Source organism: Ictidomys tridecemlineatus, chromosome 8 (assembly GCF_052094955.1).
Source record: "Ictidomys tridecemlineatus isolate mIctTri1 chromosome 8, mIctTri1.hap1, whole genome shotgun sequence".
Taxonomy (NCBI): Eukaryota; Metazoa; Chordata; class Mammalia; order Rodentia; family Sciuridae; genus Ictidomys; species Ictidomys tridecemlineatus.
The window spans coordinates 127,129,972-127,187,659 of NC_135484.1; the positions used below are offsets into that span (position 1 = coordinate 127,129,972).

Consider the following 57,688-nt stretch of genomic DNA (forward strand, 5'->3'; position numbering starts at 1 on the left):
AAAACTCTCTCATTGATGCCATAATGCACTAAGAGCCAAGATAATATCCATAAAATTGCACTTCTCTTCCAAGATCAGAAACAATAACGAATCCTCAAGAAAAGGCATAGTTTTTATTTCAGTCTTTAAAATACAAAGGTTGAAAATTTAGAGGAATTATAGTAGATAAAAGTGCATTGAACATTTAACAAAAGATTTCCCCAATTGTAGCTGCTGTATCAGTTGTAGAACCTTTACCAGAAAAAAAAAATAATACAGTCTTTGGTGAGTTGTTGATATGTTGAAAAGATCATTTTCAATACCAATCATTAAAAAGAATCAAAAGCAATTTACATTTCTGTGGTAAGTACTATAATTGATATTTATTGTCTCACCTTGGAGCCATGTTAACTTTCTTTTCAGATAAAGTATACTCTGAAAGGATTTTAAATGTCCTTATCTGTCCTTATCCACGTTCCCCTATATTGATGGCAGTATCCTAATCAAACCAAATGAGTACGAAGTGCCAAGAAGTTTGAGTGCCAGAGTGAGACATAAAACCTACACAGATTTAGGACCACTACATTAGTGGAATTTTAGAGGTTAAATAACCTGTTTTACTATTTCTTTAATATTAATATTTTATTTAATTAAAATATTTTTATTAAAGAAAATATATTTTTATTCCTTATTGCAAGAAAAGAGGCATGGTTCTTGATGGAATTAAATAGAGTTGAAGGCAGCATATACCACATAGTAGTATCCTACTATGGACTATTTGTTAGGTGACTTAAAAGGTTATTAACTTTAAGTGGAGAGCAAGGGATGAATTTATAGCAAATAGAGCTTATTTTAAGTTATCTCAACTAGTGGCCCTGCCATCTATCACCTACTGCTGTTCCATCAGTGCTATACTCTCAATTCACATCTGTAGTCTAACTGGATTCCCAATTGACCAAGTCCTGGAAGAATAAGAACCTCACTTAGGACTTTTAAAATGGTCAGCTGTCATGAGCCATTCATGGGTTGCATGTGGGTCTTCACACATGGAAGCCTAGTGGAGAGAAACTTTTGGTATCTGAAATAGCCAGTGCACATTTTCTCTGGTCAATTGCCTAGGGACATGTGAATTTCTATCCTGATCTGCAGTGGCCCACACAGCACCTGTTATGGGTGTGACCTGTCAAGATGTCTATCAATCTGCTGACTGCAAGACATCATGAAGCAAGACTCCGCTCTAGAAACCTCTTCCCTGCCTTTGATGTGACCCCTTAAATAAACCACCAGAACCATCTTTTCTTTGTCTAACTAGAGTATACATGTAGACTAGATCTACCAGGGGGTTCACTTTTATAAATATATATCTGACTATTTGTGTTTTGCTATTCACTAATTATTTGAGATTTAAGTTTTAGGGTGGCTTACATCCTCCTAGGCAGGAAGAACCCCTAACGAGACACTGGCCATCACCCCATTAGTCAGTCTTCAATTTGTCAGTGAACAAATGCTGCAGTATAGTCCAATTTAGTGTTGCCCTAAAGACACTAGTGAGGGAAAACTCTTTCAGTGGGCATAATTGTGTACAGCACATTTGATAGTCTCCTTTGTTTAGAAAGAGGAATGGGTTAAGATATGGATGTATATGAATTTTATGGAAATAAGGGCCTTGATCCAAACATGTGGATGGTACTCAATTCATATTTTATGTAATGGGTCCTCAATAGAGTAGATATGGTGGAACATATGAAGGCTAAGTACATGCCTAGCAGCATGGATGATCTTGGACCAACACTGTTGCAGGAACTGCCATTGCTGACTGTGTGAACTTTCTGACTGTTAGAAAGGCAGAATTCAATGCTGTGCACATGATACTTTGGTACCAGGTATGAAAGAGACCAGCCAGACTATTGGCAATTTGATCACATAAAACCTTTAATCTCAGAGCATGGAGTAATCTGTCTTTAAAGCATTGACACTTTCTAAAATTTTGTATTTGCTTTGGTTGCCTGCAGTGTTCTGCTTAGACAAATATTCCTGATTTATTAACATTTAATCATGCTTATATAATTGCCTCATAGTAGGGATATGTGTAATATTGGTGAAGGATGACTATGTGTGTGTGTACATGCATGTGACTACCAATTCTAAAATATATTTTGAAGATGGACTTGCCCAGGAAGCAGACTCAGAAATGGAGATTATTATTCAGAGGAGGTTTATTAGGAAAGAATTTTTGTGTCAACATCTTTGAAAGGAAAGGGGAGGAATCATGATTGATGAGAATGAAATGTCAAGATACAATTTTAACTCTTCCTAGGTATCATTGTACCCTACAAGGACTATTCAATATGAGATGATAATTGAGACATTCTGAGTTGAGGAAAGAGGCCAAACTAAATCTCTCAGTTAATCAGTGCTGAATGTAAGCTCACTGGAAAGGGACCTTACATTTAAATGAAGCAAAGTGGGAATTCTAGATGATCTCTGTCTGTCAATATCATATCTAGCCCCTGAGATTATGCCTTTATTTTGCAAGTGGGCTCTGAGCAGGACATTTTAATTTCCAATACTGTATACGCCTTTAAATATTCAGATTCACTCCTTTGCATGAATTCGGCAGAGTTCTTACAGGTTTATAGTGGTCTAGGTGGAACTTATGAGATGACTACCACTGCAACTGACCTCAGGTCCACTAATTATATCCACTGTCTTCTTACTCTTATCATTTGTATTCCTCTCTATCTTAGCTAGTACCTCTGTTGATCACAGTAGTTTACCTGAGGAATGATACAGAGGTAACTAAGGCCCTGGTCATTATGGCTTTAAGATAAATTATTTCAAGTATACTCTGTGAGTCAGAAGATGGAAGAATAGAGGAAAAATGCACTCCCCAGCAGTTACTCAACAGAAGATTTAAACAGTGGAAAGATTGCACTTCAGCAAGGTACCCACTAAAGGAATTCACTAAACTTCAACATTGGACAGTAAAATCATCATAGAGAAACAGAAAGCTGGAGATTTTGAATATGAAATAAGAAAGAATACATTAGAGATGCACCAACTTTTCCACAGCCAACCAGTGGAAAATCAGATCTCATGTGGCCCAGGGACAATGGGAGAAAGTGTTGAGTGAAACATAACCAAACCATTCAATCCGTGTTCAGTGCAGCAGAGACCTATTTTAAGTTGTCTAGAGGCAGCTATCAGCAATAGAAGACTGGAAACTCATAAAGACAGTCACTTTCCTGACCCCAAGTTGCCTATCATGGGGTCCAGATTGTGCCTGGACCTACGTGATTAAAATATGTGCATAGAGAATTATGATCAGAGCAATCCAGTTTTAGAATACTGAGGAGAGAGGTCTCCATTTGTTGCTGGCATCCCATATGAACAACTCAAACGATGCCAGTAACCAGGTAGACACACATATCTATACTCCAGGATTCCAGGTCTAATACTGGGCAATTATTTACTCATTTCCAGTGAATAAATGAGGCTGGTAGAGGTTTAGGTTCCTTATCCTAAAGATGGAATTTTGGGGAAATCGCTGAGACCCAGATATCTAGCAGAAATTGATATTATCCCAGTAATAGGGGGTGTGGATCAGGTCTCAAATACCCACTGACAGAATTTCAAAGGTCAGCCAAGGTTAAACCTCACCTTCTGGAACTTTCAAATTAGAACTCTGCACCAGTTCCACTATGGAAGTGCATCATATATCAGCATTCCCCAGTTTTTTCCAGTCTATATGGTCAGATGAGACAGACATGCTTTGGCAGCTTTGGATCCTGGCCACAGTGGCTGACAGCTTGATGAGATACATAGAAGTGGAACTTAACCCCCAGCCCTTGACCCAAGGGTCACAGAACCCATTAATAAATGAATAAACAGATGAATAAACAGAAAGATTCAACAACATAAGCAATGAACATCCTCCTTGTCAACAGTTTTGACTATCTCAATGGAAGCAAGTGCTTAGTTTCTCATTGAGAAGATTTTTTCTGATTTTTTCTGAATCTGATTTTTTCTCCTTTTCCTTTTTAAGTTTTATTTTATCTTATTATTAAATTTTTTAATTTTTTTCAATCCGTGTGATGCTGTGTGTATATATGTAATATATATTATATGAGTAAAATTATATGAATATGTATATATATATATGTATATATGTATATGAATAAAATTATATGAATATGTATATACATATATACATATTCATATAATTTTGCTCTTTTTAATTGCTTAAATTTAATTGGTTAAATTTATCTCTTTTTAATATACACAAAATATGTGTATAAAAAAGAAAGAGAAATCCATCTTTACTTCACCCATTTATTATTTAGCCTTGATTTGACTTTACTGGGGTAAAATTTTATATGAATTTTGTTTGTTTTGGTCTTATATTTGTTTCTCTATTTCTTTCCTTTATTACTTTTAGTTATTTTTATCTCTCCATTTTTACAGCTGTCATCTGTTACATATCCCCTGCTTCTCCTTTATTCACTTTAAAAATATTTCAAACTTTTTCTTGCTTTCCTACCATGTTTTCTCCTCATTTAAGGAACTCTAATTTTATTATCTTATATAAATATATATTTTAAGTAACTTCTACCACATTCATGGTGTGATTATCAATATATCGGATGACATAGTAGACACCTGCTGTCTATGTCTGTTGTAGTTCATGGTTATTTATTGTTAGTATTGATGCTAAATGCTGCCCTCATCATTCATCTTTAATTATTGTTACAAATGTCAAATTAGAAACTGGACATTTATTTTAAAACTGTACATTGGTTGCTAACACTATTGCTATTATTTGTTCCCCCTTTCTCTAAGAGGGGCTGGGAAGTGATTGGGACAATTGGAATTCACAGAGTAGAAGATCTGCTGCTAAGTAACACCATAACTAAGACAAGTAACAGCCAAGCTTACTTCATACATAAACATGAGCCTCAACAATACTTCAAAACATAGAATAGAGGAGACAAAAACCACCAAACCAATAATAAGGTCTCAAATAGGAACAACAAGAAAGGCTTCTCATTTTTGGCCAGTTACTCATACAACAAAAACAGAGAAATTTAACAAAAGATAACCATACACCAAAATATGTGTATAAAAAGGAATTCATCTTTACAAAGATGCATAAGTCCAAGACCTTTGAAAACATGAGGAAATAGGCAAACAAATTTCTCCCCAAATTCACAATTCCTCAATAAAGAAACTCATGATATGTAAGTGTATGAAATTCCAGAAAAGACTATAAAAACTCATTATTACAATGTTTCATGAACAAAAAGAAGATCAAGGAACAAATTAAGAGAGCAAATACAGGTGGTGAAAGACCATCTGAATAAAGAAATAGGTATATTGACAAGAAAGCAACCAAAAATTCAGAAAATGAAACATACAATGAATTTAATTAAAAATTCACTTGAAAGTATCACCAACAGAATAGTGTTCATAGAGAATATAATTTCAGACCTTGAAGATAGAATTTCAGGACATTAAGATAATGAACTTGAATACTTAGTATGAACTTGAATACTCAGTATGTAAGGAAGGAAAAAAATAAAGACCATGACAAAAATATGCAAGAATTCTTGGACAAAATCAAGAGATCAACTCTGAAGTCACCTGAATTAACTATGGAGATACAGTCTAAAATCATTAAGGATTTCTTCAGAAAGATAATAGCAGAAAAATTCCCTCCGCTTAGAAATGAGGTTTATATATATATATATATATAATTTAAAATCCCAAATAGGCAAGATAAAAAAGAAACTCTTAAAACACATAAACATCTATATATAGTATTATGGAATGATCTCACTTCCTGAATTAGAAGAGATGGGTTGGTAGGATGAATTAATAAACAACATCCAACTATATGCTGTTTGTAGGAGATTCATCTCATAGGCAAAGATACACATAAGCTGAAAGTAAAAAGATAAAAAACAATTCTATGCAAGTGGAGTCCAAAAAGAAGCAGGAAGAGGTATTCTCATATCTGAAAAGGCAGCTGTCTAGTAAAAATTAATCAGAAGAAACAACATATTGGTAAATGGTAAGTGGAACAATACAACAACAAGATATAACAATAGTAAATATTTATGCCCCAAATGTCAATGAACCTAATTACATAAAAACAAATAAAGAGATTTCTTGATGTTAAATCCCAGATAGATCCCAATACAAGTATACTAAATGACTTCACCACATCCCTATCACCAGTATATAGGCCATCCAAACATAAAATCAATAAAGATATTTCCAATCTAAATAATATTGTAAATCAAATGGACAAATAGACTTTATAGAATATTTCGTCCCAAATCAGCTGAATTTATTTTCTTCTATTTTTCCAAAATAACCATATTGTAGGTAACAATATAAGTATTAGAAGACACAAAAATTGATATGATTACATGCATTCCATCAAATCAGCAGAAGGCAGAAAATAACTAAGATCAGAGTCAAAAATTCATGAAATTGAGAATGAAAAAAACAATACATACATCAATGACAACAAAGAGTTTGGTTCTTTGAAAAAATAAGATTGGTAAACTCTTAGCCTAACTAACCAAAATAAAGAGAGGGCCCAAATTTATAAAATTAGAGATGAAAAAAGAAATATCACCACAGATACTTCTGAAATTCGGAGGATTATTATGAGCAATTTTGAAAATTTATACATTAACAAACTGGAAAATCTAGAAAACATCCACAAATTTCTAGACACATAAGACCTACACAAATTGAATGAGGAAGACAGAAAACCGAAACAGACTAATATCAAGCAATGAAATTGAAATAGCAATTGAAAGCATTCCAAAAACAAAAAGCCCAGGACCAGATAGATTCTCTAGTTCTACTAGACCTTTAAAGAACTAACACTAGTCATTATCAAATTAGTTCATGAAACTGAAATGGAGGGAACACTTCCAAATACATTCTATGAATCCAGCATAACTCTGACACCATAAAACCAGATAAAGACACATTAGGAAAAGAAAACTTCAGACCAATATCCCTGATGAACAAACATGCACAAATTTTTAAGCAAATATTAGCAAACCATATTTAAAAACACATAAGGAGGGAATAGACCATGATCAAATGGTTTTTATCCCAGGAATGTAAGCTTGATTCAACATGAGCAAATTGATAAATACAATTCATTGAACTAAAGTCAGTCATATATAGTATGAAACAGACGTACTGAAACACAATTTCACTATTTATTATCTATTTATACTTATATAATACATATTATATATATATATTTATATATTGTAAATATTCTATAGATATAGATCATGTACATGTATGAACTAAAGTCAGCATACTAGCATACTATAGTGACATAGTATGAAACAGACATACTGAAATACAATTTCACTATCAGTTATCTATCTGTATATATATGTATATGTACACATATGAAGTACATATATGCATATATATGTATATATATATGTATTTATATATATGTCTATACACCTAGTGTATATATATATATATATATATATGGTATATATACATACATATATAAATAGATAGATAGATATAAATAACTGAATAGAAGAAAGAACAATAAAGTTCATAAAATGGAATAGGGAAAAGAAGGAAAGAATGGAGAAAGGAGGCACTGGAGACAAATATAGGGCAAATTAATTTGAATGTTAATAGACACAGAATTATGCCAAAATGAATTTATCTGTTATGTATAACTATAAAGTACAAATAAAACTTAAAAAAAGTATATCCTGGGTCTTGGAGGATGGGATTGCATCCAACTGGCATTCCAAGTATATCTTCAAGTGGTCACTTCATGATGGTCTAGTAGGAGACAAAGTAATGAACTCCATTTTCTATTCCACATTTTATTCATCTACTCATCTGTTTATGTGCATCTAAGGAGGTTCTATAAGTTGACTATTTTGAATTGTGCTTCTATAAACACTGATGTTACTGTATCAGTGCAATAAATTGACTTTAGTTCTTTTGGATAAATATCAAGGAATGGGATACCTGGGTCATATGATAGATCCATTCTAGTTTATGGAGAAATATCCACATGACTTTCCAAAGTAGTTGTATAATTTGCAGTCCCACCAACAATGCATAAGTGTACCTTTTCCCCCACATCCTTGTTAGCATTTATTATTATATATATTCTTGAAAATTGCCATTCTCACTGGACTAAGATGAAATCTCAATGTAGTTTTGATTTGCATTTTTTGATTGCTGGAGAAATTGAACATTTTTCACATTTGTTGGTCATTTGTATATTCTCTTTTGAGAGGTGTCTATTTAGTTCTTTTGCCTGTTAATTGATTGGGCTATTTCGGTTTTGTTTTTGAGATCAGTGTTTATATTTTTTTTCTATTTTTACTGATTCTTCTTAGTTATACATGACAGTAAAATATATTTTTATAAAATTATACAAGCATGGTATACATTTTATCCTAATTAGGTCCCATTCTTGCAGATGGGCACAATGGTGTGATTCACTTAGGTATTTTCATATATGTATATAGGAAAATTATAATTGCTAAATGCAATCATAATTTTTTTTTACTTTATTGAAAATCTTAAGTGGGCAAATGTTAAGTTATAAATAACTATAAATAACCTTATTAAAAATATTCTTGCTGCAATCTCATATTATTTCTACTTTTTCTACCCTAGTAAATTACTGTTAACTTTAAATATTTATGTGGATTAATTTACATGTGACTTTGTATGATATAATTTCATCTTTTATTAGTGCATATTCTAAACCTGAATATCTCAGGAATTTTTTGTTCATACTTATGCATTACAAAAATCAATGAAGTATATAAATGTTACTATGTTTCATGCACTATCCAGTATGCAGAGGTGGTGTGTGTGTGTGTGTGTGTGTGTGTGTGTGTGTGTGTGTGTGAGATATCTGTGTAGCTGTATGTGACACATTCAATGATGTTTCATAGCATGTTCCATATATACTGACATAAGACTCCCTATTTGACCCTGAGACCATTTAAAAGGAATATAGGGATATAATCCATTTAACTTTGTGCTGCCCTAATTAAACAACTCTGAAGTTATTTTTTTAATGTTTTATTCTTTATGACCGTAGTTTTCACCTATATTTTAGGATTTTTGAACCACGTTTGTGCCAGTACCATGCTTCCAGGGAAGTTGGGACTAGAGTTCACTGAGTTCCTCTTTGGACACAGTAACCAATTAAACTTCTGGGACTCATTATCCCTTGGGTTAAAATAGAGGACATAATACTGTGTGAATAGTTGGTCCTTAGTAAATATTAGTTGGTTTTGTTTAAAGGCACATCCTTTTCAAAGGTACAAACAACGATATTGCTCATGTCTATAAAATCAACTTCTCATAGAAATCCACTAGAAACATGATGAGCAGAGCCCATGCTAGTCAAAAATGCCCTAGTGATTGAAGACAGTAACTATAATAATACACTTTCACTTCATTGTAAGGACTTTTCTCATATGTTCTTGATGCAGTCCAGGTTTGTGTTAGTTCCATTCTCAATTTGTGGGAAAAAATAGTTGAAAAAGAATATCACAGAGGCTGAAAGCACAAAAAAAAATGGTTGTATTTATCAACTTCTGTTTGGACCAGATTTCCTTCTGCACATGGCACAAAGGCATGGATACCATTTGACACTTAGGGAAAAGGTGAGTGGTGTTTATTACAGAGAACCATGCTACCAAGCATAGGAAGAATATCTCAAGATCATTTCACCCACATCTTGAAATACATTTAATATCCAAAGCATACAATTTGTTTCCTGGGAATCAGTTCTTTTTAATCTTTTCATCCATTTGAATGAATATATACTCATTATCTCTCCACATATATTTCTCAAAAGAGTGGGATTTTTTTAAGCTTTTTAAAAAAAGAATCAGTGGTATTTGAGGCTTTTTTAAAAAAAATGATGTAGGATAAACAAATAGGACAAATGTTAAGATGACAGTGGAGTCAACATATTCTTGTCAAAGGGTAAGTTCATTTTCTGACAGCATAAAAGAGAAATTAGTAGGTGAGCTGGCACTAGTGTCATGTAAAATAAAATGTGAAGTAAAGGATGTGAAAAAAAAAAGAAATAGAAGAAACAACAACTGCTAAGTAGAATCCTCTTCAAAACCATGGCCTTCAGATAACCTGATATCTCCAACTATTGACTTGATTTCCATTTATTGAAAAACTGTATTTTAGGTCTTATGTCAGAAACAAAGACACAGTGACTTCTACAGTTAGAATTTCATATTACAATACAATAGGAATATAAGAAGCACTAGGACCAACAATAAGTTATTTATATATAAAACAAGTTGAGAATGATACAATATTACTATTAATGATCATTGCTAGTATCACTATTACCCACACTGTAAATGATAACTAATCCACATTCTTTAAATTCTTACTATGTTTCATGCACTATCCAAAGTTCAGACCTGTGTGCGTTGTCTCATTTGAACTTCATAATAGCTTGCTTTTGATCAACACAGTGATTAAAATATGTGTACATGGCACAAGGTTGTTCATTTACTTGTCCAGGATCACACAGCTCAGAAATAAAGTAGATTCTAGCTCCTAAAGAGGCAGAAACTCCAACAGCTCACTCTTTTTTGGTCTTTATTGGAGGAATATTTTGAAAGCTTGTTGTTGAAGTGACAGGGTAAGAAAGAATAGGCAAAGGCATGTGCCTAATCTTCAACTCAAATTTGGAGACTAACTCTTCCAGTAACTTCAGCTATGCATCCCTACTCCTCCAAACCAGGGTGGGCAGGAAAGTTTCTTCTGCTTCACAACTCTGAGACTCTCTCTGTCCTGCGGAGAGATGATTTTTAATATCTGATGTGGTCACTGTTGCCATTCTCTGTCTTCAATCTGAACACTTACAGGTATTTGTTTTCTAAATTTTGCCTTTCCTTCCTCTTTAGTACGTAGAGGCAGTACGTAGAGGTGGTGTGTGTGTGTGTGTGTGTGTGTGTGTGTGTGTGTGTGTGTGTGATATCTGTGTAGCTGTATGTGACACATTCAATGACGTTTCATAGATCAACCCTTTTCCTACTGTTTTAAAATATGTTGCAATGTTGCTTGTGCTTCTGGTAATAGTTTGGGCCAAGGAATTGTGAGACAGTATATTTATTATAGAGCATCCAGCATAGACCTCATTATATTATGTTTCACATTTTGTGGTAGGTTTGTATTTCTTATTTGAAAAGGATTTTGCAGTAGTGTCTCATTATTGTTTTATGCAATTGCCTATGTTTTTTCCAATATTGGATATGATCAGTGTCATTTGCCTTAAAGCATTAATTTTTTTCCTGATGTTGTTTTGTACATTATCAAAGTAATATATTAAATTTTAGAAATTAGAAATCCCAGAAATTAATAATCATCCGTATATTCATACGTATATGTGTTCATGTGCATGTGTACACACACATACACATTCACACATACTCACAAAATCCTTCTAGTATCAACCTCTTGGGATGACCAATGAAAGCATTATGTTTCTGCCACATCTCTCTCATATGATCAATAAAATAAGCATGTCTAACTATTTTTTAAGAAAATTTTTAAAACATGAGAAAAACATGAGAGAATATTATTCACATGATTCTCCATTCTAGTTTTTATTTAACCATATTTTGGACTTATTTTGAGGTCTCTAGATGCAGAGAGATATAATTTATTATTTTAATGTTGCCTAATATTTCATAAAGAGAAGCACATTTGGTTTGTTGATTCTTTCTGGTATTGATGAAAACTAACTTCTGGTGATGCATTTTTACATTATGAAATGAATTGACAATATATAGTTTCCTCATCATTTTATATGATAATTTTTAATGGTGTGAAAGTTGTATATCTTTCCTTACCATCATATTATAGTTTTATCCTGCCACAAATTGTTCATTTATACCCATTGCTCTTTCTTTTTAAATTTTTGTATTTTATTATTATCATGTAATAATTATTTATATTTTAATATATTAAACTTTTTTGTCATAGACACTACATATTTCTAATCTTATAATTTCTTTTATTTTGCATATAGTCATCATTAAAAAGTTGAAAGTTTTGTGAACACTCAAAAAAGTCCAGGTATAACTAATTAGAATAAATTTTAAGAAGTCTAAACTCATATCCTTTTATATCTTTCAAATTTAGGTGTATTATTATTATTTGCCAAAGAATGATGTCTATTTGTAGCTTAAAAAGTCAAAATTGAAACAACGTATAATGGAAGAATTATAAATGCTGGGTCCATATCTGTTAGTTGTCATGTAAACTTTCCATTGTCATGCTATACTTCATTTATCAGTGTTTGTCACTCTGGAAAAGATGCCTCATTCCTTGGTAAAGTCTACCAAATCTTGTTTCATCTTCTTTGTTAAGTTTGCCAGCAGTACTGGAGATTGAAAACAATGCTCTTCTACCACTGAGTTACATCTCTGGTACTTCAATTTTTTTTTACTTTGAGACAGTCTTGCTAAGTTGCCAACCATGCTGACCTTGAACTTGCAATTCTCCTGCTTTACCTACCTTCTCCTCCCTGAGCCTCTGGGATTACAGGTGTGTGTCATTGCACATAGCAGTATTCTCTGTTTTTATGCTTGTAAATTCAAATGGTATAAGTTATCTCAATGTTACATTATATGTAGCCAATTTTGACTTGCTATATGTAAAATTAAAATCATCTCTTATGATATAAGAGAAAGCATGGTCTTTAATCCTGGGTTTGAATCTTGGTCTCATCATTACTAAGTGTGCAAATTTTTCATTTTCATAAATCACAAAAAAGGTAAAATGTAATTCATATCTATCAGCATTTTAGTGAGAATCAAATTTCAAGCAGTGAGCAGTGCCTGTCATGTTGAGTCAAGCAAGGATTAGGTTATACGTTTTTAAGTGGGGAGATGTCAACTTTGATCATTACTGCCTCACAAATAAGCCTTAATTTTATTATCTGGAATCAAAGCATCTAATACTCAGGATTGTATTTGGTGGAAATAAAGTTGCATAACAAAACATAACTCAAAATATTATGCAAAGATGTTACCAAATTTAGATGAATTGCTTTAGGTCAATTATAGGTTTATATGCTCAGCATTTTAAGTCTGGTTTTAAAATAATTTAATTTACAGTGGTATTTATTATTGAAGATGTTTATTGAGGTAGAGTAAGAAGTGATGAGAGAAGACTTGAAATGTATAGAGCATTTATAATTTTCCATGAGTTTTGCATGTAATTTTATATACTTTATGTCATTTAATAAGAATGTCCTTTATCAATACATTTGACTACTGGAAACAAAGGATCTATGTTTTAACCAAATGATAAGTATTTCAGAAGGGTTCCAAATTTTTTGACTGTGAATTATATTTGGTGCAGAGCTAACCATCATAATTAATCTAAATTCAATTCAATTCCAAATATCTATCGACTTACTGACTCTTTTCTTATTCTCTATTTTTTAGGAATAAAAGTAAATATTATCATGAGCTGGGCAAATGACAGTTCCCCAAAAGGATTTATCCTACTTGGTTTCTCAGACAAACCCTGGCTGCAAATGCCCCTCTTGGTGGTTTTGTTAATATCATACACATTCACTATCTTTGGTAATATGTCTATCATGATTGTGTGCATTCTAGATCTCAAACTTAACACTCCCATGTATTTCTTTCTCACTAATCTCTCTATCTTAGATCTCTGTTATACCACAAGCACAGTCCCTCATATGTTAGCAAATATTTGTGGCAACAAAAAGACCATTAGCTATGGTGGCTGTGTGGCCCAGCTCATCATCTTTCTGGTCCTGGGAGCCACAGAATGTCTCCTCCTGGCTGTTATGTCCTTTGACAGATTTGTGGCAATCTGCAGACCACTCCACTACATAGTCATCATGAACTGTTGGTTCTGCTTAAGGATGGCTGCCTTCTCGTGGCTCACTGGATTCAGCAACTCAGTGTTGCAGTCTTCCCTGACACTGAACATGCCACGCTGTGGTCATCTGGAAGTGGACCACTTCTTCTGTGAAGTTCCTGCCCTTCTCAAGTTGTCATGTGCTGACACAAAGTCTATAGAGGCTGAGCGCTTTTTCTTCAGTGTATTAATTCTGCTAATTCCAGTTACATTGATTCTCATCTCCTATGGCTTCATAGCTCAAGTAGTGTTGAAAATAAAGTCTGCAGAAGGCAAGCGGAAAGCTTTGGGGACATGTGGGTCCCACATGGTTGTGTTGTCACTCTTTTTTGGAACAGGCATTTATATGTACCTAACCACCTTCATCGACCTCTAAGGACTGGGGAAAGATGGTTTCTCTCTTCTATGGGATCATCACCCCCTTGATGAACCCTCTCATCTACAGCCTTAGAAATAAAGATATGAAGGAGGCCTTCAAGAGGGTGATGTCAAGAATCTTTCTCTATAAGAAATAAGTACTTCATTGAGCATACTCTGAGTCTTCCCTTATTCTTGAATATGATTATAACATTTGAAGTGATTTTCCAATTTTCCAGGCTCTCATGATTTCATTGAATTATACCAACATATGAAAATTTTTTCTCTGTGCAGAAAATAATGCTGAAGAAACAAAACATATGCTTACTAAGTTAAAAAATCCTTGGTTTTCCAGAAATCCCCCAATGCATTGTGTTCCTTGAGTCCAAGTCATTCTAATTTCATCTTAACCATGTCAGATGAGTTAGGAAGGCTTGATTTTTTTTAACCTTCCCACATGTAAACTATTTCTTTCACAGTCATCTGTGAAATGTCTATTTCTTAGACAAGGATTTTCACATCTTCATGATTAAATAACCAATGATCTCAACCCCAAAGTTCTTTCATCATAAAGCAAATCATCAATCCCTTTACTCCCTCATCCCTTCCTAAAAATTCATTGTACATACTCTTCCAAAATATTCTGAACAAGTAGTGTGGCTTCAGTCTAGCTTAAACTAGCTAAGTGTGTGAATCTCATTTTAGAGAAGACATGATTGAGTTATAGCCTTAACCCAATCATCAAATTAATCCCTGATGGGATTAACTGAGTGGTGACAGAATTGGTATGGAATAGCTGGAAGGGGTGGGAATTGGGGGCATGGCTTTGGGATACATATTATATCTGGCAAGTGAAGACTGCTCTCTCTGCTTTCTGATCACCATGTAAGCTGCTTTCCTGTTACGCACTCTTCTGCCATGATGTTCTGCCTCACCTTGAGCCGGAAGAAATGGAGCTGACCTTTTATTGACTAAGACTTCTGAAATCATGAGCCCTTAAGTAAACTTTTACTCCTTAACAGTTGTTCTGGTTGGGTCCTTTTAGTTACAGCAGTGAATTGCAATGTCTTACTGAATGTCTGAAAGACATTTCAGACTCAACACATTCAAAAGCTGAACATTTACTCCCCCTGCAAAGCTCTGTTCTAAAACTAGTTTAATGAAAGAATTCGCCTTTTTTCATATATGCAAATCAGAAAATATGAGCCATATCTTATACCATCCTGTTCAGAATTTTACTTTCTCACACTAGATCATAAGGAACCTTTCCTTACTTAACAAATAAAGACATATTCACCTCCCAGGTATTCAGTCCTTGTTGTCTTATGCTGACTGTGTTCTCTTCCAACCTGGAACATTTGAGCACACTGGTCTTCTACCTAGAATACTCCTTCCACCCATCTTTACCTGATACTGAGTATAAAGGTCTAATTGTTTATTTAGGACATTTTTATCTCCCTTATTTAGTCAAATGTCCACAATTTTACTTATTTACCAAGTATCTCTAATTTGTAGCATTTTAACATTTAAATCATCATTTGATAAATGTCTTTTCTTATCATTAGACTGTGAGCTCTAGGAGCACTGAAACAAAGCTTGCCTTTACTGACCAAAGCATTCACAGATCTTTAAAATGCTAAGTTATCAGAAATATAGGTAGTTAACTCAGATGCAAATTTTCACTTCTGTGAAAAGAATATTCAGAGATTATGCTCTGGTTCTGGGGACAGTGGTCACAGAAAATTCCATGGTAGTATATAAACTTGAATTCTCAAAAGCTAAAGAAATTATTTTTCTATGGAAAAAGAAAAATCTAATCATTGTCACATATGGTTATTTATAATATTTTCTCTTTTAATAAATAATATAGATTCATTCCTTATATATTAGTGAAAGTAAACAGTTTTATGGGAAATAACTCATCCTTTAAAAATTATATTTAGAGTTCACCATTACTAGAATATTATTTTTCATTATTTTCTGTTCATAGAGTTCACGATTCTTTTATGAGTGTTATTATATCCTGAAAATATTCTATAATATTTGAAAATACAGTTTAAATAGCTACAATCAAATTGCACTATGGAAGAATATTAAAATGCATTTAAATATTTTTCTATTGTTGAATATTTGCCTTTCTTCTTTTGATTATTATGATTTTGCAAAGACTTTTCCACATATGAACATATACCCAAATGTCAACTTATAGTTTTGACATTGGTATTCTTAGGTCTGGAAAAGAAATTTCTTAGCAGACTTAAGAATCAATAAATATGGCTAAACTTTCCTACATAAATTTCTTCATTTCACCTTCCAATTAACATTGTACATGGCAAATGTGAATATTTGTTTCATGAGCTTTTGCCAATTCTAAGATTTTTCATCTTTTGAGACATTTGCCAATTTTAGGAGTGGAAATATTGATAATGTTTCAATTTTTTAAAAATTTACTTTATCATTTTGGTAGTTGTTGAGATAAACATTTGTTGGAAAGCTTGTTGTTCCCAGCAGTGAAATAAGGATTCTAAAGAGTGGAAGGAAATGGAGAAGGGAAACTGACAACTTCACTTTTCTCTAAATTTTAGATACAAATCAAAGCAGAGCAACTTGGTTGTAAAGTAAAAGAATGTACTCATAAAACATCTAAGAAAACTCATCTATGCACACGCAACCTATCCTAGATATCTGCCCCAGTTGTGGGTGTTGTGCAGCCCTCCATTGTATCTTGGCCTGCTGCCACCAAAGAGTTCCTGCATAATAAATTGTTCAAAACCTCTCTGTTAAATCTTCCAAGTTCTTTCTGAGGAATGAGATAACAGTACCCTGGGTTGAACAGAAGTAACACATGGAATAAATTAGGGATGTTCACAAATATTTGATTTCCTATATTTGATTTCTTCTTTTAGGCAGATTGTAGAAATAGTTCTCCCTGCCCTCCTAAATGCAGACCTGACTTTTATTTATTTTTTTATTTGTTTTTTCATTTATTTTGACATATCATACATACATGGAATATAATTTCCCATTTCTTGGCTGTACATGATGTGGAGTTACCCTGGTAGTGAATTCATATTTGAACATAGGAAAGTTATTTCTAATTCATTCTACTTTCTTTCCTGTTGCTAGCCCTCCTCCCTTCCCACCACCTTACCCTGTCCAATCCTAGTGAGCCTCACTACGCACCACCCTGCATATTATGAGTCTGGCTTTTAAAATTTGCTTTTCCAATAAAATATGAAAATATGTGGTTCACTTTGGATGATGACTTTAAGATCTAGTGCACACTCTGCCTTGTTGTCTTTTTCTCTGTCCATTAAACAATGTCCCAGGTAAAGTTCTTAATCAGCATAAAGTTAGATTTGGTAAAATGTGAAGTAGAACTCACACCCTTGTTAGAAAAATAGCATAAAAGAAATAAATATCTTGCTATGGTTTAGATATGAAATATTACCCAAAGCTCATGTGTGATACAATCTAAGAAATTTCAGAGGTAAAATGATTAGATTCTGAAAGTTGTAACTTAATCCATGAATTAAGCCATTGATGTGGATTAACTGGGTGGTAACTGTAGGGTAGGGTGCAGCTGGAGTAGATAGATTACTGGGGCAGGCTTTGATGGTATACATTTTGTACCTGGTAGTGGAGCTCTCTCTGCTCTCTGACTGCAACATCCTGAAGTGCTTTCCTCATCCACATTTCCCACATGATGTTCTGCCTCACCTCAGTTCCAGACCAATGAGTTGGACATCTATGGACTGAGTCTTCTGAAACCATGAGCTAAAATAAACTTTTCCTCCACCAAAATTTTTCTCAGGTCTTTGTGTCACAGAAGCAAAACAGCTGACTAAAACAATTTTCTTAGTTAAAGTTACTGATATTTTTGAGATTTTTAGTACTAAATTATAATATAGTTTGTCTTGATTACTGAAATCAGAAAACAATATAAGAATTCTGATGTTAAGAAAATAACTGAAATAGGAGGCACTTGCATAGGGTCAGATATTAGCGTATAAGGAAATCAGTTTTAAAGATTGGAGCCATAGAGATCCTTGCTATGCTATACAATAAGAAAATTTTGAGAAGAGCATCACTTTCAATAACTTGAAAGGCAGAATGAACACAATGATTGTGATTCTAAGAGGTTGGGAAAACTGTATGCATTTATTATTATGGTATACAGTTGACAGAGTATAACAAAAAATCTCAGAAAAATTCCTTGTTTTCCAGTGGAACTTGAAATATAAAAAAAAAACATGAGGAAGTTCTTTGAGCAACAAAAATAATTAAAATGAAATTTGTAGGGATAAGAATGAGTACAAGAATGTAAACAATTTACTTCCTACTAAACTTTGAGTGGATTAAAATAACACCTAATATACCCCTTCACAGTTAAAATAAATGGTTCAAGGAAAACAATTCTACTGATGATTGGTAGTACCAATAAGCCTACAAATAAATTTGTAGAGAACAAGATGTCTTAATGAAAATTGTGTAAGTGGTATTGTTCATGCAACAGAAGAGGATCAAGGAGATTAGAAGCTAAGTTTTAAAGGGAGTCATACTGTCAAATAAAGCAGGATTCTGGACTAAAGAAGCTTCTGTCTCTTTGAGATATAAAATACCTTTTGGAACTCCAACCTCTTTTAAGCAGGAAAAAGCTGAAAAGGTTTATGTATTTTCTCTTGCCCTCTTCAGGTGCATAGTTCATAGAAGGACAAAGAAACAGGTGCACCTCCAAAAGGGTGGAACTCAGAGGTTATGAAGAACAATAAACAGAGGTGTTATTTCAATGAGTAAAATATAGTAGCTTTTCTTAATTCACAGTAACTGCCTAGTAATTTTCAGAATTTCTAGGAACCTGTGACTTTTATTTATTTCCAAAATTTCATGTCATTAATGAAGTTTTCACACTGGTCATTTTCTTCCAGATTTCCATATTAAAATTTGAGTTTGTGAAGGACAGACAATGTGTTGTTTTAGTCTTAGATCTCTAAATCAAGAGAATTAAGTACTTCTGATGAAGAGATCAGGAGCACTAATTATAAATCCTGAACTTTGAGGTTTGTTTTTATTGGTTGGAAGTTTAAACATTTTTTTTTCAAAAGGGGTGTATAGGAAAAAGAATAAAACTATAGAAATCTTTCCTTTTGAGTATGCATTACCATTTTCTTCCTTGTGGAACAATGACATTGTAATTAGCTTTAGTCAATAAATGTGAGTTACACTGATTATAAACCTCTGGTAAGAAATATAGGAAATTTTAGACAATTTATTTTCTTCAATCTTTAATGGAGAATGACATGGAAGAGGGCTCAGGGACTTCATGGATGTGAAACATGAGCAAAAATTAAATCTGTTTTGGATTAATCCAGTATGATTTTGGACTTGTTCACTAATATATGTTCATAGGCCATTTCTTTCTAAAAGTAATATGGAGAAGTACTCATTGGTAAGTGGGAGAGGAGAAGTCAGAAAATAAATCTATACTAAAATATGACCCTAATTTTGAATATATCTATGCTTGTAAGAAAGAACTGTAAACAAACTCCCCAACAAGTTAATAGTGCTGGGGTAAATGGCAGGATACCAGAACATTTTTACTATAGCCTTCATAAATTTTCTGCATTTTAAAGTTACATCATACATTTTCTTAAATATCAAGAAAGTGGTACTTAATGATGTGTAGTGATACTAAACATTAAAAACCTGATGCTCTCAATGTATTTTGTCCTGAAGAGTTTTCCAATGTGATATTTGGTTAACATTGGACACTATCTTAGAATTATAATACCATACACTTGAAATGAAAACTTTTAAAAAAATATTTATTTATTTTTAGTGTATCCACCTATAAATAAAAAATATTTATTTATAGGTGGATACAATACCTTTAGTTTTATGAAGTACTGAGGATCAAACCTAGTGCCTCATGCATGCTAAGTGAGCGCTATACCTTTGAACCACAACCCCAGCCCAAAATAAAAAACTTATTGATAGTGAAATTACTATTAGAATATCATAATTATAAATTTGCAACAAATTTTAATTTTCAAAAATCTGCTTACAAATAATTTTGTAAATACTTATCAATTATGAGACATTAATAACTTAAATACAAGGTGATTTGGGCCCTAACATTTAAATCCCCATCAATATCTAAAATATTTTTATATTGCCTATATCTACATTATTGTCATATACACCTTAATCTGAAACACTTAAAGTTTGTCTGTATTCTTAAACTTAGTACATACCCCAAACCAGGGCTATTTTGGTTATTTATTTGCTGACAATTTCTTAATGCCTACATACATAGATATTGATAATTGTGAGGTTCATTGTGGATAAAATATGCAAAATTCCCCCTCACAGAATACCAAATCATAGTGATAAACATCTAATTATATGTTGTAATAAAGGTTGTGCTGTACCAATGACAAGGCTTCACGAGTAAAATAGAAGGTAATTAATTCATTTAAGGAAAGCTCTTCTCAGGAGGTGTCATTTAGCCTCAGATCTGTAAGTAAAGTAGAAATAAATTAGATGTAGTGTCAGAGGGGAAGAGCATTCAAAGCAGAAGAAACTACATGTGCTAAAACCTTAATCTGGAAGGCAATATCTTGACTCAGTGTTTCTTTTTAGTTTTACCTTTGCATATTATTCAATTATGGTTATAATATATTTGAATATAATTATAAAAATTGCTTTAATAGTCCAAATACTGTATTTGCCATTTATGGAGAGTCCTTCTTCATTTACATTTGGTGTCATTTAAAAATATATAATATGTAAATATAATTTAAGTATAGATATACATATACATGAATTTTTCCCAAATTATTTTTTACTAAACACTTCAACAGGACATTCTCTGAGATTGACTTGACCTTATCAATTGTCTCCAAAGTTCACTTTATATCTCCACCATACAGGAGTGAATTTTTTCTTTTGCTGTTCTTTTTAGATATCATTACAGTAGAGTGTATTTTGACAAATTATGCATATGTGAATTATAACATTCTAATTAGAAGCCCATTTTTGCTGTTGTACATGATGTGGATTTTCATTGGTCATGTATTCATATATAGGAAATTCATGTCCAATTAATTCTACTATTGTTTCTATTCCCATCCTCTCTCCCTTCCCTTCACTCCCCTTTTTCTAATCATTTCTGTCCCACTATTGTGTGTCAGCATCCACATATCAGAGAGAACATTCACCCTGTGTTTGGGGGGAGTTTTGGCTTATTTCCCTGAATATGAGAGTCTCCAGTTCCATCCATTTACTGGCAAATATCACCATTTAATTTTTCATGGTTGAATAATATTCAATTGTGTATATGTACCACATTTTCTATATCCATTCATCTGTTGAAGGGAGACTTGGTTGGTTCCATAACTTAGCTATTGTAAATTGAGTTTCTATAAACATTGATTGTTGTATGCTAATTTTAAGACATTTGGGTATATGTGGAGGAGAGGGATAACTGGGTCAAATGTTGGTTGCATTCTAAGTTTTCTAAGGAATCTTCATATTGCTTTACAGAGTTGTTGCACATCAAATTGCAGTCCCACCAGTAATGTATAAGTGTAACTTTTTCCCCACATACTCGTCAACATTTATTGTTACTTGTATTCTCAATAATTGTCATTCTGAATGGAGTGAGATGGAATCTCAGTATAGTTTTAATTTGCATTTCTCTAATTGCTAGAAATGCTGAACATTTTTCATGCATATGTTGACCATTATATATTTTTTTTTCTGTGAAATGCCTCTTTAGCTCCTTTGTCCACTTACTGATTTGGTTATTTATAGTTCTGGTGTTAAGTTTTTTGAGTTCTTATATCCTAGAGATTAACGCTTTATCTCAGGTGCAGAAGGCAAATGTTTTTTCCCATTTTATAAGCTTTTTCTTCATGTTCTTGATTGTTTCCTTTGCTGTGAAAAAGCATTTAAGTTTGATGCCATCCATTCATTTATTCTTATTTTTTTTTTTTTTTTTTTTGCTTTAGGAATCCTGTTGAGGAATTCAGTTCCTAAGCCAACAAGATGGAAATTTGCGCTTATTTTCCTTCTGGTTAGGCACAAGGTCTCTGGTGTAATGCTTAGGTTTGTGATCCATTTTGAGTGTATTTTTGTGCAGGGTGAACAATAGGGCTTAAATTTCATTCTACTGCATATGGATTTCCCAGCACCATTTGCTGAAGAGGCTATCTTTTCTCCAATGTATGATATGGCACTTTTGTCTTGTATGAGATAACTCTATTTATTTTCAATTGACTCTGTGTCTTCTATTCTGTTTCATTTGTTTTCCTTCCTGTTTTGGTGCAAATACTATCATTTTTGTTACTGTAGCTCTGTAGTATAATTTATGTTCTGGTATTGTGATGCTTCCTGTTTCACTTTTCTTACTGATGATTACTTTGGCTATTCTGGTCCTTTTATTTTTCCAAATGACTGCTTTTTCTCATTGTATGAATAATTTCGTGGAAATTTTAATAGGAATTGCATTAAACCTGTATAGCACTTTTGGTAGTATGATCAGTTTGATAATATTAATTCTGCCTATCCAAGAACATAGGAGATCTTTTCATCTTCTAAGGTCTTCTTCAATTTCATTTTTTAGTGTTCTGTTGTTTATATTGTAGAGTTCTTTCACCTCATTTATTAAATTGATTCCCAAGTATTTTATGGTTTTTGATGCTATTTTGAATGGGGTAGTTTTTCTTATTTCTCCTTCTGCTGACACATCATTGGTACATAGGTACATGATTTGTGGATAATAATCTTGATGAATCATTTCAGAAATGCACATGAGGTTTATCGGTCTTAAAACTCAATAAGGTTAATTTTAATTGCTTAACTATAAGATGGTATTCTCAAGGTGTCTCTGGTGTGAAGTTATATTTTTTTTCTTAAAAATTAATTAGTTCCAGGAGTGGTGGTGCATGCTTGTAATCCCAGGGGCTAGGGAAGCTGAAGTAGGAGAATCACAAGTTCAGAGCCAGTCTCAGCAAAAAGAGAGGTGCTAAGCAACTCAATGAGACCCTGTCTCTAAATAAAATACAAAATAGGGCTAACTGGGGATGTGGCTCAGTGGTCCCTGAGTTCAATCCCTGGCATCAAAAAAATAAATTAATTTAAAAAATTAATTAGTAATCTGTAGGGAGATAGTCTGAAATTATGTAAATATGTTGATCCTGATTAAGCTTTCACTCATTAATTTAGTATCCACTAATGAACCTCTTACTTAAGTGTATCTTCTATATTTATTGGTTGACATTCTATAAGTAAGTATTCTTTCCTCCATTCATTTATTTTTTTCTTTTTAATTTATATTTTTATTTATGACATAATTACTCATAAATTCCCATTTTATATTACTGTTTTACTTTATTTGGTTGTCTATATTGTCCCAATATGGTCAATTAAGCCCTTTGAGCTCTAGTTGTGCTTTTAATTCAAAGATTATTAAGATGTATTCCTAAAACAATTAATTTCTAAATCATGTTTTTTAGTACATATATAATGTTTTTTGTTATAGTTAAGAGTTACTGATTCAATAGGGAATTTTCATTTTCTACCTCCCTGTACCATTGGTATTCATTAGTCTCTGAATCAATATTATTTTTTATCTCTAGCTTTTTCTATTAATAACTTAAATCAAAACCACATCTTTGCGTGTTATAGAGAAAATATATTAAGCAGAATTATGTATGGCCATAGTGTTTAAAGCAATTGCACATTTAACAGAGTAAACAAAATTATTTTCCTCTCTCACTTGAAAGTAAACACAGACACAAATATCCAAGGTTGCTGGATTGTATCTGGTGCATAATATCCTCTGGAAATCAGGATTTAATAGGTCATGAGATGATAGTTCCCATTGTATTTTCCAAGCCATCAGCTATTATCTAATTAACTGGATAGAAGAAGAAATTTTATTCAAAGGATTTCAGAATTCTGTCAATTATAATTTCAAATATGTTTTGTTGATTAAAATTCAGGCTCTTGGTAAAGCTTGGATTTATGGAAGAATGAGAAGTGTGATCTTTTTATTATGAATAGTCATAGATCTAGCTAAAATTTCTGCTAATATGTAGAAGGGAGGATGGTTAGTTTGATACATCTAACAGTCTCATCTACAATTTACCCCTTTAGCTTTATAAGTATACTTATATAGTCTCCCCTCTTCTCTCTCTCTCTCTCTCTCTCTCTCTCTCTCTGTATATATATAGATAGATAGATAGATAGATAGATAGATAGATAGATATAGATAGATAGATAGATATAGATAGACATATGAGAAACTTAAACAACTAAATGGCAAAAAAACAAAATAATCCAATTTAAAAATGGTCAATAAATCTAAATAGATATTTTTCTAAAGAAAACATAAATGACCAACAGGCATATGAAAAACATACATATCACTAATGATCAAGAAAATAAAAATAGAGATGAGGTATTTACTTCACTGTGGTTAGAATGGTTATTACCGAAATGGCGACAAGTACCTGAGAGGATGTGGGAGAAAGGGAACCCTCCCACTCTTTCGTGGGAATGTAAATTATTACAGCTCTATGGATCATGAAAGTTTCTCAAAAAATTTTTTAAGAAAAGAATCACCACATGATCCAGCAATCAAACCACTGGGTTTACATCCAAAGGAAATGAATTCAGTATGCCTAAAAGACATCTACACTCATATGATTAATGCTGTGCTATTCATAATAGCTTAGAAATAGAATCAGTCTAAGTGTCATCCACTAATGGGTCAATAAAGAAACATACATATACACAATGAAATACTATTCAGCTACAAGAAATTGATCAAATTTTGTCATTTTCAACAAGACGAAGTGAACTAGAAGTCATTACGTTAAATGCAGTAAGCAAGACATAGAACAATTAGTAATTCATAATCTCACTCACATGTAGTTTTCCAGATGAATTCAAAGTAGAATACCTATTACCAGAATTATAGAAAGTAAGGGGGAGGGAGAAACAAGAAGTTTGTCAATAAGTGCTAGGTAGCAGTTACAGTTACATAGATGTAATAAGTTTTTATGTTCTTTTGCACAGGGGTGACTACAGATAATATATTGTATATTTAATAAAAATAAGCCTTTACCACAGGAAATGATAAATGTTTAAGAAGACTGATAGGTTTACTCTTATTTGAATATATAAAAGTATCTAAATATCACATTATACCACATAATTGTGTACAATTTTTATGGATTAGTTTTAAAAATGATATTAAATGAAAAAATATTATTGGGAACATTTCCCAACACTTGTTACCTGACAGAACTTGATTATAGAGCTCAGAGCATAATGATATAAATGGTTCATATTGGGAACCGATATTTATAAAATTCTCTATTTTTTGCTTATTTAATCCCATGTTGATTTTTTTTTTGATAAACTCTTTTAAAGAAAGAAATAACATATGCAAGGAAAATAATTCAGGAATCCTGCCACTGGGTTTATAACCAATGGAATTTAAATCAACATAATGAAGTTCATTAGGAAAAATATCAAATCAATTTAAGGTTCTGCTTCTGAATAAATGGCTTTTTAAAATGTTATGCATATATACAAGGTACTCCTATTTAGTTATAAAAAAGAAACAAATCCTGTCATTTATGAACATTAATGAAAGCAGAATTATGATATTAAATTTATTAAGATAGGCACAGAAAGATAAATAGTGCATAATATAACTTATATGTGGAATAAAAAAAATTTTATTTTATAAAATTAGAGAGCAAAGTGTTGGTTACCAGAGGCTGGGTGTTTGTGGACCATGGGCTGTTGGAAAAAGGATAGTAAATCTTAATTATTAAAATAATAAGTCCAAATCATCTATGGTACAACTTGGTGACTTTGTTAAAAAATATATTGTAGTCTTGTAAAATGATAAAACAGTGTATGTAGGCTATTTTCACCACAAAATCACAACTATGTTAAATAGCCATATATTAGTTACACTTAGTCATAGCACAATGTGCATATTCTGCAAACCATCATATTGTAAAAGTTAAATACAGACATTCTACTCTGTCAATTTAAAAAAGAAAATAAAATGGAAAAAGAAATAAACAAAAGGAAAAAACATCCTGAATCAGGAAGCTATCTCAATCTGCTTATAATGGAGAGTTAATGTCACCATTGTTCACAACAGAGGAGATGGCACACTCTAACCAGGACACTGAGGAATGTTTCAGAAAGGAAGTGTTTACAAAAGTATGGGAAAGACTGAGAAATCTTACAAGGGTATCCAAAGTGTGTATTATATAAGCACTACCTTGATAATTGCAAGAGTGGGGAGCCTGGTTGCAAACCAAAACCTAAGGTAGCAAAAAGAAGAAATAGTATTGGAAACAAGAAGAGAGAAATCTGAACATGTATGGCCACACCCAGCATCTGTGTTCTTTGGTTGAGCAACAAAGCCTGTCTCACAGGTTGAGGTGAGAAAGAACTAAGAGAGTATACCTCCAACCAGCTGTTCCTTCTCTCTTAAATGCTCACATGGTGACTGCCATCAGTTAAACCTGACCAGAAGACAGATATGAAAGAATCTTTTTGATTCAACCTCTATTGGAACAACACAGTAGAAAGTATTAAACAAAATATTTAATAGGCCATTATTTAGGACTGAGTTCCTGCATGTGGCCCCAGAAGACCAAACCAAGCCAAAATAAAGCCAGTTATGTTGAATACAACATTGTCAAACAGAACCTCTAAGAAAGCAGATAAAACCCCGCCCCAAAAAAGAAAGAAATGTTTTTGCTAAAAATAGGAAATTATGGCCTACTCAAGTTAGTAAAATAAGGAGGTTCCATTTTCACAAAAAGAAAGAAGAAGCAGAAGTAGAAGTAAAAGGAGAAAGAAGGAGGAGGAGGAGAATAAGAAAAGGAAATGGAGGAGGATGAGGGGGAGAAAAAGAAAAGAGAAAAAGAAACCTAAAGAAGTGAACTGACATCTAGAATGAACTTATTCTAGTGTTAATTCTTTGTTATCCACCTTGATAATTTCTGTTCTGCCATTAACCAGTGGGCGCTCACTCTATTTAGGAGAAAGGAAGCTGCCCATATTCATGAATTGTGAATAAAAGTTAACTAGATATATGATAAATTTTGCTGTAATTTTGTCTTCTGGAAAAAAAATATATATATTTGAATAGAGGGTGGGTCTAGGACAGGGAAAGCAGACTGAAAAATAATCATCACATATATAATGCATAAAAATACACTCACATGATATAGTTACCATTAGAGAAAGAAGGTGAATTATACACCATTGGGGACAGTAGTCAAAGGAAAAGCTTATGCTTTCTGTTCTATTTAATGTCATTGATTTTGTGTTTCTAAATAATGTAGTTTAATATAATACATGTAATTTGAAAAGAATATTAATTCTATCTACATATGTCACTAATATGTGTAGAGAGGAAGACAATACAGAGTTAGAGAGAAAATCATAATTACATCTTTTTTCTAGAAAAACAAATATTGTGAAGTTTTTATTTAATATTTAATACTTCTCATTGGAAAGATCATTTTCTTGTTTAGTTTTAAACTTATTTTGTGCTCATTTACAATTACTATTAGAAATAATTAAATCTAGGTGAGCTATTCTAAGAATTAGTGGTGCAAGATATTCAATGAATTCTCATAAAAATTCCCCTGAAACATTTATTCAAACTTTCTCTATTCTAATTGTATCTTTTTTTCTAATTTATTCATCTTTAATTGTTTTCCATTTGAAATTAGTGTTCACTTTTTGGGGTAATTGAATGAGCTCAGATCAGTAGGTAACTAATTGTACAAAAGAAGCATTTCCATAGAGAACTCTGTCCCCCAATTTTTTTCTGATAACTCAGCTGGGAAAAGGACAAAAGAATGGTCTATGTGAAAAGAATGCCCAGGAGTTTTTATGAATATCATGTAAATAGCATGCTCAGAGAGCATTCTGAATATTTTCTACTTTGCCTTCCTAACCTAGGCGTTCTTCCTTTGTCATCTGCATCAACAGAAAAACTAACTGCTCTGAAGTTAATAGTTAAATATACATCTGTGAACTAAAGTTTCTTTGTCCTCTGAAAATTTAAAAATTTAAATATACTTCCTCACATTTCCTTTATATTGAAGTCTATCAAAATAAAGTAAGTAAAAGATACTTGTTTTATGGGGAATGTATTCTTAGAGGAGATTGGAATGTGTACATCATACTATGTAATACACATATGAAAGGCAGAGTATATTTCATTTAAGGAAACCTTTTATAATGTTTGGAAATAACTAGCTTGGTGTCTTTGTGAACAACTAGACTTCACTTGCAATTAATGTCTCTCTTAGTTTCTCACTGAAATTGATGGTAAAAGCATAAACACGTAGTTCTGACAAATATTAACTATTTGAATGAGATATGAAGCTTTCAATCAATTATATGACTATCTCATATCAATCAATTTTAACATAAGTTCAAAATTTTATGGATTGATTTCCCCATATGTTTCAATCAGAGTTCAGGATCAGATGAAAATAACCTGTATTTTTCTTCTTGTGATCTTATATTCTATATAAAGCTAAATACTAATTGCAAGTATAAATTAAATATTGTATAGGATGAATATAAAGTAGAAACAAGATATACTTGAATGAAAATATGAGGGTGGACACAAAGATAATGGCAAAAAGAATACAGTCTACCAACTTACTAAAGTGACTTTAAATGTTTGTGTATAGATTTCCATGTAGTGAAATAGGGATGGGAAATCACTGGAAGTAGGAGATCAAAAAGTCATAGAATCCAAGAGTTAAAATAATGAAATATGAGAATGATACAGAAAAGATAAGAAGAATTAATGACCTTAAATATACTTTAGAGTGACTTGCATGGATTAGGCATACCTGCTGTTTTGTCTCTTGGCAAATATAGAGAAAAAAGGAACAGGGTGAACACCATTCACAGTCAAAACCATACTTAATAAAGATAAAATAGGAACAAAGTCCAAAATAATACAAATTAAATAAAATCACAGAGCGCATACTGAAGGGATGATTAACATCAGTGTTAGATATAATAAGTTATGGAAAAACTCCTGGAGAACCAAATTGAAAATTCCTCTTTAAAAAATTGTAGAATGGAGCATATTTCAATAAAGCATTATTGACATAAAAAATCTAGAAAAAGAAACAATTACGGAATGGCCTATGGTTAAAAAAATATATATGATGTGAACATAACAATGTTTTAAAAAAATAAAAATCATGTATCTTTTATCGTAATTATTTAAAAATGTGGGTGAACTGTAACTTTTAAAAAATTTGTTTTTCAATAGGATAGTTCTGATTCTGATAGTTATTTCATAACTCTTCCACATCATGGTATTTTTATGTGAAAGAAAACTTGGGCCCAGAGATGTTTCTAAATTCTATGTGCTCCTATTAACATATTGAGTAATATGGCTAAAGTAAAGGAGCCACACTAATTCACAACAAATTTGCAGTACATATTTTTTTTAATCTTTAAATTTTTTAAATTCCAAATTTGTTATCTTGACACCTCACTACCTCATTTAAGGCATTGATTATATTTTGATCTTTACCTTTACCTTTCCAATTACTAGGAGACTCTAAGAATTAATGATTAACAATATACTAAAATATGGATACTAAAATTTCCTCTGTTATAGGGTGGGTGGGTACTATAATTTAGTAGACGTAAAACATTATTGGAGTTTTGTCAAATATGGCTCAGTGAGTATTGCTTGGAATTACTATTGTTTTATCATTGTTATTTCTTCCAAACTACAATACATATAATCAAAAGGCAACATTCACATATTAATTCTGAGTAACTTTCTGTAATTCTTACAAGATGACACTGCAGATTTAATGAGAGAGAATTTGAAAACTGTGCTTCGTAACCCTGAGAAGTGAACCTTGAAATTGCTAATTGACTAACAGAGTGACTCTGAATTATGTGGCTAGGATGCTGTCCCAACTTCCCCTCTGAATATTCCTCTTCTTACAGAAGACTGTGGTGGAGTGTGCTTTATGAAATCTGCAACATAAACCAAAACTTTCATTACCTAATTCATCTCTCTCAACATAGTGTTTTACTCAGCTTATTGATTTTTTTATTTTCTATACTCCTTTTAGTAAATAAATAAATACATCCTGGAAATATAAAATAACTTGTATATTTTAAAAAGTGTCTGAGCCTGAATGAGGATATTGAATTTTCTCCTGATAGCAGTTGATGTGGAATTTGAAACTGTATTTGTAGTTACCTATGATTAGTGGATCGATGGAATCTGTTCAAACTCTTTTATTAAGACAAAATAATGAATAATCCTTACAAGAAGGACAAGTTATCTAAAATACAATATAAAAGAACACATATTGAGGTTGGAAGTAATAGTTATGCATGTAATAAAGTATACACAAACAAATTCTTTCTTTTATTTTTGTGTAGTTTTATTTTCTTATTTGTTCTTTTCAAGGATACATAACAGTAGAGTATATGTTCAAATGTTTTACATACGTGGAGTATAACTTATTCTAAGTAGGATCCAATACTCGTGGTTGTACATGATGTGGAGTTTCACTGGTGGTGTATTCACATATGATCATACTAAAGTTATGTCTGATCCATTCTACTGTCTTTCCTATTCCAAAACCCTCTCTATTTCCTTCATTCCCCTTTGTATAATTCCCCTCCCTGCTACCATTGTGTGTTAGTATTCATATATCAGTGAGAAAATTAGACCTTTGCTTTTTGGGGATTGGCTTTTTTCACTTAGCATGATAGTATTCAGATCCATCCATTTACTGGCAAACTTCATAAAGTCATTCATTTTTAGGGTAAAGTAATATTCTATGGTGTGTGTATACCATATTTTTTATCCATTATTCTATTGAAGGGAATCAAGTGTAGTTCCAGTTATTGTGGTTTGAGCTTCTATAATCATTGATGTAATTTCATCACTGTAGAATGCTTATTTGAAGTCCAATTTGAAAATTGAATCATATGGTGGTTCCATTCCAAGTTTTCTGAGAAATCTCCATACTGCTAATGGTTGCACCAATTTGCATTCCCACCAGCAATATATGAGTATACCTTTCCCCTCAAATCTTCACCAACATTTTTGTTACTATACAATTTTTTTAGACAAATTCTTAAGCATGGTGAAACTTATGTCATTCTACCTTCACACACACACACACTATTTATACCTGAAGAAACTGATGTTGAAAGTGTTTGATTTCTCGCTAAAATCCAAGTAGCTAGTAGAAATTGGATTAAATCCAGGCTTCTCACTCCCTATGGAGATGGTAAAACTATTCAAACAACTTGTTGGGGGTAGGACAGGCCTATCATAATGATTCTCAGAGCTTTACATTTTCTGCTCTTTCTTCTACTATCACTACCTTGATATTGTACTCTTCCCATCATTTCTGAAATGCTATAGCACTCTTGTGCAAAGTGACTCATATGATTCCAGGACTCCATGCAATAGCTGCTCTACCAGAAAATTGAAGATAAAAATAAGTAAACTTAATTTAAACAGCATCCCCCCAGCTGATTTTTATGGCAGGTAAAGTTTGAAAACCACTGTCTGGGTGTTTTCCAGCAGAGTTACCACTACTTATTAAATTTTCACCATAAGGAGAACATTATTGTCTGCCTTTATTATTCAAAGGAGAAAATTCAGTTTCAGAATGTTTAGCTATTTTTTAATGTAACTGCCATTTCTTGAGTGTCATAAATAGAAATTTGGTCACCTAGTGACAGATTTTGCTTTCTTCCATCCAAGAGTTATTGCAAAACATCCTCTGTAATGGTATGTCCAATGTATGGTTATGCTTTTTAATTATAACAGTTTCTAAAGTTTTGCCACTTCCTTATTACAGGTGACACAACTTGAAGAGAATGGCACTTATTAATGAAAGCCACCCTGAAGAGTTTATCCTACTAGGCTTAGATGATCTGCCTTGGCTAGAGCTTCCCCTATTCATTGTTCTTCTTATTACATACCCCATGACCATGATGGGAAACATTGCCATCATTCTAGTGTCCAAGTTAGACCCCCGTCTCAATAGTCCCATGTATTTCTTCCTCACCAACCTCTCCTTTTTAGACATGTGTTTAACCACAAGCATTGTGGCTCAGATGCTGTTAAACCTGGGAAGCTCTAAGAAGACCATCAGCTATGTAGGATGTGTTGTTCAGCTTTATGTCTTCCACTTTATGGGGGCCACAGAATGTCTTCTCTTGGCTATCATGTCCTTTGACCGCTACGTGGCCATCTGCAGGCCTCTGCACTACACCCTCATCATGAATCAACGCATCTGCATCTTATTAGCATGTGTTATGTGGCTGACTGGAGTGCTCTTTGCTTTATCGGAGGCCACACTTACCTTACAATTGCCATTGTGTGGTGTCAATAAACTGGATCACTTGTTGTGTGAGATTCCAGTTCTGATAAAGACTGCCTGTGGTGAAAAGGAAGCTAATGAACTTGCACTGTCTGTGGTGTGTATTTTTATTTTAGTTATTCCTTTATGTTTAATTTTCTCCTCTTATGCTAGTATTGGACATGCTGTACTTAAGATTAAATCTTCTGAGGGAAGGAAAAAGGCCTTTGGAACATGTTCTTCTCATCTTATTGTAGTTTCCTTATTTTATGGTCCAGCTATTAGCATGTATCTTCAGCCTTCCTCCTCCATCACAAGGGACCAGCCCAAGTTCATGGCTCTCTTCTATGGAGTGGTGACTTCTACAGTCAACCCCTTCATCTATACCCTGAGGAATAAAGATGTAAAAGAGGCATTAGGCAACCTAGTGAGAAACATTTTCATTTCAAAGTGAAAGGTTGTCAACAAAATAAAATTACTTATTTAAAAGTTTTGTATTGATTTTGTAACAATTCATTTAGACTAATAATCCAATCTCATGCTATGTGTTCTTCTTGATAAAAATATTTTGTTTCTGACATTTTACAGTCACATTGGGCATGAATGTTATTAGACTGTGTGCACTAGTATGGAAATTGTATTTGTGAAAATACAGAAAAATAGAATATTCTATTTGAATACTGAACTAGCAACTGCATTTATAATATAAGTTTATTAGTTTAAGTAGATTAAGTAGATTCATGATTTTTGTTTTTATTTAGTGTGGAATTCATAGAATTCAATATGATGTTGCATAGTGAAGACATATAGACTTGTTCAAAAAAATCCCTCATTTGGACTTTTCTATTGTGTCTTTTGGTATGATCGAGATCTGAGAAAAATCACTTAAAGGAAAGACTCATAGTACACTGAACCACACTACCAAAATTAACTGCAACCAGATATATTCTTTGAAAATAACAGAACATTGAGTGCTACACTAGGTCATGAGAACTTTGGAGTTTTGTAAATAACTTGAGTAATTAAAAAATCAATTTGTGGGTAATTGTTAGGGGATTGTCACCAAAACTTTTTAAATTTCAAGAGTTTCATACTTTCTTTGTGTTTTTGAAATATTTTTATATTTATGACATGTGTTGAAGATGAGACCCATTTCTAAATATGGCAGAATTTTTTTGTATTTATATATAAAACCTATGTAAATAGCTGAAGCTAATCTTAACAAATATTATTGCACATTTTGACTATAATCCATCACAGCAGATGAGTGTAAAATTTTCCACTTGTATTATCACAAGTGTATTTAAAATTTTCAGGTTTCAGAGCTTTATGGATTAAGGATGCTCAACCTGTACAGATATCTTGAGCTTTGGGGGGAAAGACTTTAATTTGGTGTTAAAAGCATAGCTACTAAGGCTAACAATAGTTGTTCATAGTGTTTATATTACCCTGAGTTCTGACTCATTTGATGTGTATGCTACTTTCTTTGTCTGTAAAGATTATTTATTTTGGAAATGTAAATGTAATCCAGACTTGGTGAAATATCAGAACTTTATGAAGTATTAATGTAGAAGTCTCAGGATAAAGAATACTTAAACCAGTGGTAGGAAAAAACCACAGAAACATTTTTAGAAGAGAACTTCACATTTTTAAGGTATGTATGTTCAGTACATTTTATAATTTAGTTAACATTTAAGAAGCCCTAATGAGAGAAAGGCATATCACTATATCAATGTAAAATTGTTCTCTACTTTTGATACAAAGCATAAGTAATCTTGAGAATGCCTTTTTCAAGAAAGTTAATTAGAAACCTTTGTCCTTTCCCAAAGCAAGAACAAATAGGAAATATTAAGGCATTTTATCTTTGTCATGATGAAAGACTTGGGAAAGTCTTTAAGAAATCAAGATGGTTTAAACATTGTTTTCTCCAAATTAGAGATATCCTTCTTTATTAATAGCATAATAACTTCTAGGCAAGAAGTGCATCCTTTTCTAAGAGGGATAAATAAACTAGACTTAAATTAGAATTCTGGTTGAACAAATGCCTATAAGAGCAAATATCTTTTCAAACTGACATCTTTAGAATTTCTAAGCCTTAGAGGAGTCACAGAGGCCACTGATGAAAAGGGTAGAGTGAAGAAGCAGTATATATGGTGGAATTAGAAAATATGTCCAATTTGTTTGAAGAAAGGACAGTAGATTTAAACATAGATAACTAATGTGCTAGTCTAATATGAGAAGTAAACACTTTAACATTGTGATTAAAATAAGTGTATTTTGAATAAATGCTTAAATTTTTACTTGAGCCAAAAAGTATGTATATAATACAATAAATGTTAAATAATCTTCAATGTGTAGTGAGTATTCAAAAAATCATTTAAGAATTTGTTACACAGAAAAATAACTTCTGAGTGTGTTTATTTTTATTAAGATTGACATCATGCAAATTGTTTCAAATTATTTCTGGATATAGACACTTTAACTATTTATCTCAAGATCTTATATATCAAACTTTGGTTATTATCATATGAAGAGAGAGCTAGGAGGTTGACCTAAATAGCCATTGATGGGAGGGAAAGGGAGAGAGAAGGGAAATTGCATGGAAATGGAAGGAGACCCTCATTGTTATACAAAATTACTTATAAGAGGATGTGAGGGGAAAGGGAAAAAAAAACAAAGGAGAGAATTGAATTACAGTAGATGGGGTAGAGAGAGAAGATGGGAGGGGAGGGGAGGGGGGATAGTAGAGGATAGGAAAGGTAGCAGAATACAACAGTCACTAGAATGGCATTATTTAAAAACATGGATGTGTAACTGATGTGATTCTGCAATCTGTATACAGGGTAAAAATGGGAGTTTATAACCCACTTGAATCAAATGTATGAAATATGATGTGTCAAGAGCTTTGTAATGTTTTGAACAACCAATAAAAAAAGAAATATAAAAATAAATAAATAAATAAATAATAGCCACTGATGCTTTCTGTTACTTATATAGGCAGAAACAAAGTCCGATACACTAAGAGGTTTCTAATTCTACTTCTCATTACTTCCTTTTAATCAGTACATTGTATTGTATATATAACCCCAAACCACCATCCCTTTCCAAACCAACTATAATGTTATGATAACTCCATTTTTTTATACTTTCCTGCATTTTCACCTTTGTGCATTCATTTATTTTTGCATTTAAAAATGCCTCTTCCAATTTTCTAAATCTTAAAGTTTTCCTTAAAATGATCTAATATAATAAGTGGGAAAATACATTTGCTAAAATATGGTTCTGTCTTTTGCTCAAGAAAAATGCCTACAACCAAAAAAAAACATCAAGAAAGAGATAAAATCAAAAAGGATTTGCAAAACAACCAGAAAACTAGTGAAACCCTCTGCAACCTAATGAGATGCTGTCTCAAAATAAAAAAAAAAAAAAAAATAGGAAAGACTGGGGATGAAGCTCAGTGATAAGTGTCTTGAGTGCAATATCCAGTACCAAAAGCAAAAATCAAACAAACAACAAAACAAAACAAAAATCCAAGCAAACAGGAAAAAAAGAAGAAAAACAAATAACAAACTAACATAATAAAAATGTAAGTCCTTACTTACCAATCAGTAATTACTTCTAATGTAAATGGACTAAAATATGCAATTGAAAGACAGATGACTGACAGATAATAAAACAAGTTCCAACTGTGTGACTAAAAAGATTCATTTCCTCTTTAAAGACAAACAAACTGAAAATAAAGGATGGAAAATGACTGTTCAAAAAAATGGAAACCAAATGAGAACAGGATTAGCAAGACTAACAACAATTACAATAGACTTTCAGTCAAAAACTATGAAGTTAAATAAAAAATTCATTTTATAATAATGAAGCCAATTTCACCAAAGATATAATAACTCTAAATTATATAAAACAAATATTAAAAGTCTTAAAAATAAACAGGAATGCGATAAAAGCAGGGGACTTCTATATTCCATTTTCACCAATAAATTGACTGTTCAAACAGAATATTAATAAGAAAACATTATTTGTAAATTCCACTTGAGATCAAGTGGACCTAAAAGATGGTTATAAAACATTCTATCTTAAAGCATTATGGTATACATTCTTCTCAAGTACACAGAGAACATTCTCCAGGAAATATCATGTGTTAGCCCATAAAACTCATTTCTCACTATTTTAAGGAGTCCAGAGTCATAACATGTTAACTTCTCTGAATAAAGTAGATAAAATCAAAAATGACAAGAGAAATTTACAAAATTTGAAATATATGTAAATTAAGCAACATGCTATTGTTTAAACAACCAACAAATCAAATTAAAAATGACAAAAAATTCTAAAAATATATTGAGACATAAAGATGAACATGCAACATTCCAAACTTTGTGCAGAAGCAAATGAAGCTGAGACTAGAAATGCAATAGAAAAAAAGATAATAAAACTAACATTTTATTTCTTTTGAAAACATAGTAAAAAATCAATAATCCATTAGATATATTAAGAAAAAAGTAAAAATTCAAAGAAGCATAATAAGATATGAAAGAGGAGATACCATAGAAATACAAAGGACAATAAAGTTACTATGGATAATTCATGCTAATAGTTGAATAGCCTAGAAAAAAATGTATAAATTCCTACAACCTATCAGGACTGAATCATGAAGAAACAGAAAGTCTGAACACACTGATAAAACAGTAAGGAGATAAGATCAATAACAAGAAGTCTTCAATCAAAAAAGATCTCAGGAACTGATGGCTTTGCTGATAAGTTCTATCAAATATTCAAATAGTAATCCCCAAACTATTCCAAAAGAAAAAAAATCAAACAAAAGGTACCAGTTCAAAAATTTTAAAAAACAGATAAGGATATTACAAAAAATAAAAACTTTAGGTCAATATCCCTGAAGATCTGAGTTGCAAAAACCATCAAGAAAATGCTAGCAAATTGAATTCTACAACATATTAAGAGTATCATTCAGGGCTGGGTTGTGGCTCAGTGGTAGAGCGCTCACCTAGCACATGCAAGGCCATAGGTTCAATCCTCAGCACCACATAAAAATAAATAAAATTATATATATATATATATATGAGTATCATTCAACTTGATTAAGTTGGATTTAACACTGGAACACAAAGGTGATTCAACATATACAAATCAGTAAATGTAGCACTTCATTTTAACAAAAGAATGATAAAATCATATAGTAATTTCAACAGATGTGGAAAAATTAACTGACAAAATAAAACATTTTTATGATAAAAAGTTGACAATTCAAGCATAGTAGGAAGGTACTTCAAAACAATTAACAATAGATGTAGATGAGGAAGTGGGAAAATTTTTCATTCATACATTGCTGGTGGGACTGCAAACGGTGCAACCTCTCTGCAAAGTGGTAAGAAGATTCCTTAGAAAACTTGGAATGGATCCACTATTTTACCCAGTTATTCCACTCCTTGATTTATACCAGAAGGACTTAAAATCAGCATACTACAGTGACACAGCTACATCAATGTATATAGGAGCTCAATTCACATTAGCCAAGATATGGAACCAACCTAGGTGCCCTTTAACATATGAATGTATATAGAAAATGTGGTATATATACACAATGTAATATTTATCAACTGTATAGAAAAATGAAATTATGACATTTGCCAGTATCATAGCAAGCAAAATAAGCCAGTCCCAGAGAACCAAATGTCAAATATTCTCTTTGATATATGTACACCAACTCATAACAAGAAAGAGTAGGGAGGGGAAGTATTGAATTTTATTAGATTAGACAAAGGGGAATAAGGGAAGGGAGGGAAACTAAAATAAGAAAGACAGTAGAATGAATTGTACATAACTTTCCTATGTTCACATATGAATACATGACCAGTGCAATTCCACATCATGTTCAACAACAAGAATGGGATAAAAATTGCAATGTCTTGCACTCCATGTATGTCTAATATATAAAAGCATACTCTACTGTCATATAAATCTTTAAAATTTTAAAAAGGCCTTGGGCTGGGGATGGGGTTCAAGTGGTAACGTGCTCGCCTGGCATGTGCAGGGCACTGGGTTCAATCCTCACCACCACATAAAAATAAAGATGTGTCCAGCAAAAACTGAAAATATTTAAAAAATTCTCTCTCTCTCTCTCTCTCTCTCTCTCTCTCTCTCTCTCTCTCTCTCTCTCTCTCAAAAAAGGCCTTATATGAAAAGCCTTCAATGAACCTCATACCCAATGGTGAAAAGTTGAAAGCCTTTAAGTACTAGAACAAAAAGGGAGGTTCAGTTTCACCACATATTTTCAACACTGTACTGCATTCTTAGTCATAATAATTATGTGGGAGAAAGAGTAAAAAGCATTCAAATAAGAAAGGAAGAAGGGAAATTGACACCATTTGTTCCATTAAAAAATACTGAATCTAGTTAGCAAATTTTATAAGGTTATAGGATGCAAAATCAACACAAAAAATCAATGTTTCTATGTATAATAATGAACTATATGATAAAGAAGTCAAGAACACAATGTCTTATAAAAAACTAGAAACTTTTAAATAACTATAAATACTTTCAGCCAATGAAGTACAAGTCCTGCTACTGAAAACTGCAAAACACTGATGATAGTAACTGAGAAAGACAAATGAGTGGAAATATATATGTTTATGGGTTAGAAAAAATAATGTTGTTAAAAAGTCCAAAGAGAGCTGCAGAGTCACTGTAATTCCTTATCAAATTTTTAATGTTATTTTTCGTGGAAATATAATAAACAATCCTGAAATCCCCATAGAATTATTTTAAAAACTCCAATATTACCAAAGCGGTTATTACCAAAAAGAAACTGGAAACATTGCTCTGCCTGATTCAAAAATATACTTTGAAGCTATAATAATGAAAACGTGGTACTGATAAAAAAAAAGACACATCAGCATATGGACAGAATAGAAAGTCCAAATATGAACCCACAGATATACGTTGCATTGACTTTCAGCAAAAATGCCAGGAATACACAAAAGAAAAGTATAGTCTCTTCAATAAATAGTATGGGAAAAATTGGATATCCACATACAGAAGAACGGAATTGGGATCTTATCTCAGATAACAAACTCAAAATGGGTTAAATACTTAATGTAAGAACAGAAACTGTAAAACTACTAGGAAAAGTAGGGGAAATCTACACAACATTGGTCTAGGATTTTTTTTTCAAGATGTGACCTGAAAAGCATAAGCAACAAAATGGAAAAAAGACAAATTAGTGAAAACTAAAAAGCACAACCAAGGAAGCAATAAACACAAAGAATCAATATACGGAATTAGAGAAAATATTTGCAAACCATTCATCTGATAAGAGGCTAATAACCAAAGTAAACAAGGAACTCAATTGTAAGAAGATAAATGACTCTTCCATTAAAAAAATAAGCAAAAGACATGAATACACACTATTGAAAAGATGACAAAAAATCCTCAATATTGTGAATTATCAGAAAAATGAAAATTTAAACTATAGTAAGCTAACAGTTCACCCCTGGTAGAACATAATTATCAAAAGGAAGAAAGACATCAAGTGTCTATAAGAATGTGGAGAAAAATGAACACTTGCACAATGTTTGTGGGAGTGTAAGTAAAATTACTATGGAAACCAGTATGGGGGTTCTTCAAAAAATTAAAAATATAAGTAATATATTGATCTAGCCATCTCATTTCTGGGTATACATCTAAAGGAAATAAAATCAGTATGCAGAAGAGATATCTACATTCTCATGTTTATTCTGACACTATTAAAAATTGCCAATATATGATAAGTGTCCATCAATGGATGGATATATAAAGAAAACATGATATATATACACAGTGAAACATTATTCATCTATTAAAAAAAGGAAAATCTGTCATTTGCAATGGGAATTAACCCATAAAACATTATATTTAATGGAATAATCCAGGTGCAGAAAGAAATAGTGCATGATATCACCCCTGTATGCTAGTTATCAAAAGGTGAGGTCATTGGGATTATGGGTTAGTAGGAAATGGAGATGTGTTAGTTGAAGGATACAAAATTACAATTAGACCTGTGGAATCAGTTCAAAGAATAAATTGTACGGCACAGTGACAATAATTAGTGACAACATACTATATGCTTGAAAAATGCTGAGAGGATGTTAAATAGTCTAACTACCAAAAAGATATACAAATGAGTTAATGTATATAATTAGCTGGATTTAACTATTCCACAATGTATATATTTATATAAATATCATGTTGTACAAAATAAATGTAATCTTATCTGTCAATTTTAAAAATAAGCAAATTTGAAAAGAAACAAATTCTTACTCACATCCCACATAGGTGAGGGAAAGGTTTCTTTTAGACAGATGGGCTGGCTGCAAAATAAAAGCTATGAAAATAGTACCAGGAAACAAATAGGAAAGACCAGAAATATATTTTACAGAGCAGGGGCCAGTGACAGGTGAAACCGACCAGAGGGATACAGTGTCTAACAAAGATGGATCCTGGCTTGCTTTATTTATAGCAATACGGACCAAAGAGGATTGGTAAGGATAAGATTTCAGTGTGGGAGGAATCTTGTCTCTTGTGCTTGCTTCTTCACTAAAAACAGCATATTGGTGGGGGTAAGCAGACGGCTCTTTGGCTCTTAGCGAGTCACTCACATTTCCGGTGCTGTGCTAGAACTTGATCTGTGAGCTAGTACTGGGCACCACATGAATCAGGCATTCTTGAACAAGTGGATTCCTACTAGGAGTTCCTGGTATCGGGCTCCCCTTAAACATCACTCAGTCAACACATGGCTCATGAAGTCTTCCTGAAACAAATAGTGAAGAAATTTGAATGTGAAAGCATTTTATTTTGAATGTCCTATAGTATAAAATGAGGGAAGAAAATAAAAATATTTAATTGTAGAAGAATTATTGAAAAAGTATATAAAACTAGTATAATTTATTAATAAATTACTAGTTTATAAAAACTTCAAAACATGTATTAGAAATGATGTAATTTAGAAAATGTTTATATTCTACAAATATGATTTTATACTTTATAACAATACAGAATGCACAGAAATAAAAAGGAAAATAGATACATTAAGATGACAACTCAATGTTTTCTTTGAGATTTTTTCTAGAATAATACCTAATTACAACTTACTTTGTTTTATTAAAACCTTAGATAAGCACACGTCACATTATATGTTGCACATGTCAACTCATTTTCAAAAACTAATCCTGTATGCTCAGTATGCTAATTTTTACTTTGAATGATGTATGAAATATTTTCTTAAACTGCGGATCTGTTACAGGTTTACTTCAGAATTATTCATTAAAATAAATTACTGAAGAATAGAAAAATTTTTCTCATATACACCATCACTATTTTGCCCTGAGGCTATTTAAAGGAATTTTAGGGTTGTAAATTCATTGACTTTTGTGCCTTCCTAATACAAAAACTTCAAGCTCATTATCATGGTTTATGTTGTGTGGTTCTAACCTTCATTCTAGTCATAGAAATTATGAAGCATTTTTGTGTTAGTATTGTACTACCATTACAGTTGGCAATGGAGTTCACGTCTAGTTTTTCTGGACACAATGACCCATTGAATCTGAGGAAATCTATAATCCCTAGAGTTTAGAGGGCAGCACTATATGAAACTTGGGTTCTTAGGAAATATTGGTTGGTTTTATTTAAATGTACAAACATTTCTCATGAATGTTGCTGATATGTGATATGTGTAAAAGCTTTTCATTGTGGAAGTCTACTGGGATTCTGATGAGGAGATACTATGTCAGTCAAAAATGCCTCAGTGATTGAAGACAATGTTTATAATTTACTTTCAGTTTATCAGGAGGACCTTTTAGAAGTTTTTGATGCAGCCCAGGTTACACCCTGATTTTATTATTGACTGGTCAGTGAAAGGTCACATGACTGAAGAAACTTTAAAAATTCATTGATTTTATCAATCCATGGTTGGGAACAACCTCCTTCCAGAAATGGCACAAAGAAAGATGTAGACATCTTTCCATTCCAGAAAAAATGGTGAGTGGTATACACTACAGAAAATTATGTTACCATGAATGGATAATGCCTTTCAAGGTCACCTCATTTATATCTTGCAACGCATTAAATAATCAGAGTATCTGATTTGTGTTTGGAAAATAAATTTTGGTGTTTGAGCTGCCCAGAGATAGAGGCAAAGCCTCTTTTGGAAATTTCTTAGCAAAAAGTTTATAACTTTGAGTTCAAATGTGGCTGCACAGAGGTAGAGAATTGGTAGTACTAATTGGATTGCTTTTACTACTAACTTTGGTTCTGTTTATCTTGAAGAAACTTTCTCACAATAAATTCTTGTGATGTTTAAACCTATATAATAAATGTGCTGATTTTGCTCTTTGTCAATCTTCTTCCCTCAAAGTTTGGCTAATCCACTGGGTCCCAGCTTTTTTCCTACTTTTGTGTCTGTTTGTCTTTTCTCAATCCTTTTGCCACCCAGTTTTGGAATCTAAATAAATGATCATGTAGGACATGGAAGTTGGCTCCTAGAACAGGGCCCCAAAGACTCACAAGTTCTCCTTTTGGGGACACTCCTAAAAGAAGACACATGTCAGATAAAGGAGAGGCAAGATTTTTATAGCTAGCTTAAAAATATGGGGTACACTGGATCTAAAGAAAGAGATGTTTATTTTGCAACGCTTAAGACTACATGCATCACAGGGCAGCACTGTAACAAAGGCACAGCTGGTGCAGTTTTGAGAATTTGCTACTGACACTTGTCCTTGGTTCCCTGAGGAGGGAAAGGTAGATGTGGAGTTTTATGGTTTGAATATGAGGTGTGTATTCACATGTGAGACAATGTGGGAAGGTCAGAGGAGGAAATCATTGGCTCATGAAAGCCTTAACATAATGAGTGAATTAATACTCTGATAATGATTAAATGAGTGGTAACTGAAGGTGGGCACAGTGTGGCTGGTAGAAGTGAGCATTACGGGGATGGCTTGGAGTATATATTTTGTATCTGGAGAGTGAAGTCTCTGTCTCTACTGCCTAATCATCATGTGAGATGCTTCTCTCTGCCACACTCTGTAGCCATAATATTCTGTCTCACCTTGAGCCCCAAGGAATGCATGCAGCCTCTATGGACTGAGATCTCTGAAATTGTGAGCCCCTAAATAAAATTTTCCTCATCTACAGTTGTTCTGGTTGGGTCTTTCAATCACAGTAGTGAAAAAGCTGACTAAAACATAGAGACTAGGAAGAAATTTGGTAAATAGCTGTGTTTCAGATATGCAGCCGAGGAACCAGACAAGATCCTCAAAGAAAATTTTACTCTATGGACCTTGATATGAGATTGGCTTGATCCATTTTTATGAGAGTGTGAGATCTCAGTCCATAGAGGCTGCATGCATTCCTTGGGGCCCAAAGTGAGGCAGGATATTATGGCAGAGAGAAGCATCTCACATGATGATTAGGCAGTAGAGACAGAGACTTCACTCTCCAGATACAAAATATATCTGATTTGATATCTGTCTTTAAAAATGCTATTAAATGCTGTAGAGACTTTACCCAAGAGTTTTCAGCCTGGGGCACCTCCCCCTCCTTTGTAGGGGACTTTGTCTCCTGAGAGGAGGCAGGAGGTGAGGAAGGAGGCATTTGGTCTGGACAGATGCATTCAGGATGAAAGGGAAAATGGTTTCAGATAAGACTCTGAGGAGGAATTTGAGGAAGAAAAAGAGTTAGTTCACAATTTTTCTAATTTGACTATGGCTATTTTGGCTCCCATGCCTCAGCCCATGACTGAGACTAAATTAAAATTAAAGGTGCCTGGATAAAAAAATGATATTGTTATTACAGTAAAGTCTCTGATCAATCAGAGTGTCAGGAGAAAAGATGGAAGGGTTTTGAGCGTATCCAAATAATTCTGGTCAGCCATTTCAATCACTTGAGCCTATTTCTTTAAAAAAAAAAAAAAACTTCAAAGAGTTTTAAGTCTGTTTGCTTTATATATGGCCCCACAGCTCCTTTAGTCCAGAGTTTGTTAAAAATGCTTGCTAATGAAGACATGCCACTTAATGATTGGATTAGGCTAGCTGAAGCTTTCTTGTCAGGACACCACTATTTAATGTGGAAATATAACTGGATAGAGTTTAGTGCAAACCAGGTGGAGAGAAATTGAGCTCAAGGAGTTAATGTTACTCTGGGAATGCTGACTGAAACTGGACAATATGCTGACTTAATTTATCAGCTGTATTTTGATTTTCAAACCTATCTGCAAATAAATGTTTGTGCTAAATGGGCATGGAGAATATTGCCTACTGAAGGAGAAAAAACTATGGATATCATTCAGGTTAGACAAGGTCTCCACATGCTCTACACAGACTTTATAGTATGCTTGTATCAAGCAGTTAATTGAGTGAAGAGGACGCAGATGCTGGTGAATTGTTAGTTAAACAACTGGCTTTGTACAATGCTAATAAAGCCTGCCAGGAGGTGATCTGTATTCATAAAAAGAAAAGAATGATTTTGGATTTCATCTGCCTCTATGCTAATGTTGGTATTGCTTATGTTCATAGAGTAACTCTACAGATTTAAAAGAAGATTTACAGACTCTTGAAAAAAATCATAAAAGGGGTGTTTTAACTGTGGCAAACCTACACATTTGTCCAGAGACTTTTGGCAGCTGCTTGCCTAAAAAAATAAAACAGGGCTATGTCCACTTTGTACTCACAGTAAATATTGGGTCAATGAGTGTAAATCATGAACAGATGCAGACAGGCAATTAACCCTGCAGTTGGAAAACAGGAAGGAGGGTCTGCCCCTACACTGCCAAACAGTGGGGGAACTGTTGCTCATTCCAGAACACCCATACATTCCAGACAAACCTTATAACCCTCCAATGTGACCTTTACAGGGTCATGGAAGGAAGTGTAGAACTGGAACTTCATCTCACTGCCAAAAGTGTATTCACTCTGGAGATGTGACCTCAGGCCATGCCTACTGGTATTTACAGCACTTTGCCCTCTGGCATGGTGGGACTTACATTAGGATGAAGTATTTTAGCTATGAAAGGGTTTCAAGTTTTACCAGGGCAGATAGATTCAGATTTTTATTGGGGAAATAAAAGTTATAGCTTGCCAATATTTTCATTGTTAAGGTACTTCCATTGTCAAAGAAAATATCATAGCTCAAATTCTTCTTTTACCTTACCATTCAAGAGGAAAATATTTTGTCAAAGAACCCAAAGTTGATAAAGGTCATATCTTAGGGCATACTTGGCTCAGATAGTCAAGCAAGAGTGACCCCATCTGGATCTTAATATAAATGGAAAGAATTTTTAAAGGTGTCATAGGCACTGGGACAGATATGTCTGTTATATCTATAATTCATTGGCCTAAAGGATGGTCCTTACACAGGGCCTCTGATAATGTGGAAGATATAGGTCACAGTTCTCAGCCTGTGAAGAATGTTCCATATCTTTGATGGAAGGATTCTGAAGATAATAAGGAACTTTTCAAAACTTATGTCCTTGAGAGTTTTTCAGTAAATTTGTGGGTCCCTGATATTCTAAATAGCATAGGAGCTTTAATGATGAGTCCTAGCTTGGTGGTTACATCCCAAATTTTTAAACAAGAATTTATCCCCAGTAGGGGGTTGGGAAAAAAAGGAAGTGTTTGTTCATCTGTAGCATAATCTTTTCAACAAGGATGGCATGGATTGGGATATTTACCTAATCAACTTTTCAGTAGAGGCCTTGATCTCTTCTCCAGCCCCAAGAAGAGCAGAAAAAAAATGAATTGGCTGTCAGATAATCCTGTCTGGGTTGATCAATGACCCCTCACAAGAGAGAAACTTCGGGTGGCTTATATACTTGTCCAAGAAGAGATATAAGCTGATCACATTGGACCTACATTTAGCTCATGGAATGCTCCTATTTTTGTAATAAAGAAAAATATGGTAATTGGAGATTATTACAAGATCTCTGAGCAAATAATCAGACTATGGAATTAATGGATCCTTTGGAAGGGAGTTAATGGACTTCCTTCTCCTATAGCTATTTCTATTGATTATTATTTAAAAATAATAAACTTAAAAGATTTTTTTCACTATACCTTTATATCCAGCAGATTGTAAGCATTTTGCATTCAGTGTTCCAGTTATTAAATTTAAGAAGCCAGTTAGAGATATTGTTGGAAGGTTTTGCCACAGATAATGACTAATAGTCCTATTTATGTCAAACTTTTCTAGTTCAAGCAATTGCTCCCATGTAAGAACAATCCTGATGCATACATTATTCATTAAATGAATGATATACTTATGGCACAATCTAATTCAGATATGTTTTTAAAATTTTTGTTCACTTGCAAACCTCACTTACCTCAGTGGGTTTGTGCATAGCATCTGCTCTAATCTTTCAGTATTCAAGCAGCTTAACTGATGGATACATGATTCATCCACAGAACTTACAAATGAGAAATGATGTTTTGTATACTCTTAATTATTTTTCAAATATTGTTTGGAGATATTAACTGGTTGTGATATGGTTTACAATCACCAGTGCAGATTTAAGTTCTTTATTTGCTATATATGTGGAGATCCCTCTCCGGCCTCTCCTTGACAACTCTCAGCAGAAGCAAAAGCTGCATTAGTAAAACTGGAAGCTGTTCTCAAGACTGCACTGCTTACTAGAATTAATTTACAGAAGTCTATACATGTGTTGATATTTTCTACTTCTCATACTCCCATAGAGGCTGTATAGCAGTCTTCAGGAATTATCAAATGACTTCCTTTTGCTCAGTCTTCTCCAAAATCTTTTACTCCATTTTTATGATTTTATTGCTCAGTTTGTTATTAAAGGCAGAAGTCGAGTCATAGAATTGGTGGGAGCCTAGCCTTATTTTATTGTGGTGCCTTTTTCAGTTCAAAAACAAAATTGGCTTTGTCAATCTTCAAGTGCTTGGCAAGTAGCTTTTGCTAATTTTCCTGGTCAAGTAGAAAATCATTATCTCCATGATAGGTGTATTCAATTTGCTACTTTAACCTCATTTATTTTCCCCCAAATTGTACACACTTAGCAGATACCTGAGGCAGTCACAGTGTATACAGATGGCTCCAGTCCAGGCGAGGCTGGTTACCATTGCCTCGCTCACATTAAGGTGGTGTAGACTCCTACATCTCTGCACAATGAGCAGATCATCAAGCTCTCATTTGTGCCTTGCTTCATTTTGCTAAAAAGCCAATTAATATCTCTGGTGACAGTGCCTACACAGATGGAGTTGCTATGCATATTGAAACAGCTACCATTGGTCATATGCATTTAGAAGAGTTATTTCATTTATTTCATACTTTACAAAACACAATTTGAGTGCATAATTATCCTTGTTTTATTGGACACATCAGAGCTTTCTCTGAAATATTTTTACCAACAGGTAATGCTATAGATGATTGTCTTGTTACAGCTTGTCAGCAATTGTCTCCTTATGACTGTACTCAAGCCTCTCAAATTGTTCATTATCAGAATGCTTCCAGCTTACACAACAAATTTTTCATCAACTGTTCATCAGTGTAATATATACTCTAGTCTTACCTATTAGGGTTAATCCCTGTGGTTTTCAGCCAAACCACCACTCTCAATTGGCAGTCAGTGTTATGTTCATGTTATTATTGACACTTGTTCTCATTTCATTTTTGCCACTTCTCATACAGAAGAAAACTACTCATCGATCACTTTTTTACCATTTAGCTGCTTTTGGAGTGCCAGGCCATCCTCTATAAATTAAAACTGATAATGCTCCTACTTATCTAGTTCTTTTCAATAGTTTTATTGATCGCTGAACAGGTATTCATTATAATCCTCAAGGTCATGTTACTGTAGAGCAATCTCACTTGTCCCTTAAATTACCGTTACAAAAAACAAAAGGGGAGATAGAACCCAACAGAATTGTTTGAATCATGTTCTCTTTGTTTTAGATTTCTTAAATTGTGATGCTGAAGTTCACACTGCTATTGAGCCGACTACCACTCCAATGGGCCTGTCAGGCCTATTTTGTTGGAGAGACTTACAAACAGGATCATGGAATGGACAAGATTCAGGATAATGTGGCATAGAAGCCATGTCTGTGTCACTCAAAGGTGCAGTTTATTCTATCTGGTATCTCAGCGTGCTGCGTGTTCATCACCATCAAGGAGGATCTGAAGCTTGAACCAGAGGCATTGATCCTGATCTCCACTAGGAACAAGAAGCTGAAACAATGAAGTGGAAGGTGAAGAAGCCTCTTTAGACCCAGAATGCAAAACTGCCAATGTGGGGACAACTGAAGAACTTGACACATCAGGTTGAGCAGATGGTCAAACAATCGGGAGGCACTGTCTCCAGCCATCATATTTGTGGCTATGCTGGCTTTATTTCATGGGGAAACTTATTAGACTTATTTCCCAGACATACCTGCAGTGCACCCAACTGTGTGGACTGGAGAATTTATTCCAGTATTTACTGATGAATATCAAATGATGTTGAGATGTTGAGATGATTCTCAAATGATGTTGAGTTTGAACTGGAGGCATTGTTCAAAAACAACAGCAACAACAACAACAACAACAACAAAAAGGAAAATATGAGCCAGTTAAGCCTGAAGATTCAATTTCCCATTTATGAAATAGATAAAGACAGCTTTCTTTCCCTAAGACTTTTAATTATATTTTTTGTTCATTTTTTCCTTTTTAGTTATACAAGACACTAGAGTGTACTTTGACATATTTATACAAACATGGTGTACATCTTATTCTAATTAGGACCCCAGACTTGTTGTTGTACATGAAGTGGCAATTCACAGTGGTGAAATCATATGTGTACATGGGAAAGCTAAATCAGATTTATTCCACTATCTTTCCTATTCCTGCCTCTTCTCCTTTCCCTTTATTCTCCCTTCTAATCTACTGAACTTCTATTCTTCCTCTCCCTCCTTGTTTTGTGTTAGCATCCACATTTAAGCGAGAACATTCACCCTTCAGCTTTTGGGGATTGGCTTATGTCACTTATTTTCTAACCCAGTTCCAGTTGGTGCTGTTGTGTTTCCAGCTGAATTGTCTGTTATTTGGCAACATTTTGTGATTATTCCACTTTGAAAACCTTTGCCTCTTATCCAACTGCTAGTGACCCATATTTGCTCGTCTATTATTTCACTGCATTTATATGTCACCAAAGGGTTCAGTAAAACTCACAGCCATAGGACAGTGTTTTATTTTCTCTTCAGTTTGTCATAATGTTTTTTCTTTATTAATAGAATAGTAGCAATTGCATCAGCTTAGTGATTATCGCTCACACCTTCTGGTTTAAAGACAAAATATAAAGAATTACTTTACTTTCCAGCTTCAGAGATCTTTGTCCATAAATGGTTATCTTCATTGTTCTGGACCTGGGGTGAGGCAGAATATCATGGTGGAAGAATTAGAGGAGGAAATAAGATCAAGATATGGCAACAAGGAATAAAGAGAGCTCTACTAAATAATTTTTAAAAAGAATTAGAAGGTGATAAAATTCTAGAATGCAGAGAATGACAAGAGAATAAATATGAACAAAGAGAATAATCTCAGAAGACTGATGTGAACTTTTATAGAAGGATTCCGGACTGTTAACTACTGGTGAGGCCTGAGTGGAAAAAAATTGCTTAAATAAGAAATTCAGGTTTAAAAATCCTTTAGATTCATATTTTAATTTTTAGTCTTTTGTCAAAAAATCTATTGGTGCAAAACTTATTTATGCCATATTATCAGCTTGTACCATTGTGATTTGTTTAGTAATTTAATCTATTTTGGAGCTAAATTCATCAAGGCACAACAATAAACACAAATCTATTCTTCCCATATTAGAGTGTAATTTCATTACAGGAAGTTTTTGGATGTTGATTCTCAATGTTTATTTGAAACATCTAGATGAGTGATTGACACATAGTAGGGATTCTATAATATTTACTGATGAGTCAATGAAACATTACTAAATGAAACATGAGTAAAAGAAATATTAATGTATATGAATGACACAAGGTGTTTATTGTTCAAGTCAATGAGAAACTTTAATATCATCAATATTAGGTTAGGTAAATAGTCAATACTAAGTGAGGCTACTGTGGAAAAAATAAAACCAAAGACAAGAGCCTTTTGTTTTCTAAAACATATTAGGAGGTGACTGTCTCTTCCATCTCTATGTAGAACTAGGATTGCTATATCTTAGCATAGCAGAATCTCAAAATAACATTTGATATAAATATAAATAAAAAATCAGATCTTGACATCAAAAATAATTTTTTTGTCTTTCTCTGGTAATCTATGAAAATTTCTATGAAATTTTGGAGCTAAATTGAGTTTTCTAGGTGTCTTTCAGTCTCAAGTCCATGTTACACAACAGGTGTCAGTTTTATGATTTCATTTTATTGGGATAAGAATGTGAGAGAGAAGAATACCCACAGGGAATTGCTATAGTGTCTCTTGGCAAGAAATTTCCACTGAGGTTCATTATCTGTTTGTAGCACAAAGTCTCACAGCTTTATAAGGAGAGTGAGGCTCATACTTAACTATTATTTTATGTTTTAATTTATTTTTGTTATATTTTAGGGAGTACTGGAGATTGAATCCAGGCCACATACATGCTAGGCACTCAATAGCTGAGCTATATTCCCCAAGCCCTCATACAATTATATTAGGGTAAATAGGTTTCTGCATCTAAAAAGATTTGGGATCCTTCAAATAAATATTGACTTATGATATGAAATAAAGATACTGAATAGAGAGAAGATATTTAATCCTATCCCCAATTAATATTAAATTCTGATGAAAATAGCAATTTTTTTCTTAGAAGAAGGAAACCAGTACAGAAGATCATTTGATTGAAGGTAAATGTTTTATCTGAGAGAGAATAATCTATTCAGCTGTTTTGATTTAATCTTTGAACAACTCCATGCATATTTTGGCCTTTTTAATGAAAAGTTTCATGTGAGAAAGCATGGAAATAAATTGACACATTTTAATATTAATAACCAACATTATAATTTGAAACTGAGGCATGTTTTTAAAAATAGCATAGTAAATTATTTGCAATAGTGGGCATTTACACTAATTAAAATATGTGTGGGTTGGTTTAAAAATCTTGAATGCATTAACATCAGATTCAAATTAGGTGATCTGAGTAATGAAGGAAATGGAAGGGAAGAAAATTGTACATTGTTGATATTTAGGTAAAACCTGAAGAAAAATTATTTAGCAAACTCCTAACCAAATAAAACACTGTATTTCATGAAAATATCCAGCTCAACATGAAATATTGCACTTAAGAAAGTATGGTAAGACATTTTGGACCTCACAGTAAGGGAGGTTCTGAGAAACAATACCTAAAATATATGTGTGTTAACTGTTAGCAGTGGATTAGATTCAGGATTTAAAATTTCGAATGCTCTTTTCTTTTCTACTAAATCAATGTTTTTCAAACCTTTTGCCATTGCCTATAGTAAGAAGTACATTTTGCATTATAACTCATATTACACAAACTTAGATATTCCCACTTGTAATGGAAAAAAATAACTTGATAGAATAACATATGTGGGATAGATGACAACTCACATTGTGAAAATCACTTGTATAATCAGACTATGTTGATAAGTGCTTCGTGTCTCTAATCATTTATCTTTGCAATCAATTATTGTTTGTCTTGCTTTGCAAGTTCTGAGTATGTTTCAAGGGTTCATTTCCTTTTAATTGCATGGTTCCTTTTATAAAAAAGTCAATCTAGAGTTTGGAGAACAGACTTATGGAAAACAATATGTGCTGTTTCTATGCAAACCAGACATCTGGAACTCCTAAATCAACTCATAAATCTAACCAGAACACTGCAAGGGCCAGAAGATCATGGATGAAAGAAATGAACACCAGTGGTAAGTTATCATGACTGGTTCTTTGGTAGATTAGTTTCATTCATTCATCCATTTTTTATCCTCTCTCTTTCTCTCTCTCTCTGTCTCTCTCCCTCTCTAACATAAGGTGAATTGTAAGTTTTCCTTTATCTCATTATTTTATAAAAATTTTGCTATTCTGTATTTCTTGGTTTAAATAAAGGTATTTGTTTGTTTTTCTTTTAGAAGACCAGAAAAGTAATACTTTATTAATTTTTATGCTTGCAAATATCAACTCACTTCAGTGGAGTATTTTCTTTAACTTGAATCTACCAAAAAAAGCAATAGCAAACATGAATCTGGACAATGCAAGTGCTCCAGAGGTCTTTATTCTCTTAGGTTTCTCCAACCACCCATGGTTGGAAATGCCCCTGTTCATTATGGTGCTTGTTGCTTATATCTGCACACTGGTGGGCAACATCTCAATTATTGTGGTATCCAGAGTAGATCCGCATCTTGACAGCCCTATGTACTTCTTCCTTTCCAACCTCTCCTTCTTGGACCTGTGCTTTACCACAACTACCATACCTCAGCTGCTGCTTAACCTTTGGGGCCCAGATAAGTCTATCAGCTATGGGGGATGTGTGACCCAGTTTTATATGTTTCACTTCCTGGGAGCCACTGAGTGCATCCTGTTAGCTGTGATGTCCTTGGATCGCTACATTGCCATCTGCAAGCCTTTGAGGTACCCAGCTATTATGCATCAGCGACTCTGCATCCTCCTCGTGGCTGTGGCCTGGATAAGTGGATTGGCTAACTCCTTGCTTCAGTCAACTCTCACTGTCCAGCTGCCACTTTGTGGTAACAACAAGGTAGATAATTTTCTTTGTGAGGTTCCAGTGATGATCAAGATGTCATGTGTTGACACTACATTCAATATAGCTATGCTCTCCATTGTGGGGACTTTCTATTCCCTGGTTCCTTTGTCACTTATCCTTATCTCCTATGGGTTTATTGTAGCTACTGTGCTTAGGATTCGATCTTTGGAGGGAAAGAAGAAAGCTTTCAATACTTGTGGTTCTCATGTTATTGTTGTATCTCTTTTCTATGGACCAGTAATTATCATGTATGTACAACCCTCTGCTGCTAACTCACAGGACAAGAACAAACTCATGTCTTTGTTCTACAGTTTAGTGACTCCTATGCTTAACCCTTTTATTTATACTTTGAGGAACAAGGACATGAAAGGAGCAATGAGGAGGCTTCTTGGCTCCTGTCATCTAAGAACTGAACAAACATAACAATTTTTATAATCCACACTCTCCACACTTGGCTCAGAATATCTCCAGTTTTAAATTGCCTATTGATTTAACATCCTCCAAAATTGTAAACATCCTTTAGTTCCTGTCTTATCTGCATGTGTCCTTGTACCATATGGCTATAGTCGGTTGGCTATCATTTGAAGTGTGAGTTCTAATCCTCAGTTTGTCTACAATTTGAATGGGAGTGAAGACTGTTATGAAGTTGCTTTCTAACCTTCTAAAGATTCTATTGTAGAACCTAAGAAGTAGGCAATAAATAAAAGCTTATTGAAGGACTCATTCTTTTAGACCAAAATGAAAATAAAAATCTTATCTTTTTTGTGCTATTTTCGGAAAAATAAGTAGTTTATACTGCATTTTTCCTCCTTGCTATTGTAGATAACATTTGAGGATCAATGTATCAAATGCAAATAAACTCTTTATGAAATAACAGCAAGATCAAATGGGTTAATATCTCATATTTTGTAATTGAAACTCTTGACCATGCATCTGCTAATCTAAGAAAAAGGGGATTAAAAAATTGTATATACCTCTTTCCTCTCAATAAAATGTCTTCTTCTGAGATATTTGAATGAAATAGCTATTTTTATGTTTCCAGAGGGAAAATGTGATGAATAAAATCCTGGGGAAACTTCTGTGTAATATTTCCATAATATTAATAATTACTTATATTTTGGGGGGAGCTAAATGTATCCAGAATGACAAGAATATTAGGTATATTTAATACGTAAACAAAAGGTTTAAATAGTTTAGTCATTTAAGAATCAGAATATTATGTGGTTAGCAAAGAAAAAATAGAGAAACTTGCAGTTTATAATATATATATATATATATATATATATATATATATATAATTGGGTATCAGACTATCAAATATGACATAGAGGTGAAGGAGAAAGGTTATTGATGATATGCAAGGGTCATGCCTTGATTTTATCAACTTTTATCATTGTAAATAATAATCTCACACTTTTATACTCTCCAAGCTTACAACACCCTCAGTCTTTTGACTTGTATTTAAGGCATACATTTAATTTCTTTTCTTAAAACTAAGTACATTTGTGTGAATTCTTCATATCCTTGGTTTGTATTCAGTATCAACTTCCAAGTGGCAATAACAAAATTTATTGATTCACAGAATACAATACTTTGACAGAGATATATTGATTCTAATTAATAATTAATTAGAATATTTTCATTCTTCAATTTCTGCTTTATATAGTATAATAAGCTTCCCTTTGTAGCCTTAAAAGAATGGATATTACAGTTTTTCTCCTCTTAGAGTCAAGGAAACATTGCTCCTTTGGAAACAAGTTTATTCCCTGGTACAACCACTTCTGATGACAACTCAGTCTTCTGGTTTTACCAAGTACTCCTACTTTTTAATATGGATGATGCTTGAAACTGCACATTCTTATAGATGATGACTTCTTTCTCCAAAATAACCAGGAGTTATTTTTTTATCATCTGATAACCTGTGTGATTAGTATTACACTCCTAATATTTTTTAAAAAATAAATGGTTGAATACAGGTATTTCCTACTGTCCTCATTACCTGGTGTCAAAACCTGTATCATAGGCTCTTGCAAAACTGTGTTATGTACCTAATAATGAGTTTAACAAAAGAAGGGAGATCTTTTTAAATACTTTTTAGATGTTGATGGACTTTATTTTATTCATTTATTTATACATGGTGCTGAGAATCAAACCCAGTGCCTCACACATGCTAAGAAAATACTAGCCAAAACCCCAGCCCCCAAAGAAGTGATATCTTTAAGGAAGTATTTTCACACTATCTCCAGAAAATGTTTTGGTATATATTATGAGTCCTACCTAAACAAAAAGTAAAGCATATTTAAGTAAATTTTGGGAAAATCCATATATTATTCTTGGAATTGTAGAAGAATAGTTAATATAATGTTGGTTTTAGAATTTTGGAGTAAACTATTAAAATATGTTTAATACAACACATACCAAACACTTTTCCCCTGAGTTTATTGCTTTTTTATCAGAGGAAATAACAGCACAGTTTGGAAAATAGTTTACTGGAGGAGACTGAGTCTTGAAATTTGAAGAGAGAAAATGGATGAACTGAAGGAAGTGGGAAAAAAATTCTCACTTTTGTGTTGTAAGTATGAAGAGATTACTATGAAAATATCATAAGATTTTGAGAGAAAGCTGTTTATAATAGTGTCAGTATACCTTTCCAGCTATCTTAAATATCAATAGCATTTATTACTTTAAGATATAATTTTTGTAGTCAAATGTTACATTTGCAATTTCAAGATCAGTATTCATTAGACTAATTATTTCATTTTAACAGTATAAATACTATAGCAGTTATGTGACAACTTAGTTATTTCTCTTTAAATATTAAAGAGAATATTGTGCCTTTCTTACTGAGTATAATTTCTTCTAAAGAATAATTATTTGATGCATGTTATAATTAATAATATAGACTTGCATACTTTTAGATGAGAATTATAAAAATATTAACATTCAATTTTGTGTAAGTTGCTTCTTACCTATTAAAAGACATTGCTGAAATGAATATTAAAATGTTTTTCAGGGATAGGCAAATTTGCCAATCTAACAGAGCTTTTTAAAAATCACAAACTTTAACCCACTGCAAAGTTCCTGAATTAGAATTTTGAGAAATCATGTCCAAAATAAGGTTGGAAAAGTTATTCTCAGTTATTTTGATGTGCTTCTGCAGTTAGTAAAGGCCAACACAGAGAAAACTTTTTGATATAACCATAAGATACAGAAGTAAGATTGGATCTGACTAAAAAGAAAAAAAAAAGTATGACCCTAATAAGTAATAGGAGGTAACTCTTGCCAAAGATATGAAGAATTCTAGATGTCTCTTAAAACAGGAATTTGGGCAACTACAAACAGTCCAAGAGACAAAAACTGAAATCCATAGATGACAAGGAATCCAGGATCAAGGAATTAAAATTCCAGATAAAAGTGATGCACAGAAAACTGGGCCTCCTAAGTTATAAGGGTTCTGTGTTTGGGATTAGCATCTCTGAGGGCTTCATGTATGTGGCCTGTTTGGTAGCTAGGAAGTTTCTGTGCAAAGCCACTGGCTGCTTGGAAAACTTCTGTGCAAAGACATGGGCCGCCTAGCTGCTGTAGCAAATGCCCTGCATGAGGAGGCTCTGTGCTAGAGTCTTATCAGTCTTGACATTGATCTCACCCACATAGCTCCTGGGAATAAAGAAACACTCTCATTAGACAACCACAATGTTTCACCAAGCTCCATTGTACCTGAACCTGTCCACATAACAGTAACTTTAAACAATGGACTTTATTGAGAGCTACACAAAGCTCCTAACATTGCACCTTCTAACTATAGTATGTAACTGAGAAATAAGCTGCATAATATTGCTAACTCTATAATCTGCCTAATGATACAATGAACAATAATGTACTACTGATGTCACTGACCTAATGTAAAATATTGATAGAAATAAAGCTGGCAACTTGGCCATTCTACTATTCTGCTTTTGCACCTTGCTTCTCTCTCCTTTTGACTTCTTTACAGTATGTATAACTGCTTATTTGTCATATTTATTTTATGTCAGTCATGAGGCAAAGAGGTAGCAAAGATGCTGAGAAGCAGGGTCTTCATAGTCTCACAGCACTGGGGAAATCATGGAATTCATGGCTCTATTAAACACCCAGGACTGAAGGGCAGCAATACAGGAGTAAGATTAGACTGGTTAAAGACCAGCCCCCAAAAGATTGA

The 57,688-nt window shown here is 33.0% G+C and overlaps 2 protein-coding genes and 1 pseudogene across 2 annotated transcripts; all 3 read left to right on the top strand.

The window, feature by feature from the left end:
• Positions 1-13,522: 13,522 nt before the first annotated feature.
• Positions 13,523-14,462, top strand: LOC101955356 (putative olfactory receptor 2B3; annotated as a pseudogene).
• A 17,791-nt stretch (positions 14,463-32,253) lies between these two features.
• LOC101955063 (olfactory receptor 2B6) lies at positions 32,254-33,192 on the top strand. The gene has a single exon (XM_005341217.2). The coding sequence runs from the start codon at positions 32,254-32,256 to the stop codon at positions 33,190-33,192; it is 939 nt and encodes a 312-aa protein (XP_005341274.1).
• Positions 33,193-52,965: 19,773 nt separating this feature from the next.
• On the top strand, positions 52,966-57,066 carry LOC101954793 (olfactory receptor 2B11). The gene is made up of 3 exons (XM_005341216.2): positions 52,966-53,881; positions 54,830-54,947; positions 56,811-57,066. The coding sequence occupies exons 1-3, from the start codon at positions 52,966-52,968 to the stop codon at positions 57,064-57,066; spliced, it is 1,290 nt and encodes a 429-aa protein (XP_005341273.2).
• Positions 57,067-57,688: the final 622 nt, after the last annotated feature.

Excerpts from the sequence above, each read along its gene's own strand:
- LOC101955063 (XM_005341217.2), top strand. The coding sequence starts at position 32,254 with ATGGCACTTATTAATGAAAGCCACCCTGAAGAGTTTATCCTACTAGGC.
- LOC101954793 (XM_005341216.2), top strand. The coding sequence starts at position 52,966 with ATGAATCTGGACAATGCAAGTGCTCCAGAGGTCTTTATTCTCTTAGGT. Across the intron at positions 53,882-54,829 it reads AGCAATGAGGAGGCTTCTTG|AAAGGTTATTGATGATATGC; the intron begins GCTCCTGTCATC and ends GAGGTGAAGGAG. Across the intron at positions 54,948-56,810 it reads CACCCTCAGTCTTTTGACTT|GAATTTGGGCAACTACAAAC; the intron begins GTATTTAAGGCA and ends CTCTTAAAACAG.